General features: G+C 31.8%; 2 protein-coding genes, 1 long non-coding RNA gene and 1 pseudogene across 13 annotated transcripts; 3 read left to right on the forward strand and 1 right to left on the reverse strand.

The window, feature by feature from the left end:
* The first annotated feature begins 9,313 nt into the window (after positions 1-9,313).
* Positions 9,314-11,769, forward strand: LOC150035425 (uncharacterized; annotated as a pseudogene).
* Positions 11,770-33,687: 21,918 nt separating this feature from the next.
* Positions 33,688-36,076, reverse strand: LOC120079800 (uncharacterized). Of its 6 annotated transcripts, none has more exons than XR_016530143.1 (4): positions 35,607-36,076; positions 35,357-35,522; positions 35,204-35,273; positions 33,688-33,941 (listed from the first exon to the last, which is right to left on the reverse strand). It is a non-coding gene; the product is annotated as an uncharacterized LOC120079800 (long non-coding RNA). The 6 variants fall into 6 exon arrangements; XR_016530145.1 differs by having other exon boundaries at positions 35,204-35,247; positions 35,342-35,522; positions 35,607-36,046; XR_016530146.1 differs by having other exon boundaries at positions 35,204-35,247; positions 35,607-36,007.
* A 10,062-nt stretch (positions 36,077-46,138) lies between these two features.
* Positions 46,139-61,593, forward strand: GC6 (golgin Putative 6). Of its 6 annotated transcripts, none has more exons than XM_039034473.2 (20): positions 46,139-46,279; positions 46,419-46,533; positions 46,665-46,717; positions 46,875-47,002; positions 47,092-47,144; positions 52,893-53,039; positions 53,171-53,244; positions 53,333-53,402; positions 54,120-54,173; positions 55,645-55,740; positions 56,461-56,511; positions 56,600-56,686; positions 56,785-56,898; positions 56,992-57,063; positions 57,809-57,991; positions 58,131-58,234; positions 58,410-58,458; positions 58,603-58,668; positions 59,698-60,459; positions 60,867-61,593. In XM_039034473.2, the coding sequence occupies exons 2-20, from the start codon at positions 46,510-46,512 to the stop codon at positions 61,410-61,412; spliced, it is 2,733 nt and encodes a 910-aa protein (XP_038890401.2). In that variant the 5' UTR covers positions 46,139-46,279; positions 46,419-46,509; the 3' UTR covers positions 61,413-61,593. The 6 variants fall into 6 exon arrangements, with proteins under 6 accessions (XP_038890401.2, XP_038890403.2, XP_038890402.2 ...); XM_039034475.2 differs by having other exon boundaries at positions 46,444-46,533; XM_039034474.2 differs by having other exon boundaries at positions 46,140-46,279; positions 46,404-46,533.
* A 4,969-nt stretch (positions 61,594-66,562) lies between these two features.
* Positions 66,563-70,246, forward strand: LOC120080473 (GHMP kinase family protein). The gene is made up of 6 exons (XM_039035134.2): positions 66,563-66,947; positions 67,346-67,495; positions 67,909-68,097; positions 68,174-68,290; positions 68,708-68,868; positions 69,799-70,246. The coding sequence occupies exons 1-6, from the start codon at positions 66,720-66,722 to the stop codon at positions 70,040-70,042; spliced, it is 1,089 nt and encodes a 362-aa protein (XP_038891062.1). The 5' UTR covers positions 66,563-66,719; the 3' UTR covers positions 70,043-70,246.
* The last annotated feature ends 1,843 nt before the right edge of the window (positions 70,247-72,089 follow it).

A 72,089-nucleotide genomic window follows, 5' to 3' on the forward strand; every position in this document is an offset into this window, starting at 1 on the left:
ACATGGATACAACTTGATAAGTTTATGCATAAAACTTTTCTTTTCTAATTTTTACAAAATGAAATAGGTCAAAAAGAAGTTTTTTTTTAATTTCAGTGATTTTAGATTGCATAAATAAACCTTCAAAAAAAAAAAAAAAAACTCATACACAAAGTGAAGATTCAAACTTCTTACATTTTGATCGAGTGTATTTTTTATACAAATTGAAATATGTTCGTGTTTGGCTTGAATTAACTGTTTAGGAATGATTGCATAACAAATAAAGACCGTAGAGTGTATGCATAGAACATATCGTTTTTTTTCTCTATGTTAGTTTTTCCTTTTCTATATTAGTTTTTAGAATGACCTTTTTTTCATTTTATTTTCAAAAAATAGAAATTTCATAAGACCAACTCAAAACTATGTTTGAAAAGGCAATCAGTTAAATGATCTCTAATTAACTTCAACAACTAATCAAGGAGATTTACGGTTTTAGAATAACGACTTTAAATAAAAGATTTATAGGTTTCAAAGTAAGTAAGAATTAAATTTTTTTTTTTTTGGATAATGCATATATAGGTGGAGTAATCAAACCATTGACCTTAAAATCAATAATTATCTGTTGAGCTATGCTCGTTTTATTGTACTATTAAATCAAAATATTTAGATTAGTCAAAATTATGTACGATGAAATTAAAATATGTAATTTATTCAAAAATTTGAAGAAAGCGAAAGCACAAAATAAAAAGAGAAGAAAAAAAATGTTTAATTGACAGATCGATAATCATTGAGGTTAACTTAAAATAGCTCCAACATAAATACATAACTTCCTCTCAACTTCAATCATAAATGGGAAGAAGAAGAAGAAAAGTATATATGATTATTCCTCTATTATTAAAAAAATACAACAAGTTTCACTTCACAATTTCACTATAAAAATATATTGAAAATGCCAACAAGGGTATAATTCAATTGGCATAATATTTATACTATCAATCTTGAGATCTGAGGTTCGATTTTCCCACCCCACATTTTAATTACAATACCTTTCAATATATATATATATTCAAAAATATTATATAATTGGTAATTGATTAAATTACAAATTTATTCATTCTACTTTTAATTTTGTGCCTTATGATTTTCTGATTTATTCAAAATTTTAAAAAGTAATTAATCCAGATTCATCAGATATAAAATTGTATTTGACGAGATAAACTTTTCTTTTGGTGTCTAATAAGATAATTTTGTAAAATTCCAACAATCGATTAGAAAGAGAATTAAAAATTTAATAACTTAAAAGGTTTAAATACCAAATTAACGCAAACTTGTTAGTTTATTAAATAAACTTGTAATTTAACATTTTTAATTTCATGATAATATATATGTACATATATTGTGTGTGAAAAAAAATAGATTATAAACTTAGTTTTGAAAATTTTAAGATTGGTTTTTTTTTTTTTGGCAAAAGTATTTGACTAAATGGGTGAAGTAGGAGAATCGAATATTTGGCTTCAAAGTTGATAGTGCAAGCATCATGTTAATTGAGTTATGCTCATTTTGACATTTTAAGCTTCTTTGGTAGGTATTTGCAATGTGAAAGAGTATTTAATAGTCTAATAAATCTTTAGTTTTGTATCTAATGGATCACTAGACTTTAAATATTTAATTTCGTGTCTAAAAAATCTCTAATATTTTACAAATTTTTTAAATTGTAAAATTGATTTTTATGTCTAATAAGATTCTAAATTTATAATTTTGTATTTAATAGAAATGTGATTTTTAAATGACATATTAGTCCTAACGTTCAAAATTGAAATACTTATTAACAACCAAAATTCAAAATTTAAGGTTTGTTATACATATTTTAAATTTGAGGGAACAAATTAATAGAAATATAAGATTTCACATATTGCCCATGTAATTGAGAAAAAAAAAACAGAACATTAGGCCAAGAATATGCCCTGTCAGAGGAAAAGGGGGAAAAGAATATGCGTATGATGATAAAACAATAAAAACGAAATTTTTTTAACTATTTTTAAAATTTAATTCGAAAAATTTGTATTTGTTGTGAACTTGAGAAGCACAACGGCAACATAAATACAGATAGAATATCATATTAAAATAAATATAATATAATATAATAATAAAATAGATAAATATTAAAATAAATTAAATATAATATATAAATTAACAAAATATAAAATAAGAAATTTCTCTAAATTCTCTATTTTCTCCCATTTTCATGAAATTTGTCCGATGTATGTCTTCCAAAACCCACAAAATGTCATTATTTATTGGCAGTTTGGCAAGTAGGTGGTGGATTACATAGACACTAATAATGTGTAATGTTAATACACATGGACAACACTTTGGGAAATGGGAGCATGACACATGGTCAATGGATATTAAGCATGAACATCTAATGGGCATATATTATTATAATATAATACTCCACCTTAGATGTCCATTATATATATGAAATATGTTTTGTTAAAATCTTATTAGGAAAAAATCCAATGGGAAAAAAATCATAGTAAAGGGAAAATAGTATATATTTCATATAATTTATAGTCCTGAAAAGTATATCTATTCCCCCTCATAGAAACATTGAGATATTTGAGTCGCCGCATTCCAAAATGCCTTTGTAAATAAGTCTGTCAGGTTATCAAAAACTTTGTTGAAATATGCTTTGTTCCATCTTCTTTAGTATATCCTCTTTGGTTTAGGATATGCATGTTATGTTATCTTCGTATAAATTGTTGGAAGATTTTTATTAGAACTTAAACCACATGTTTCACAAATATGCTGAGTCATTGATCTTGGCCACATACATTTTCGACTAGCCTCGTGAATTGCAAGAATTTCGGCATGATTTGAGGAAGTAGCCGTTATGGTCTGTTTCATGATCGCCACGATACAACACTTCCTCCACATGTGAATAGATAACCTGTTTGAGATCTATCTTTGCGTGGATCAGATAAATATCCAGAATTTGCATAACCAACTAAATCAGAATTTGATTTATTTGAATAAAACAAACTCATATCAATCATTCCTTAGAGATAACGGAGTATATGCTTTAATTCCGCTCCAATGTCTTTTTGTTGGAGAAGAACTATATCTTTCTAATAAATTTACTGAAAAATGCAATATCTGGTCTTGTATTATTAGTAAGACACATAAGTGCACCAATTGCATTATATCCTAATTTTTTTAAGAAAAAAAAACGTATCTTCAACGTATTAGTATCCTAGTTTTTCAAAAATTAACATATCACCGTATCCTATCGTATTTGTATCCGTGTATGTGCTTCATAGCCTGTAAATATTGTATGTGTAGTTGCACTATCTGCAAGATATAGATCATTTTTACTCATTTTTTAGTCACCCAACATATGAAGATGACCTAGGTTTCTTTATTAAAAGAAAATAATTACAATAAGAATAACAACATTTGGAATAATACAAATGTTAACATCTACTAAGAGGGAAAAAACATGGAGATGAATAAAAAAACAACATTAAGTCTAGATATTTTCAAAATCAAAGAAAACACTTGATGTTCCATCAATTTTTTCGATTTTCTCTTCAAGAGATTCAAAGAAGTCCACCACATCCAAATTTTTCATATGGGATGGGCCAAATATGCCATCATCCTAGTGTGCAAACATTGTTTCTACATTTTTCTCTTTTATTTTCAAGGATGCTTGATAGAGATCGACTAAGTGTTTTGACGTATAACAAGTACGTGACCAATGCCCAGTCATTCTGCATCAAAAGCATTTATTTTCGACACTTTTTGAACTCTTATCTTGTGGAGTTTTTTCTTTGTGATCATCATTTTGTGTGGTTCTTTTGAAATTTGAATGATTAGAACAACCACCACAAAAATAAAATAAAAAATTGTCCTCTGTCACGGTCACGACGTCGACCACGATTATTATTAAAATTCACAACATTCACTTTAGGGAATGGTGTCGTTCTGGTTGGTAGAGATTCATGATTTTTCATCAATAACTCGTTATTTTGTTCGGCCATGAGAAGACATGAAATTAGTTCAGAATATTGTTTTAAACCTCTCTCGATATTGTTGTTGCATAAGCATATTCAAGACATGAAATATAGAAAATGTCTTCTCTAACATATCAACATTAGTAATTTTCTCTCCGCATAACAACAATTTCGAATTGATTTTAAATAATGTGGAGTGTAATCACTTACTAATTTGAAATATTGTAGCTTTAAGTGCATCCACTCATAACGAGTTTTAAGAAGAATAACGATTTTTTAATAATCATACATCTCTTTCAAATTTTTCCACAAGATATGATGATCTTTATTGTAAAATACTCCATTTTCAATCCCTCTGGAGACGATAATGGAGGAAAATCATTGCTTTCGCTTTGTCTTGACTAGATGTCGTATTTTCTTCTTTAATAGTATCTCCAAGATTCATAGTATCCAGATGTATTTTGGCATCAAACACTAATGACAAATAATTATCATCGTTAATATCAAATGCTACAAATTCTAATTGTATAATATTTATTAGAAATTTAATATATATATATATATATATATATATACAAAATTAAATTTATTGATTATAACGAAGAGGAAAAGCAGCGTGGTGTGAGCTTGAGGAACATAACGAGAATATGGATACCAATAAAATATAATATTAAAATAAATATAATATAATATAATATTAAAATAAATTAAACATAACATATAAATAAACAAAATAAAATAAATTAGCAAATATAAAATAAGAAATTTCTCTAAATTCTCCACTTTCTCCAATTTTCATGAAATTTGCTAAATATGTGTCTTCCAAAACCCACAAAATGCCACTATTTATAAGCAATTTGATAACTAGGAGGTGAATTACATGACACTAATAATATGTAATGTTGAGACACATTGACAACATTTTGGAAAATAAGGACATAACACATGGTCAATGGATATTAAGCATGAGCATCTATGATCATCTATTATCATAATATTTATAATATAGTTTTTTTTGCGCCAAATTTGTATTAGTTTTCGTTTCTATAATATTCATATATCTGTAAATTAGTTTTTAATTTTGTCTCTAATAAGTCATTATGCGACTTTTTAAAAAAATTAATGAAAATTAAATTTGCCATAAGTGTCTAAACTTTCAATTATGAAGTCAATACATCGATAATTTTATTCTTCTTTTTTTAATATAATAAATTCTAAGATGAAAATTTGAATCTTCGATTTTAAACCAAAATCTTAGTTACCAAATCTCATTAATAAAAATATATTAATTATATTAAATGGTAAAGCGAACATAGCTCAACTGGAATATAAATATGTTAGTGATCAAGAGATTTGTAATTCAAATCCTTCATCATCCCTATTGTACTAAAAATATGTGTATTAATTAAGTATCGTTTTATAACCATTTTGTTTTTTATTTTTTAAAATTATGTCTATGCACACTACTTCTACCTTCAAATTTCTTCCTTTGTTATCTACTTTTTATCAATTATTTAAAAAATCAAACCAAATTTTGGAAATTAAAAAAATAGCTTTCAATTTTATTTTTTTTTTTTATGAAATTTTACTAAAAACTCAATCATTATACTTACGAAATATGCAAATCATTGTAAGAAATAAGAATAAAATACGGTTAATTTTCGAAAATTTAAATTAAAAAATCAAAGGGATCCCAAATAGGGGCTTTTAAGTACTTAGTTAGAAGAATGGAATTTGAAAAAACTAAGAAAGTTAAAATAGAAATATCAAGTTTGTTTCTAGCTTTTTTTAATTATCTATTTAGAAGTAAAGATGTTCACGGCGTGAATGCGACGGGGAAGCTATCTCAATCCTCGGCCACATGAAATTTTATGTGTGGTTTAGTGGGGATAGAAAAATTCCCACTTTTTTAGACAAATTTTTAATTTATTCTCAACTATATAGGATTTTCAAAATTTTGATACGTTTAAACGGATTATTTTCATAAATGAAGTTTAGTTTTTGTTGATTCTCTTTGTGACTTGTGTCAATGTTGTTCAATCCAATGCTTCTTTTTTTGTCAACCATCAATATAACTTTCTTCATGTTTTAACTTCTCATCTCGTCGTCTCAAATTTTTAGAAATTTGACTTCAAAACCATTCTTCATGGGTGGATTATGTTTTAGGGGACATTTGATGCGTGATAAAAGCATAAAGTTGAGTTGGTAGTTATTATTTGGAGAGTTAAATTATCTAGAGAGTTACATAGTTGTGCAGAGTTGAGTTGATTTGAGTTGGGATATCTAGTACTGCTTTGTTAATGAAATTGATTTTATCTTTTTTTTTTTTTTTGTTATTGTTGATTTTAATTTTTAACTATACACATATTTTTCTAACTTTTCTAAGATAAAAACAAAAAAACTTCCAATTCTTTTTTGTTCTCAAAACATAAGAAATTCTCTACAAAGTATTCATATACATAACACAAAATTTTGAATTCAATTTTTTAAATACTTAAATAGAAGTGATTATTCTATTAAAAAATTCGACCTAATCATTAATTACCGTAAAAATAAAAAAATAAAAAAACTGAAAGGATTAGTGTCTGATATTGTTTTAGATAGAAGGGATGACATTTAAATGTTAATCTTACAATTTAAATCATAAAACCAACTATTTTTTACCAATTTGTGGAATATGGATTTATCTTTTTCTAAATCGGTGAAATGATTTTAGAAATATTGATGTCTATTTTTTCTATTATTATGTTGCATCAGTGTACAAACTATTTTTTTTAAATTAAAAAAAAAACTTGTGCCATAATTTTAAATTCCACTATTTCATTAAAATTATGTAATATTTGGAAACATCAAGGGATAGGTTGTTTAAAAACATATCGTTGAATTTTTGTTTAGTGAAACAATAATAGAACATCGTATGTAATATTTTTTAAATCTAAGAAAAACATGAAATAGAAGAATAATAATTAGATATAAAAGAATAGCAATAGAAAGAAAAAAGAGAGAGAGAAAGGAGAAGTTGAGAAAGAAAAGGGAAAATAAAACTCATACGAGCTAGACAGAGAAAGAAAAGAGAAAATAAGAAAGATGAACCAGACGACGAAAGAAGAGACAAGATGAGAGAAATGGAGTAAATGTGAAGAGAGTCTGAGAGAGAGAAACGACAAAGTTATTGAAGGAGTTTGGAGAATAATGAAAGCGCATGGGAAAATGGGTGAGAATAAGAGTGATATTGAACCCACCATTTTATTTTTATCAGTGCTTATTGAAATTGGGTACACGAAGGTGGTAGGTAGAGTATGTCGCCAAAGTTGCTTGTGTGAAGGTAGTCGTTGGAGTTAGTTGTTAGAGTTGTCATCCAAGGTGATTGGTGGAGCCCAGAGTTCTTCGTCGAAGTTGATCGTGCGAATGTGGAAGTCAGAATTTTTTTTTTACCAAGGTGGTTGTTGGAGCTCGGAGTTAGTAGTTTGAGTTGGCCACCTGAAGGTAGTCATTAGAGTATGTCGCGAGAGTGTGGTAGCGATAATCACCAACGAAAACCGAGGAGTGGAACCATTAAAAACAATAATTTGATAGAGTTGAAGTGAGTTGGTAAAATAACCAACTCAACCCCACCAACATTTAAAGTTGGTTGTCAAATATTGGGTTGGTAAAAAATACCAACTAAACCCAACTCTCCTTGGTTGTTAAACACCCCCTTACTTTTTTATTCTTGTAGTTCTTAAGTTATATTTTGTTTTTTTTTTTAACCGTTGCACTAAAAAATGATTATTTTCAATACAAGTTTCATTAAAAAAAATTATACATTTTCAATAAAAACAAGGAGAATTCATTTTTAGTCATTAGGTTTTGGATTTGATTCCCATTTTATCCTTAGATTTCAAAATAATTACACTTTTCTTGTTCTTAAGTTTCGAGTTTGATTTAATTTTAGTGCATAAATTTCAAAATATTACCCTTCTACACTTGAAGTTTGAGTTTTATTTCAATTTGGTCCCTAGATTTCAAGAATTCACATTTTTTACCTTGATTTTATACTAAATACCAACGTTCGATTTTTGGTATTAATGTCTATTAATTAATTTAAAATAATTATGATGTGAGTTTTTAAATGTGATGAAAAAGTAGGAAAACTTAATTAAGTATAACTCTTTTAAATCAATTAATAAACATTAACACTAAAGATTGAAAATGGGCCTTTAATGAAAATTGGAGATTAAAAAGGAAATTTGCATTAAATAATACAAAAGGGGAAAAAATGTGATTATATATACCACATTTTTAATATTTGCTATTATAGCAAACATTGACCGGTCAACGTTTCCTTTTTTTCAAAATTCCAAATTTACCCTCTCTTTCCTTTTCTTTTCTTTTCAACCGTTCGTCACCTGTCGTACTTTTCTTTTCTTTCTCTCTTTCCCTTACTTTTCTTTTCAACTGTTCGTCACTTGTCGTACTTTCCTTTTCTTTCACATTTGTCACGGTGAAATATCCATGAAATCCCATTTGTGAAGCTCCATGATACTTTGATCAATTTCAATTCGTGAAGCTCCTTGATACTTCGATCAATTCCGATTCGTGAGTTCGTTTTTATTTTTTTGATTTCATCTTTGATTGGGAGTTTTTTTTTTTTCTTTTAGCGTTCGTTTTTATTTTTTCGATTATGTTTTTCAATTTTTCCTAAATAGTTTCTGGTCATTTAGTCTTTTCTTTCTCTTTTTCTCAAGAACCTAATGATTTCTTCAGCTTACTGTGAACATAATGGATTGTGAGCAGAGTTTGTGTGCTTTCATGAAATTTTGTTTTGTTCATTGCGTTGATATTTTGAGTTTTGATTGATTAATTAAGTTAGGGCTTACATTCTTCATTGTTTCATTTGATATTGTATATTCTTTCTATAAATATATCAGTATATTTTGATGTTTGATATTTTTAGGTTTGACATTACAGCTACATTGGCTTTGTGTTTGTCATTGATAATGTCTATCAGTGTATTGGAAGATATTAGTGGCTATCATTAATAATGTCTATCAGTGATAGAATGTGTGATTGCTATCATTTTTTATTTGTTCATTAATTTTTATTGATATCCATTGAAAGACATGCCTAGTTTTAGATTGGTATCAATGATATTGATAGATTTATATTTTTTTTTTATAGCTATTAGAATCTATTGATATTGTTATTCAATAGTTTTTATTTTATTTTTGCAGGAATTTTAAAACATGGTTATTCCAATAGTTGTTTTTCATAGTGAAATATGGAACGAAAAACACTGTTATGTGAATTACAAATCTACTAGAGTTTTAGTAGATGAGATAATGGTTTTTGAAGATTTTATGGGTTTAATAGTTAAGGAGATTTGTTTGGATGTGTCTACTTCTTCTATAGAACTTTCAGTTTTATTAGATTTTGTTATGAATGAGGTTCAAAATGTAGTTCAAATTCGTGAAGATAAGGATGTAGCTTGGTTTTTGGCTTTAGTTAAGGAACAAAATACACGACATCCTTTAGTTGCTCATGCCAGTAGTTCATGTTTGGAAGTGTCTTCTAATGTTGTTTCTAGTGGAGCTGAGAATTATTTGTCTACTGTTCCTTCTTCTAAACCTATAATTGATGATGGTGATTTCCAAGTGATTATGAATATACATATTGCTCGTGATTTGAAAGAAAAAATGTGTTTGCTAGTAAAGAGATTTTATTAAATTGTTTTTACTTGATAACGGTTAAGAAGAATTTTGAATTTAAGACTATAACGTCAAATTCAAGAGCAATTGTGTTTCTATGTGTTTAAGATGGTTGTCAATGGTATGTGAGGGCATCCCGTTACAAGCAGAGTGTTTTGTGGATGCTTAGGAAGTTTATTGATATTCATGATTGTTCTATAAAAAGTATTCAAACTTGTCATAGGCAAGCTTCTTCGTCCTTAATAGCTGAATGTTATAGAAATGATTTTAGATTTAGTTCTTCTCATACCTCAACTTTTAGTGATATTGTGAATAAAGTCCGTAAGGAATTTGGAGTAACTATTAGCTATTATAAAGCATGGAGAGCAAAAGAGCAAATAATGATCGCTTGGTTTCTTGTTTCTGACTTACTATATGATCTATCAATGATAGCTTCTATCACTGATTGGAGTCTATCACTGATATCTTCCATCACTGATAACATGAAAATAATAGAAGCTATTGGTGATGGACTGCAACCAGTGATAGAAGCTATTGGTGGTAGGCATCAATCAATTATATACCTTTTGTAATCTGGCTTAACTGTTTATTTTCTTCTTTTAGGTACATTTACTGCCTATGAAGTTGACATAAATGGGCATTTTAAGTATTGTTATATGGCTATTGGAGCATCAATCGAGGGTTGGAAGCATTGTAGCCTAATATATCAATTGATGGGACGTTCTTGAAATGTAAATATGCCGGGACTCTTTTGACGGCTTCAACAATTGATGGTAACAATCAGATTTTTCCTCTTGCTTTTAGTATTGTTGACTCTGAAAATGATGCATCTTGGAGATGGTTTTTTGAGAATTTAAAGAAAAGTTTTGATGAACAAGAAGGATTAGTCATTATTTCTGATCGGCATTTTAGTATTCCGAAAGATGTTATAAATATTTTTTCAAATGTTGAGTATTGTGTTTGTCTACGACACCTTTGCAAAATATGAAGTTGATTTATAAGGATTATTTAATTGATGACATATATTATAGTTGTGCAAAAGCTTATACAATTGATAAGTTCGAGTTTTATATGAAATGGATGGAATCAATATATCCTACAATTCGGGAATATCTCAGTAAAGTTGGTTTTGAGAAGTGGGCACGTGCACATTCTAGGAGAAGAATGTATAATATGATGACTACTAATATTTCAGAGTGCTTGAATAATATTTTGAAAGAGCCTCTGTTGCATCATTACTGGATTATATTAGAGAAATACTTCAAAATTGGTTTTATGAAAAAGGTCAATCACATTATCCATGAAAACTGTTTTGACTAGTTGGGCAGAGTCTGAGTTGCGAGAGCAACACAATCAGTCAAGAAGCTTCAAGGTACAAATACCTTGACTATTAGAAAATATTATTAATAACATGTCACTGATAGTTTTTATTTTCACTGATATCTTTTGTTTTCACTGATAACTTGAAAATATTTAATCAGATAGGGATAGTATCACTTACAATTTTGTTTATATTTTAGTTTTCATTGACATTCCATTAGTTCACCTAGTTGATTACATTTCGTTGACTGTTTTATTTTTTAGGTTGATCCTATTAACAATGAAGAATATAAAGTAGTTGATGGGGACAATTACTTTTTAGTAAATTTGGCCTATAAATCATACAGTTGTCGTGTTTGGGATTTGGTGGAAATTCCATATGCTCATGCTTGTGCTGTTATTCGTGGGCTAAATTTAGATATATATACTTTTGTGACAGTCTACTATTTTTGCAGTACATTGTTATCAACCTATGAAGGATCAGTTTATCTTATTGGAAATCATTCTGATTGGAGATTTGTCGATGTTGGTGTGAATGTATTACCTCCAATAGTTAAACATCCGACTGGACGACCACGTAAACAAAGAATATTATCAATTGGTGAAAAGAAAAGGAGCTCGAAGTGCAGTCGATGTCATCTTCATGGCCATAATTATAGGACATGCAAATTTCCCCAGTTGTTTAATGAAGAAGCTTGATTTGTAATTGATGTTTGTAATGAAGAAGCTTGTTTTGTAATTGATGTTTGTCATCGATTTATCAATGATAGTGAGACAACCGATGTTTTTCACCAATTTGTCAATTAGATTGTAGTTGTTGCTTGTTGTCATCAATTTAACCATTAGATAGTGAGACAATTTGTTATTGATGTTTGTCATAAATATATTAGAGACCTTGTTACTAATGTTTTGTTAGTGGAACAGACCTTGTTACTAATGTTTTGTTAGTGGAACAGGCTTTGTTGTTGATATATATATCCGTTCTTTAGTCAATATGATGCTTTTATTTATGAAGCTTTCGTTTTTCTTTAGCCACAACAATTGAAAGAAATGATATCAAGTTATCTATAATAGCTTCTGTCAGCAATTAATATAATGAAGTGATAGATTCTATCACTGACAGTAGATAAACATTTTTGTAGAAGATCCATCAATGATAGATTCTATCAGTAATAGAATCACCAACCAAATGCTACACGATCGTATAGCATTACTGATACCATACTATCAGTGATAGAAGCTGTGCAACTTGTGTTTAGAGGATTTTGTAAGGAGGATATCGCTCTCGGGGGAAATCTCGCTAGGAATTGAGGTGAGTATCGCTAAGAATTTCACAGGCTTGGTATCGCTCTAGAGGGTATCGTTGGTGTCGCTTTAAAGGGTATCGTTGGTGTCGCTGGTATCACTTGTGTCGCTCTAGAGGGTATCGCTGGTGTCGTTCTAGAGGGTATCACTGGTGTGCTTGGTGTCGCTTTAGAGGGTATCGCTGGTGTGCTGGTATCGCTCTATAGGGTATGGCTGGTGTCGCTCTAGAGGATCTCGCTAGTAACAAAATACTATACGAAGTTGCAACTATATCAATCACATTTATGAATCAGTGTCGCTCTAGAGGAGTAACTATTAACTATTATAAAGCATGAAAAACAAAAGAGCAAATAATGAAGTCTTTGAAAGGCGATGCACGTGAATCATATGCTTTGATTCCAAAGTTTTTGATGAAGTTAGAAGAAAAGAATCCAGGTTTCTTGTTTCTGACTTATTATATGATCTATCAATGATAGATTCTATCACTAATTGGAGTCTATCACTGATATCTTCCATCACTGATAACATGAAAATAATGGAACTAATATCTTCCATCGCTGGTGTCGCTTTAGAGGGTCTCGCCAGTGTCGCTCTAGAGGATCTCGCTAGTAACAAAATACTATACAAAGTTGCAACTATATTAATCACATTTATGAATCAGTGTCGCTTTAGAGGAGTAACTATTAGCTATTATAAAGCATGGAGGGCAAAAGAGCAAATAATGAAGTCTTTGAAAGGCGATGCACATGAATCATATGCTTTGATTTCAAAGTTTTTGATGAAGTTAGAAGAAAAGAATCCAGGTTTCTTATTTCTGACTTATTATATGATCTATCAATGATAGCTTCTATCACTAATTGGAGCCTATCACTGATATCTTCCATCACTGATAACATGAAAATAATGAAACTAATATCTTCCATCGCTGGTGTCGCTCTAGAAGATTTCGCCAGTGTCGTTCTAGAGGAGCTTGCTAGTAACAAAATATTATACGAAGTTGCAACTATATCAATCACATTTATGAATCAGTGTCGCTCTAGAGGAGTAATTATATGATCTATCAATGATAGCTTCTATCACTGATTGGAGTCTATCACTGATACCTTCCATCACTGATAACATGAAAATAATGAAACTAATATCTTTCATCGCTGGTGTCGCTCTAAAGGGTATCGCTGGTGTCACTCTAAAGGATCTCGCTAGTGTTTCTCTAGAGGATCTCGCTAGTAACAAAATACTATATGAAGTTGCAACTATATCAATCACATTTATACTATACGATCGTCCTCTTTTCCCTCCAACTAAACAACCTCTAAAATAAATTGAAAGTTGCAACTATATCAATCACATTTATGAAGGATTCATATTGATTCAATATAACTATCATTGATCTTGTAAAATAACAATGTAATTTCCAACATCATAACAATCATTGTATATTGTCAAAATAATTTCCAAACTATTGTCAAACAGAAGTCTATTGTCAATAAACAAGTCTATCTATTGTCAATCAAAGTTGTGATATTTTGAGATTAAAGCTTGGAGAATCGTCATTCCACTTTGGAGACTGCCTTGTAGCTTTGCTTGGAGACACTTTGGTAGACACATTTGGAAAGACCTTCTTTTTGTCTTTCTTTTGTTTCTTTGCGTTCTCCAAAATTTTCTTGGTTGGTTTTGCTTGTCTTTTTGGTCTCGTGTTGTCCTCTATATTTTCAATGACAACCTTTGGTCGATATTTTTTTGGACTCTTTTTAAGAGTCTTTTCAATCACCTGAAATCATGGAATCAAATATAACATGACATCAATGTGCTATCAGTATCAGTCAAGCAAATAAAGCTTCCTATTATTTATACTATCACTAATAACAAACTATCAATGATAGCGTGTTATCACTGATAGTTGGTTATCAATGATTTCAGATATCACTGATAGCATGCTATCAGTGATAGCATGATAACAAACTATCAATAATGCTATCAGTGATAGCGTGTTATCATTGATAGTTGGTTATCAACAAACTGATTTCAAATATCACTGATAGCATACTAATGTTATAATTAAGATCATCAATCAATCAATACTTACATTTTTTTCGTCATATCTTCTTTATCTTTTTCTTCTTGATCTTTCTCTTCATCTTCAAGATCATCATGCATCTGTTCTTGTTGGTTATTCTCTTCATCATCTTGAGCCTTCTTGTCCTTAGCAGTGTCAACTTCAGCCTACATGCATATATCATTTTTGTTATTGTACTTCTTTACAGAAAAAGAAAATCACAAGTTTTACCTCTAAAACTTCCAAACTTGCATCTAAAAGCTCCAAATTAGATGATGGCGCTTTGTTCTTCTCAAGAGATTCTTGAGATTTCTTTTCACCACCTTCATCTTTTTGTGGAAGTTTATCACTGATAGCTTTTTTTATGTGGCCCAATATATCAAGAATCTCCTTGTGCTTTTCATTGATGTCCTTCTTAATATCTTCTTGTCCTCTTTTTAATTCTTCAATTGCCTCTTGTAATGATGCAATTCTTCTCCCGGTTGACATTTGTTTTCCTTCTTTTCCTTTTTCAATATCCATCTCCCTGGTTTCCAGCTCCGCAAAATAGGCATAATAGTTGAATTGCAATTCTTGTTCAGTTGGAACAAATGAAGCAACAGTAAACTGAAAGTTTAATAAAGATGTTAGTGATACAGATAATTTATAGAAACAATCACTGATTTCAAGCTATCACTGATTGCTTCTATCTACAATAACATGCTATCAATGATAGAAGATATCACAATAGTTCCAAATGACTGATAGAAGCTATCACTGATGGTGGTATCTTCTATGTCATAAAAGCTGAAACATCAGTTATAGTTTCTATCATTTGATAGCTAATAATATATATAAATAAAGGAAATAACAGTGATAAAAGACTTACACCAGTGGCTTTGAAAATATTGTTGTTGATGTGTTGCCAATCATTAGGTTCTTGAGACTCCCATTGAGTAAGTCTAGGTCCATCGCTTTTTATTCTTCGTACAAATCCAATAGTGGGGTTGGATAATCTTGGTATAATTTCAAAAGCTCAATATACCAAAGCTAATGGAAATCCTTGGAAGAAAATGGAAGATGTCTTATTGATGACAACCTTCTTAAAAAACTCTATAGTTAGTTCAAAGGAAACCCTGCCCCATGGATAAGATCTAAACCTTTCTTCGTCATCCAACATTTTTAGATGCTTCCAACTTACTTTGTTATGTCCTTGTGTAGGAATTAGGAAGCTTTCTAGAAAATACAAGTGTGCAAGTTTGACCTTTATATCAATGGGTATGTTGGCATCAGAACCTAATAAATTAAAAGTAGCTTGGAGCTCTCTTCTTATAATTTTTTTATTTGTCTTGAAAAAGAAGTTCCTAATTGTACTGTCCATTGATTCCTTTCACTATAGATACCATCTATAGGGTAATCATCACAATTTAAACCTGTTACTAAACAAAAATCCTTGAGGCCAAATTCTGAAATACCTTCTAAATTAAAGGCCAATATATTTTGCTTGGTAGTTGTGCATTGCCTTCTAATAAGGTGTGATATGAGTTGGTTGGGCATCCTTTTCATTTTCATATCTAAGAAGTGCCCAAAAGGACTTTCTCTAAATAGTTGGAGTGATGGCTCATCTAATTTTTCTATGTTAGACAAGACATCTAAATTTATGAAGGAGCTGACTTTTAATGGATTTGTCCGTTCACTTTCTGGAACAATTAATACATTTTCCTGTATATATAACAATAACATAAATGTAAGAAAAAAGCAACCACAAATCTATATAATTTTATAAATATCATTAGATTGTGACCTTGATTTTCTTGTGTTTTTTCTCAGATGTTGATGCTTCCAATGTTTTTCTATTTTCTTTCTCCATTTATCCTAAAAACAAACATGTGGAACCATTACATTCATATCATTGATAGCAATAATAATGATAGATACTTTTCCTATGAATAAACAATCATCAAATCACAGTACAGGGAACTAAATTAGCATCAATGATAGCATCCATCAGTGATAGTTTGTTGATAGACAAATCCATTAACAAACTATCAATGAACTGTCAACATATTCCCTAAAGCATAAGTGATAACTTCTATCCTAAAAATAAACATGTGGAACCATTACATTCATATCATTGATAGCAATAATAGTGATAGATACTTTTCCTATGAATAAACAATCATCAAATCACAGTACAGGGAACTAAATTAGCATCAATGATAGTATCCATCAGTGATAGTTTGTTGATAGACAAATCCATCAACAAACTATCAATGAACTGTCAACATATTGCCTAACGAAAAAACCTCAGTTAAACAACAATAAATAACTTCAGCGATAACTTCAGTCAAACAACAATAACTTCAGTTAAAGCATAAGTGATAACTTCAGTGATAACTTCAATAATAAATAACTTCAGTTAAAGCATCAGTGATAACTTCAGTTAAACAACAATAAATAACTAAATTAGCATAATATTCACTGAAACATCAGCAAATCACAATGAAACACAGTACTAATCTTCACAGTCAACAATAAACTATCTACATATTCCTCGAAAAACTAGCAAATTACAATCAACATTACAAATAATCTTCACATAATCAACATTTTGATGACTATTAGTCTATGATGACTACGCTGTGATGACTACACCGTGATGACTACACTATGACCATAAAATTGTCAATGGAGAATGCATGTAGCCCTAATTTGAAAAACTATTTATCTTCTTATATAAACTATCAATGGAAGAAGAACGAAGCCCTACGTTTTCGAATTCTTGCTATCAGTGATAAAGAGATAAACAAAGGAAAACGAAGAAACGAAGAAAAACAACGTACCTTTTGAAGTTTGGAGCGAAATCGATGGGGAAGAAGACGGTACTGTCGGAGCGGTAGAAGACAGTACTGTCGAAATCGAAAGGTTGAAATCGGAAGGAGACGCACTGTCGGAGCTCGAAAGAGTTGGAAGTGTTTTACGTGTTTTCCGGATGAAGATGAAGGGGCGAAATAAGGTGGCCAAATCTTTAATATGGGCCCATGTCCATTTTAGTCTTTTCTTTTTTCTGGGCTAAATCTTTAATATAAAGAATCTATATTTGCAAATACTTTTATCTTACTACATAAACTCTAATATTTATTGTAAAATAAATATTCATGCAACTTCCCCGATTAAAAATGTGAATCTCAAAATATAGAGATCAAGTTGAATCAAATTTAAAGTTCAAGGGTAAAATTGTTATATTTTAAAACATAGGAACTAAATTGAAATTAAACTCAAAATTTAAGAACTAAAATTGTAACATTTTGAAACCTAGAGACCAAATAAAAACTAGACTTAAGCCCTAAGATCCAAAAATATAATGCCCTTGAAAACAATAGCTATAATTAAAATGTTCAACATCCACAATTTATAAAAGTTAGAATTTAAATATTACAATAACATTGACTTCTAACGTCTAGCATTTTAATAATAATAATTCTCAAATCAACAAGCTTAAGCTGATGAGTGAAAATAAATTTAATATCTAAAACTCTCCCTCATTTTGGACTTGAAATTTGTAGAAGTCCCAATGAGTAAAAATGAATTTGAATACAAGATCTCCTTAATCATATACTCTGATACCATGTTAAATCACTTACTAACCTAGAAGTTAAAGTTAGAGAGTGAAAGTAAATTTAATACTATATCATCTAAAAATAATCGAGGTGGAATCGATAATTAATCTCCATTGTTATCTTTATTTTGGCATCGAAAAGAAATTTCTCCCCGTACCCTTTCTCATTTTTCATCTGGATCATGCTTGTTAAACAATATCGTTGAGGGTAATTGTTTGACTTGGTTAGTGCTTCTTGTGGATTGGAGTTTTCTTGCCGTATTAATAGCACCTATAAATGCAACAATTCTTTCTTTTCCGCTTCCATAGACTCCTTAGGTTTAAATTTAAATTCAAATCTTATGTTATTGAAGTTTCAATACATTTGTGTAGTTTCACGGGTCAATTCAATGTTAATTGACTTTAATAAGTGCAACCATATTTTTTCAATATAATAATTATGAGATAAAAAATTGAACTTTCAATTTTAAATAATGAAATATATTCACATGAAAAATTTATATCTATTTATCCGTCATTATGATATTTCATAGGTTTGGTAAGTAACTCCAAACGAAAAGCTCTAACTCTATTTTAAAATTATAAACTCTGTCCAATTAAAATATTAAAAGTAAGATGAAAAAATCGCGAAATATCATAGAGCTTTTCAATTTCATGTTTTAGCTTTATTTTTATTAATTATTATATAATTTCTCTCAATATTTTTCTATTTCATGTTCTAGTTTTTTTTTTATTAATTATTATATAGTTGATTTTTTAAACAAATATAATTTATAGTTATCTTCCCTATCTATTCTTTTTTAATTTACTTGTGTATAATATAATTTATATTTTTTTATCATATTAATGTTGGAATATTCAAGAACATCATGTTATTAATGAATTATGAATCAAGTGCTTATGGATCCAAACTTTAATTTAGAAATTTTTTAAGTTTGTTTTTATTAGTACAACATATGACATTCATTTTGTATAATCTAGACTTTATTAATAAAATATTTAGTTTATAATAATTTTTTGGTATTCTTTAATATCTATTATATATTCAGTTCATAATCATATTTGACTTCTAATTATTGGTTTATATGTTTAAAGTCATAGTTTATTACTTAAATAAGTTCGTTTTAAAATTTGACTAAAAATTCACAATTTTTTTTTAATAAATTTTCGCGAGTCTTTGATTTTTCCTGGAATACCCATCGATATATCCGTAAATCTGAGTTACCGATATTTATAGCTATAACAATATTTTCGTTCTTGTTTACTATATGAGTATCACGTTAGACCTTAACGATCTCAAGCTCATTTTCTATCACATTTTTTCTATTGATAATCATTTTCCTAATATATTTATTTTATTGTAATTGTTGAGGGCTACCCAAGCATAGGCAAAAGCCTATGGATGGGCCCAAGCCGAAGGAAAATTGAGAGATGACATATAGAAACGCACATCCCAAAAGGAAAAAGTCAGAGCCTCAGGTTTTGGGTGACTAGCCGAATTGGAGAATATATACTCATCAAACAATAATCGAGTTGGACTTGACTTGGTGCCCTTGTAACCTCGAGCCCCGAAACTTTCCTGACATTGTCGAAGTTACAATGTAACTATAGACAAGTGTTGGAGGAACAATATTATAAATAGCCTCATTCGTCAACCCCGAAGGGAAGGAGTAAGTAATTTCTAATGAAGAGCGCTTACATTAATTTTGTATATTTAGTTGAACTATACACTTCTTATACTAACTTAGATTATTAGAGTGTAGTAGGCTCGACGCCATGTTGGTACGAGGAACTCTCAAGCAGGTCAGTTAAGAAGGCGAGACTAGACTAAGAAAAGCATGTTAACGAACAATTCTACGAAAAAAATGGGGACGAAAATGAATGCATGCGAGTTTCCCGTGTTAATGATAATTATTTTTATAAAAGTTTCTATATGCATTTTAAATATTTTTTTATTTACTATTAGAGTTGGCAACGGGGCGGGATGAGATCGGGTATGCACTCCCCGCCTCCATCCCCGTGGGATTTATAATCCTCGTCCCCGCCCCATTCCCCGTTTTGGGGAGTCGGGGTCGGGGTCGAGGTCGGTGAATCCCCGTTCGGAGATCTCTGTGAGAAAAATTTTTTCGTTTATATTATTATTATTATTATTTATTTATTTATTTAAAATCAATTAAATTTTGGTATTTATATTTAAATTTTAAATATTTAATATAACAAAGTATTATTATTACATTATTATTTATTTAAATTAATAATTAAAAATATTTTATATCTAATAAAAAGTTTAAGATGATTATATTATGAAATAATTTTTTTTAAAAAAAAAAAGAACCTACCGTTTTATTTTATATATTTACTTATTTATTATTGTTAGTATTATTAAAAATAATTAAAAGAAATATTTGGGACGGGGATATCGTCTCCATCCCCTCATTCCTGGTTTGATCCCAACTCCGGTCAAACTAGAGATTCTCTACTCCGATTGGAACGAAGATCCGTTATTTTTGCCAACACTATTTACTAACTGTGTTTTCTAATTTAAAAACAGCCAATAAAATTAAGTAGTATGTTATAATAATTTTATCTAATAGAATATGAAACTTATCATTATAAAAAGAAGCGCGATATTGGCGTAGAATATTGTCAAATAAAAAGAGAAACGTGAAACTTGTCTTCTCATCTTTGTTGTTAGTGTCTACACGTTGCACAATTTAAAACTAATTTTCTTCTCCTTTTTTAATTAACTTTTTTCTTATTACTTTTTTTAAAGTAACTTAAAAATAGTTTCGGATTCCCAACTTTGGTATCGCCTTCTCTAAAATAGTAATATTTGGTTGGTCTTTATAGAATGGCTAATTTTTTTTTTTTCCTGGCTTAAAATCACACGAGAAGACAATTTAATCACTTCAAATCAATTTACTTTACTTTTTGATTGTACACTTTTAATTGCATTTTTTATTATTAAAATTGATTTTCAACTATTAAAAATATTTTTTAGTGATTTTAAAATGATAAAAGTAATTTTAATAATTTTTAAATCACTCCCATAATATACCATTAGTTTATTAGAAAATGGAACCCACTATAAGTCCACAAATCATCTTTTACCTGTTTATTTTAAAATCATTCCTAACTAATTTCTACACCAAATTTATCTTATTACTAAGAGTGTTACTTGGTACGTTGAGTACAACTTTGAAGTCTAGAGTTCATATGTTTGTGTTTAGAATGCAAGGTTATTTTCTCAGTGTTTGAGGTATTAAGTTGAGTATTGAAATCAGAGGTATATAATGCAGTTTTATCTCTAAGTTTATCGAATTGTATCAGTTCACTCACTAAATCGAATAAAAATTAAAGTAAGAAATTTTTCATGCCTCGTTTCTTACAATAAATATCAAGTCTTGAGAAAAAACTCGACAAATGCAGAAATATAAACTATAAATATCAAAAATTCACAAAATTTAACAAAAATCTATATTGTTGTTCTTTGAAGCTTCGATTATGAATAGATTTATCGAAATGTGACAAGCCTAAGAATCACATAGATAAAAGACCCAAAGACGAAGGTAGAGTCTAAAATGGTTGACCCAAGACCGAAGAGACCCACGTTTGATCCATAGCAAACCTAGAAGAGTCTGTCATAGTTTTAAGAGGTTGAACCAAAATAGTCAAGGAGGACCTTTAGATAACCAATGCATTTTTTTTATATATTTTGGAATAATCAGGTATATAGTAGTAATTACACTATCATTTGGAAAAATAACAAAAGGTGGAATCCTTTTGAATTATAGCCAAACGCATGAATATCACATGAATCCAATTTTCTGAAATCTTAAAATACCTTCATTGTCCCTTTTAATTGTAGTGTAATTAATTCGACATATTTATTAGTGAGACTGTAATTATTGCTCAATTATATATCTTAGCATACTTTCAACGTCAACTAAGATCATCATTTCAAGCGGATAATTTGCCATAAATCTCGCGATTTAATAGTTGTTTTGAATTTTCGAATCTTCTATATCGACTAATTTTCAAATCTTGCTTTGAAATTTAAAATATCATATTACAAATTATCCTAACTTAGATTTGTTGTTTTTATTATACTTTCTATTAATCTTAATCAAGATTCACGGGTTTTAAATTATTTTGAACTTTATATTTATTATCCTTTTGTTTCCAACATAAAATATTAGAATACAACTTATATCCCTAGCTTTCTACATCCAACGCTTTATTCTTACGGCTATTCAACGATTAAGAGTTTTGTTCAATGGTAAGTGGGAAATTAATCACTATCATGACTTCTGATTTATTGAAATTTCTATTTCTTCGAACACATCTTTTTGAATTTTCATTTTTTTTTGCTGCTTTTATTTTTGTTCTCGATTGACGACAAGTCTACTTTGGAGACTTGACTTAATCAATCAAATTCGCTGGTGCATAGATGAAAAGCTCGACTTAATCAACCATCAACCAAGAGTTCAAGTCGTAAAGTCTTTTCTTTCCAAAGTGATTCCTATCGAACCACTGTGAAAAGGTAGGTCAAGCATATAGACAGTGTTGGTATTTGTTGGGATTAGTGTCCTAATTCTCCCGGAGTCTTGTAGTTTGTAATCTATACACATTGTTATGAATAAAATAAGAGTTATTTTATTTGGCATTTACTCATATCCAATAAACAAAGCTCTATGGTTATTGTATGTAAACTTAAGCATATATATGAGATATACAAGTGGATCATGTCTTAAGTGATAAGCTAAAAAGATTTGTAGTATAAGGATTAATGAGGGATACCTGATCTTGGTGACATACGGATACAATCCGCTTTGTAGAGGTTTGCAAGTGTTGTGAACTACTACAGATGGTAGATCCTGACCATTCATGTGGAGACATCCGAGCGGGGGTATCCTATACAAAGAGTCTATATAATACTGGACCACGAAATGACTAGTCTCTGTATATAATGTCATTGATATTTGAGACTTACATCTCACCTAAACGACCATAGGTGACATGACTTCAATCCTAAGTGTTTTGGGAACTTCTATTTTTTAGGGCGGTTCTTTTATTAGTATGAGTGAGAATGGACATATTGCCAACTTAACATGCCTAACTTTTTTGGGATTTTTCTGATTTGGGAGCTGGGAACTCAGTTACACAAGATGGAATTCATTCCTTCCCCAAAGCAAGTTAAGTAGATAGACTACTCCCTTAATGACTGATTTCGAGTATTGAACATAGTGGCCACAACTTCTCTTTGGAAGAGAGGACTCAGTCATAGTAGAACTATGAATTATATTCGTTAAAGGGACCAGTGGTACTTAAGAAGTTAGATGTAACTACAGGGGCATAACGATTATTGGCCCAACTGTACTTACGAGCGATCTGTGAAGGGTTATCGCATTGTTGATTGGTTGATATGGACACATAATATATCTGTAAGGAGAGTGCAGTTGTCGGTCTTTAATGGAGTGTCTGGCAGTTAACGGATGGTGGATCCCGTGATTAAAGAGTTTAGTCAGTTATTCACGTACCGTTGAAGCTTCAAGCTACATGTCCATAAGGTCCTCTTATTAGCTCAATGGATTCAAGTTGAGAATCAGTTATTGGTGTTGATTCGAAATGTTCAATTTGACAAGAGAAAATTCGATTGTATATGATATGATCGGTGTGATGTATGAGATACGTTAAGTGGAGGATTAATATAAATGAGATTTATATTAAGTACCATGAAATAGAAAAAGAACTATGGTTTATATGTTTCATAAGATGAAATATTAAAACTATAGATTATGAATATAATATGGTAAGTTGGTTATCATATGTATTTATAATAATTTAATTATTGGATAATTATATTTTTTTCTCTAATAACAATTGAGTAAAAGGTTATTGGTGGTTTCATGGTAATGGTGAGATAAAAGAAAAAATATTTTCCTAAATTTAGAAAAAGTTGTGAGAGTTTCTATTCTCGGAAATACTCACAGAATTGTTGTGAAGTGAATAAGATTCACCAAACGATAGCTAAAGAGAGACGAAACGATCATAGAGTGACACTACACGATAGTTCACTCAACCGTGTCGCTAAACGATCGCGGAGCATTTGCTAAATGATTGGGCATCGTCTATACGATAGACTCTTGTCATCTCCCACTTGCTCAATCGTTACACGATTGTTATTCCTCCGGTATCTTCCTCTAACTAAATCCACACAGAGCCTACATTTCTAGATTCTCACACCAAAAATACCAAGGTAGCCATTGTGGTGGTGTGATAAGGAGCTGACCATCATAGGAGAACATGAAGTTTTACAAGAGAAAAATGAAGCTCAACAAGCTAAATCCAGCTCAATTGAAGCTCATGCGAAAATCCATGGGAGAGCTTTCTAAGTCAATCTAATCATGATGCAATCATTATACCCAAAAACCAATGATGAGCTAGAGCTAAAAGACTTCTAGAAGGATTAAATGCTTGCTTTGAAGATAAGTTTCCAGCCAAAGGTAAAGAGTTGCAACCATTGAAGCTCTAAGAGTCATTTGGTCATCCAAAAGCCATCATCAATCTAAAAATTCAGATTCATTACATTATTAACATCCCATATATTTAATTAATGTTATGAATTTATATTTATTAGAGTAGTTGAAAGGGTATTAGATGAATGTAGCCAATATAGGTGAAAGGTTGCACCCTTTCATGGTGTCTATTCAATTAGTTTAAATATGGCTGTAATCTCCACATTTAGAACAACACTTGAAATTTGAATGAAATTTCATTAGAGTTTATTCTCTCAAGCTTTATTAGTGTCAATAACAACCCTTTCATTAGTTTGATCAATTAGATTGTAGAGAGTTCAAAATCTTGAAGTTAGGAAAAGTTCTCCTTTCTTCTTGATCATCGATCAATCTTCCAAACCAAATCTGTTTAGCTTTCTTAGGGTTGTTATCATTTTGTTTATTGGGGGTTATTCTTATTATCGTTGTGGGGTTCACCTAAAATAAAGGGGAGTTCTCAAACGTGATTGAGGTAGTTCTCTTTATCATTTGGTATCAAAAGTGATGTAAACTGAGAGATTTCCTGTTGAATTTATTCAAGTACAAGAAGATACATAAAAAAGACATCCTTAAGATTCGAGGACGAATCTTCTCGAAGAAAAGGAGAATGATAAGCAAATAAGTGGCAATCATAAGAAGCTGGCCAATGTAGGAAATATTGAGCCTCACTTTGTTCTCTTACTTAACTCGACTGAGGTCGAGGTTTTTGGAGGCCGTTCGTTGTGTTCGCGGTGTTCGTGTGGTGGTTGCTGATTGATCATGCTGTGTGGCGGTTGCTGTGGTCGAGCATTCGTGTGTTGCAGTCTTGGAGATTGAATGAGCATTTGTAATCGAGGGAATTTGAAGATGAGTCTTCAAAAGTATGATATTTTTTCCCTTAATCTTATTGTAAAGCATGCTGTAATTTCGTATTGTGCATGACTTGTAAGTTTCCGTTTCCTGATTGTAATTGTGTATGTTCAAATACGAATGGTACCTAGAACGATCATTCCGCTGCTCATGGAAATCATCGTGTATGATTTCCTTCAGTATTAACCCGTTTATCTTGGGGTCCTAGACCCACCTTGACAAATTTAATCAAGGAAGGATGTACCATGGTCGAATATTGTTTGTTTTGTTCATGAGATCTCCACGATTGACATCAACACCAAATCATAATTGTTTAGTAATTTCAATTAACGATTTTTAATTGGGATTTTCATACTCTAATCTAAATCAATTTCTTTCTTCAATAATGCAATTATTTAGATAAAGTTTTTACCGGTCTAACCCTCACTTTCTAAACTGACATTTTGGTCTATAAATAAAAAAAAAATATTGTTACAGAATGTTGGATACGTTCAAAAGCGATTTAGATGGTTTGGTTAATTGATTTTCTATTGTAGTGTATTTGTTTTTAAGTTTAGTATATTCGTTAGGCGTAGTTTGAAGACTAATTACAATGCATTTGTAGGTCACGTAAATATCTTAGCAGAAGTATCACAAAAAAACTTTCAAAAGACCTTTTATGACTACAAAACCATCATCCGAATTACAATGTAACTACTTTTTTTTCTTTCCACGTTTTTTTTATCATACATCTTTATTTTCTCCTAAAATATCTCCTCTGTTTAAATCATCAAATCATATTGTTATTTTCTTTTTCAAATATCAAAACTAAACCTTTTCTTTTTTTTTTTCAAATATCATTTTTTTATTTATTTTGATTTTTTATATCTATTTTCAACTTTTTTTTTTTTTAATGTTTTTGCATTTTGATATTTTAATAAGTTTGAAAATTTTATACAACCAAATATCAAAGACAATGATTCTATTCACGATAGCACTATTGTTAAGAGTTGAGGTTGGTGATGGAGCTTGTGTCGGAGGAGTTGAGATAGAAGAAGATGGAACTAAAGTGATCACTAGTGGCTCCAAAGGAGCAATAAATGAAGTCGGTTGAGAAGGAGCCAGCATCGAAGCTGATGGTAAAGTATTGGTGGAATGAGAGGGAATCACATTCGACAGAGCAAGGGATGCAAACAGAATTTATGTCGGAGGTATCGTAACTATTGGTGGAGGAGCCAATTTTGGAAAGGAAAATGGCGATAACTTGGTTGGAGAAGAGGTCAATGAGGTAATCAGAGCATGGTCAACCGAGAGCCTCTAGATGTTTGTTTTAATTACAGTATAATTATGAATATTTCTTAAGTAGTCAATTGCAATCTCATTTATATAGTTGAAGGTAGTTTAGATTTTCATAAATTCGTTTATTTTTATTTAATTCGTTTTATCATTTTTATAAATAAAATGTTGATTTGCTATTTTTACAAATGAAAAGTTAAAATTTATCGTTTTTCTTGTTGATCCTTACACGAATCAATTTGATCTGTTAAAGCGTAAAGAAGGTCATTCCGGTCCAAGTGAGCAATTGAGCTAAGGTGAAGAGTAGTTTGGATTCCCAAGGGATGATCCATGATGGAACGATTGAGAAACGTGGGCAAGACACTTAAAAAGGTCCATCATGTACTTAACTGGCAGTGATGTAATTGCCCATGTGGTGGTTCAAACACTTTCAAAAGTTACAAAGAGGTTAGTGATGAGCCAAAATTTCAGTTAGAGTAATGCTAAAAACTATTTACTTATTAGTTAAATCATTTTACAATTTTGATTCTAACTTAAGCGTAGAGTGTACGGTATTCAATATCATATTGGTATTCAGCGTTCTTTATTTTACAAGGCATTGATATAATTTTCCTCCCAAAATATAAACTTACCGTTGATCGATTTTCCTGTACTTACATCATTAATTTTGTGTGAAAAATGAATTATAAACATTTTGATGGATGAATTTCAAATGGAAAATTATTAGAGGTACAAATTTGTGTTTGTATCCCAATAGTTGTAGAGCAGAAGTTTATGCCAAAGCAATTTCTTGTATTAGCAAAACACCTTTTGTGTGTCATAATAAGTAAAAAAATTTATAGTGAAATTTGGAATACTTATTCAAAGTTGAGATAAAGATTGCAATATTTACCAAAGTCAAAGGTGTAGACTTATAGGTTGATGAAGTTGAAAGCATTTTGTAAAAATTGGCCCACATTGCCAAAGTTTATAGTAAGAAATTTCGATATTTTCTTAATATTATTATTATTATTATTTAAAGATATACAACTTTAACATGACAACAAAATTTGATATTTTTCTTAGAATATGTTTGGAATACATTTTCAAATTTTTAATTTAAAATATAAGAAATTTGAGTGTTTGGCAACCACTCAAAAATAGTTTTTTGAATGTATTTTAATAAGTTTTTATAAAAAATATTTAAATAAAAATAATTTTTTTAAAAAATAATTTTTTTCTTAGGTCAATCCAAACGGACCTTAATATTATCATCATAATTATTTAAGGATATATAACATAATAAGTTTGAGAATGACCATTTTAATTTTCAACCTAAGGAACAAGTTTAGGATACTTCAACAATTGAATTAAATTTAATTCATGGATCCCACTTAATTCTTATATTTATTTTTTTATGGCTATTTAAAAAAACAATTCCTTTTATATTTTTGGATTTTTTATGAGAGTTCTTTGACAGCTAAGTCCACATGGTTTTGGGCCTTTGGCAGTTGTGTAGATACTGGTATCTAATTCTAAGTACTCATCCTTTGACTTCTTCTTCGAGTTTCCTTCTCAATTTCTTTGTTTAAATTTACTCTCAACTGAATAAGATCACTTCTGATGGCCATTTAATTTTATATTTTTAATTTTGAAAAGTAAACCTATAAGTATCATTTTCACTTCTTTTTATTATTATTATTATTATTTTCTACTAAAATTTTCAAACACCAACCTAAAAATTGAAAACTAAGACCCGTTCGATGACCATTTAGGTCTCATTTGGTAACTATTTGATTTTTTATTTTTATTTTTTTGAAAATTAAGTCTATTTCATCTACGTTTTTTACGATGATTTGCATTTTTATTAAGTACCATGGTTGAATTCTTAACCAAATTCTAAAAACAAATACAACTTTTTGAAAGTTACTTCTTCTGGTTCTAAAAAATTGGTGAAAAGTAGATAATAAATGAGAAATTTGGTGGTAGAAATAGTGTCTATAGGCTTAATTTTCTTAAATAAAAATAAAAAATAAAATGGTTACCAAACGGAGTTTTAGTTTTTAATTTTTTTTGTTTTTGAAAATTAAGCATATAGACACCACTTCTACCTCTAAAATTCTTCATTTGGTATCTACTTTTTACCAATGGTTTAAAAATCAAGCTAAATTTTTAAAAACTTAGCTTTATTTATGAAATTTGACTAAGAATTCAATCATTGTACTTAATAAATATGCAAATCACTATAAAAAAATGGGAAGGAAATATGCTTAATTTTCAAAATCTAAAAACAAAAAAAAAATGGTTACCAAATAGACCTAAGAAAAGTAGATTAGGTTTGGTAACAACGTGATTTTTTAAAATTAAACATATTTTCTCTCAAAATTTTTACAATTGATTACATATTTTTTAATAAATGAGTTGAAGTCTTAGTCAAAGTCTAAAAACAAAAATAAATTTTTAAAATTATTTTTTTAATTTTTAAAGCTTAACTTGGTTTTTAAAAATATTGGTAAGAAGTATATAAGGAAATTTAGACTAAAAAAGGAATGTTTATAGAATTCTTTTAACAAATACCTCCATATTATTAAGCTTCGACGGACAAAAAATTGCAAAAGTCCTTGAATACAGAAGGGGAAACTATCTCGCCACTCACAGCTCTCAGATCCAATCTTTGCAAATTTTGCTACACCATCGGCAAGGGAATTACATAATCGAACAACAAAGGTGAAGATACGAGATTCAAAATAATTTTTCGATCTAATCAAAATTAAAAATCAAATTATTATGAAACGGGAGAATAATTTTTAAGAATTTGTTTTTATTTTGAAATTTAACTAAGAATTTAACTATTTTACTTTTAAAAAAAAAAAAAACCCTCCTAAAAAATTGGGAGAAAATAAGTTCAATTTTCAAAAAACTAAAAACTAAATGGTTACCGAACGATGTCAAATGAACCGAGATTTTTCTCTCCTTTCTAAGTGATAATACATTAGAAAGTAGAAGAATTTGAATCTATATGACTAGAAGAGATTAATTCAAAGTAAATAATCTATTGATTTATATACACTTTAACAATCAAAGCACTTATCACTTTCGGTAAGAAAATGAGCATAGTCTAACCGACATTAAATATTAAGTATGTGTATGTATAATAACTTCAAGGTTAGGGATTAAATCCGTAGACACAAACTGTCAAAGGGGAATGAATAGTTCAATATTTTATTTCTTAAATTTAAATTATTTGTTAATATATTTGTAAGTAACCAAAAAAGTTTCAATTCACTTTTAAAATATAGTAAAACTTTTCTTTCAAGTTTTTAAAATAAAATTTTAGCTACAATATTTTAGACGTGCCCATCGGAATAATAATAATGATAAAATTAACTACAAATTTAAGGAATAAAATAATGTAAAAATGGGTTTAATTCAATTATAATTGACATAGATTCAATCTCCCATATTCTTAATGATTGTACTTAAAAAAATACATAAACTTTATTTCAGAGAAGCATGAGTTTTAAAAAAATCATAATATAATTTTATTATGGGTGAATTAATAAGTTTAAAAGTCAGTAAAACTAATTATAATCCAAATTTAAAAAGTTTTCGACGAAAATGTCGAAGTCTTAGTTTTAAGAAAATTTCAATAGAAATATCATTTCGATTCATGTTTCTGGAAAAATTGTTAAAATAAAAAATTCAAAAAATAATTTTAAATTAGTAAATAAATCTTTTATGATTTTTAAACAAGTTAATATGTCTACTATTTATATTATATTTATGTTAGGGACATTTTGTTACCTATTATTTTTAAGTTTCATAGATTTTTCTACGATACAATGGAAATATCAATTCACCCTTATATCGATATTATGGAAATATCGATTAAGATGTCGACATGTTGATAGAAATTTAATATTATATTTAAATTAATTTTTTTTTTCAAAATGTGTTTGATAATATATTTATAAACCATACAACTAATATAGTTACTCACTAAATATTAAATTAAATATAAACTATTATTAATTAATCTATGAACTTGTTTTATGTTAAAATTTTGTTTAATTATTATTTTGTATTATATAATATATAATATATTATGTGATATATATTTTAATTTAACAAAAATAATTGAGTTTATAATATTTATTATTGTTTCAATATTTCTTAATATAATTTTAAATTTTAAAATTTGAATTCAAAATTTGGATATTTTGAAAACATAAAAACGTTTTTCAGAATTCACATGGACTAATAGGTTTCATGTTACGTCAATTTGAACTTGCTCGATCTGTTCAATTGCGACCTTATAATGCAATCGCATTCTCGGGCCCAATTTCTGTTTTTGTTTCTGTATTCCTGATTTATCCACTAGGTCAGTCTGGTTGGTTCTTTGCGCCTAGTTTTGGTGTAGCAGCTATATTTCGATTCATCCTCTTTTTCCAAGGGTTTCATAATTGGACATTGAACCCATTTCATATGATGGGAGTTGCGGGTGTATTGGGCGCTGCTCTGCTATGCGATATTCATGGTGCTACCGTAGAAAATACCTTATTTGAGGATGGGGATGGTGCAAATACATTCCGTGCTTTTAACCCAACTCAAGCTGAAGAAACTTATTCAATGGTCACTGCTAATCGCTTTTGGTCCCAAATCTTTGGGGTTGCTTTTTCCAATAAACGTTGGTTACATTTCTTTATGTTATTTGTACCAGTAACTGGTTTATGGATGAGTGCTCTTGGAGTAGTTGGTCTGGCCCTGAACCTACGTGCCTATGACTTCATTTCTCAGGAAATCCGTGCAGCGGAAGATCCTGAATTTGAGACTTTCTATACCAAAAAGCCAAAATAAATGATTTTAGCCCTTATAAAAAGAAAACTTATTCTTGAACCCCTTTTCACGCTCATGTCACGTCAGTACCAAGGAACCATGCATAACACTGAATAGGGAGCCGCCGAATACACCAGCTACACCTAACATGTGGAATGAGTGCATAAGGATGTTGTGCTCAGCCTGGAATACAATCATGAAGTTGAAAGTACCAGAGATTCCTAGAGGCATACCATCAGAAAAGCTTCCTTGACCAATTGGGTAGATCAAGAAAACAGCAGTAGCAACTGCAACAGGAGCTGAATATGCAACAGCAATCCAAGGACGCATACCCAGACGGAAACTAAGTTCCCACTCTCGACCCATGTAACATGCTACACCAAGTAAGAAGTGTAGAACAATTAGCTCATAAGGACCACCATTGTATAACCATTCATCAACGGAAGCAGCTTCCCAAATTGGGTAAAAATGCAAACTGATAGCTGCAGAAGTAGGGATAATAGCACCAGAAATAATATTGTTTCCGTAAAGTAGAGATCCAGAAACAAGTTCACGAATACCATCAATATCTATTGGAGGAGCAGCAATGAAGGCAATAATAAATAGGATAGAACTTGAATTCTATTTATCAATTTTTTGTTTAAATTGATTTTTTTTGTTCATTAAGATAATTCCAAGGATTATCGAATTCATCATAAGAAAGTTTTTCTGTTGTGAACAAAGATATCTTTTTTTGTATCATTTCAAAAAAAGTTGCTACACTAGGTGGATGTGTAAAAACTATTCTGTCTTTTCCGTCACTTTGACATGTATAAAAAAAATATTGTGACATTTCATTTCTAACAGCATTTTCAAATTTCTCATTTTTTATATATCGAAATGGACGATTCCATCGTTTATAGTCGAAAAGAATAGTCACAAGAGGTTTTTCAAACCAGAAGAGAGATTTTTCTTTTTTATCTATTTCTAACTTCGAATTTTCTTTATTTCCATCCGGAGGGTAAGAAGTTTCATAAACTGGTCTTTTTATATTTTGATAACGCGTCCTTTTAAAGTGGAATTCATCCTTTATTTTTTTCATCCGGAAACAATTTTCAAAAACAAAATACAAGTTACTTAACAAATGTATGTTTACTTAACTAATATGGAAATACAAAATAGTGTTTGAATTGTCTATCAAACAATCCTTGATTTCTTAAAAGAGTGAAAATTCTTATCTAAACAAGAGTATTTAGGATTGCCATTATTATAATTGAATCTGATCATATAACCGACTTCACGCCCACGCACACGCAGTTTAACAACATAAATACATAAAGATGGTAGTTGAACACATTTAATTTTAATTAATGAATATAATACCAAAAATAGTTAAATTATGTCCAGGTTGATAATAGACATATTTTAAGGCTGCATTTTGAGTAAGAAATGAAGTTGTGAAGTCCCAAAACTTACGACGTAAGGAGTTAATAAAACATAAATTGATGTTTTTTAGTTGTAGGAACCATAAACTTCTTGACCAATAATTAGTGGAGGCCACTCTTTGGAGTTCACAACTCCACCCATTATCCCGAACATCTCAAAGATTTTTATGTTATGAGTGCAAAAAAACCAAAAATAGGTACATAAAGAAAAACAAAGTTTAATAATGAAATCTACTGCCATTCGAAATCAAGTATAGGCATAGAGGAAAATTTTCATCAAAATCTCAAAATTTTGATCAAATAATTTTTAGATTTCAATGGCTTCGAAACTTTGGTAGAAAAAAATTTCATTTTCTCCCATGTCAACGAAAATTTTGAGATTTCTTGAATTAAAAATTTCGAAATTTCAAAAAGATTTCGAGTTTCCCCATTTTGATGAAACTTCGAGAGAGGGAAACTTTGAAATATATTTTTTTTTTAATTACCTACATTATCTGACCTCAAGTTTTTCAGTTTTATAATCCTAATAACAAATAATCATCCAGTTTCAAATGACAATGTTTTTTTACGATGAAGGATGAAACTTTTTCAATGGGCAACTTTTTAAAATTTTCAACTTTTCTCTATTTTCAATTCAAAACTTTCATTTCCAAGAACAAAAACAACAAACAGAATGAAACCTATATTTATTTTTCACCTCTGTAACAACCCGACCCCCTAGGACTTAGGTCAGGCCGTTACTAAAATAAATGCATGCATTGGATTTAAAACAACTCAGTTACGTTGAAATAAATACTAAATAAACAAGAGAAGTTTAAAAGACATTTATTAAATGCAATTGTTAAAACAATAATAGGGTACCCATAATTTATAAAGATTATTAAAAATATAAGGAAACACAATCCTTCATAATAAGTTTCAAAAAGTAACACTAAACACTAAGGAAAAATATAAGGACTCTAAATTTCATGATGCGGAAGCGTGAAAACTAGTCCCAATGGCACGATCACGAATTCCGCTGAGCCATCGCCGGTGCATCTCTACCCTTACCTGAAACCCTTACCTGAAACATCAACATGAGAAAGAATGAGTATGAAATACTCAGTAGTAACCCCACTACTGAGGTCAGGCTAGGCATCTATGTCCTCTAGATGCCTACCTCTAGTGGAACATATAAACTGCTCTAGTCCTCATGGGACACATATACATGAAAAACTTATTTCTATCCTACTGTAGTTGAATATGTCTACTACCTCTAGTAAGTCCCGTAGGACCCACAATCTCTAGTGAATCCCGAAGGAAAACAATCTCTTACATACGCATGGTTATGCATACACCTCTTTCGTATACACATAAACCCACTTAATGTGTACCTCTTTCGTACACATGGTTACGTATACACCTCTTTCGTATACACACAACCCACTGAAGATGTACCTCTTTTGTACACCTAGTTAAGTATACACCTCTTTCGTATACACATAACCTACTAAGTATGTACCTCTTTCGTACATCTAATTATGTATACACCTCTTTCGTATACACATAATCCATTGAGTATGTACCTCTTTCGTACACCTCATATCCTCTAATGTAGGGATGCGTACCTTTTTCATACACATGGTTAGACATACACCTCTTTCGTATACACCAAACCCACTGAGTGTGTACCTCTTTCGTACACCCCAGCACCCTCTAGATATGTATCACTTTCATACACACCAGCCCCAGTACATCTCTTTCATGTACTAGCGCCCTTGGACGCGTATTACTTTCATGCAGTCACATAGTCTGGAAAGGAAAGGATATTGTATCTAACTTCATATTACATGTAACATTCACCTAATCATAAATCCTCCAAAATCTCCTCATCGTCAACCTCATGTTAATTATCCTCAACATACATACTTAATCTAGTTTTAAGTGAATCGACTGTAGCACATCACTTTCATGCACTAAATCATGTAAACAATGTAGTATTCAGGATTTCTAATATATATCATACAGTCCACACATTCTCATAATAAATCGCATAACTATATAAATCAGCTAATGTCTAATGCTCATCTAGCTTTAAGGCATTCCAATAGGAGTGCTACTTAAGGATCATGCGCAAACATCATTTACTATAACATAAAAAATTCGAGCTTAAGCTCATACATAATCATACTCCAGTATACTACCACATGATCATATATCCTTCATAAGCAGTCCATCCAACCTCAGAACAATAAAAAAATATTCTAACAAAAACTACTGCAAGACCCTCAATGTCTACAGTGTATTGCCTGACACAAAAGCGATTCCAGTAGTGAAATTACTTACATTAGAGTTTGAGCTCAACTGAAACAAATTTATCTCCTTCCTTGCTAAAAAAAGAATCTCAAATCAAACCCTAAGTGAAAATAAAAATTAAACTTCAATCCTAAGAATATAACCCAAATAAAAAATCCACATCAATACCTCCAAAACACTTACGCGAAGTGTTTGCTCAAGTTGAACTACAGTCGAGCTTCAGACACAAAATTGACTGTAGCTACACGCCAAATCGAAGGGTGTTAAGAACCCAATTGAACTCACCAATTGCTCACAATCCTTGTTTGACGGCGACTCGAAATGACCCAATCTCCAATCTCTGATCACGCTGAATCATCAACCAAAAAATATCGAAACTTAATGGGCATCCAAGATATCCAAAACCCATCATAAAAATCAACGAATAACTTACCACTAACTCTAACGCTCTGGCATTATCGACGACTGGGAACTTGGCAATTGCAAAACTCAAGGCTGGGCGTCGATGGCTTCACGGTGGCTAGGGCTCGAGTTCGTTGCCGCCGATCTGAGCAGCGGCGACCCACGGTGTACGAGCAGCACCCCGACAACGATCGATTGGGGCTTGTGCGTGCCGCCGATCTGAGCAACAACGACCCACGGCAGACGAGCAGCACCCCGACGAGCGACTGAAGATTGTGCGTGTGGCTCAGACCATCGGCGCGAGGAAGGGCGACGGCTAACCTGGGGGTGGGTCTTCGGCGGCAGGCGGCAGGCGATTGGTGTCAACGGTGGCTAGGTTTTTTTAAAAAAAAAAAAAAAAAAAATTTAAGGGGAGGCCACACGGTGAGGAAGAAGAATGAGGAGGAGGTTTTGTTTTTATATAAAAAGAATAATAAAAAAACTTAAAACTTAAAAAGAAATAAATTAAACTTTATTTTATTACTTTTCTTATTCCACTTTATTTTATTAACTTCTTTTCTTTCCCAAAAAGTGAGACTAATTCCTGCTATAAATTACTAAATTGAATAATTTTGTAAGGTCAAAAATTAAATTCTCGCATTTACATTTGAATTCCAAAATTCCAAAAATGCCTTCCCCTAGCAAAATTACGGAAATTATATAAAAAGTGAAAATTCGGGTGTTACAACCTCATTCAAACCTTTCCATTGAATTATCATATCATTCACCTCATAATTGAATTGATGTGAGTTTTTTTTTAACCATCCAAAAATTTCATTTCACTTTAAAATATTCATTTCACTTTATATTATTTTGTAATTATTTTTTCCAATTTTCTTTTAAATTTATACTCTCGCATCGACATTTACACAAATATTTACAAATATATATAATATATCTAAAATTTATCTTATTTTATAAAAATGATGATTAAAAATGGTCATTTATAGTCTAATTAAGCCACAATCAACGTTTCATTAACTAATTAGAATAATTTTCACCAATTTCCCTCAATTTTCATAAAAATTTCTCGAAATTTCCATCGATCTTGAAACTTTCATAAAATCGAGATATCAATATTTCCATCGACATTCATATTTCGAATTTTGCATCTAAAGTAGGCATCCTTCAATTAAATTGTCGTTCATCTTCATAGGTCACACATGTATTATTAAGGAGTTAGGTAGCTCTCATTTTCCCCTTCCATTCAAAATCAATTTTGTATTTCTTAATCTCTTTGAAATACCATTAACATCAAATTTAATAATAACTACGAGATTTGGAATATTATAAGACTTCTTCTAACCATAATCTAATTAAGGGAAGGACCAATTTCCACTCAATATTTATATTTATATTTTGTTTAAATTTCAAACTAACCCTTTTATTAACATCCAAATACATTATAGGATAAACTTGCTTTTTTTTTTATAGAAGAATAGAGACCTACAAATTATTTAATAAGTTTGAACTAAACGTTGAAAAATGTATTAACATTTTATTTTTTCTCACTCGAAAAATAAGGATGTATTTGGTTTAATTTTTCAAATATTTAATTTAAAAAATAAATTATTTTAAAAAAAATTGAAATATTTGATAGTCACTCAAAATAGTTTTTGAAACATTTTTAAAGTATATTTAAAACAATGTTTATCAAAATAGTTTAATTTATTTATTTATTTTTTTTTTATTTTTTTTTACAAATTAGGAGATGAGAATTTGAACCATGAATCTCTTGGTCTTCATTACATACATATGTCAATTGAATTATGCTCTTATTGGTAAAAAACACATTTTTCTTTAACCAATCCAAATTTCCCCTAAATTTTACATGGAACCAATGTTCTTTTTTCCCTAATGTAGAATAATGGGAAATTATTTCAAATGGTAAAACTGTTGAAAATATTTACAAATTATAGCAAAATTTTAAAATTATTAATGAAAGACATTGATAGAAGTCTATTAGCATCTATCATTGATAGTTCTAAAATTTTATTATATTCGTAAATATTTTGGTTCATTTTTCCATATTAAAAAACAATCTTAGAATAAAACACTATTTTATTGCTTGGTCTATTCCTCTATAATGGTTTATAATCAACACTTACCTATTTTAAGAGTATAAATTGAAAGATAAACACAATATATATATCTTGCTTGAGTTATGAATAATAAAAAATGACTTTACAAAGTTAATTTTAAATTTTGTTTGTAAAACAAATATCAACAATTTAATTTAATTTTACTAAAATTGCATTTCAAATCCAAGGTGTGCACCTTTGTTTTTGTTTTCGTTTTTTTTTTCAAGCAACAACCATACCATTAGTTAGATATAAGAGCTTGAAGGATATGGTTTGACTCATGCTGCGGACGGTAATACTTAGACAAGATAAATGATAGCGTTTGTGGAAGTAGACGACAACTTCAAGAGATAGGCAGTAAACGATAGTGGCAAGCCAAGTTTTCCTTTATGATTTCTTGTATTTGAAATGTATATAGGTGATGTACTTATACAATATGGAATCCCTAATTTGGGAATGCAAAAATAACTCAACAAATACAAATGGTTAGAGGTTTGGTGGTAACCAACCTATTCCTTTGGTAAGTCCTATTCTTTTGGTAGATAGACAAGACTTTATGTGTGGGCAACCTTAATATCCTTAACACCATTTATTTGTAATAATAATAATAATAATAATAATAATAATAAAAGAACTAAAAAGCTTTTAAAATTGTAATTATATAGATGCTTGTTAATTGTTATGGAAAAAACTTATTCATCTAATATATTTTTTTTCCATATGCCTCAATACTACTAGATCCATCCATAATATTATTTGAATATTATATAATATCCAATTTCACTTTTATTATAATTATCTAGACTTTTTAAAAATACAAATATGACGACTCAAACAAACACCCATGTGACGTTCAATTGAATGATGTATGAAATTATTAGCTTACATTTATTATTTTTAAAGACTCAAATAATATCTCATTTAATTATCAAAATAGCAACTATATAAACTTATTAAATACGTGGAGTCGTTATCTACTTGTCTCAATTAAATGAAATCATAAATAAACTGATATCTTGAGTAAAAAAAAAAAATCAGAATAGAACAAAATTTGACTACATCAAAGTTGACTTGTAAAAATCTCCACATACAACTATACCACCTTTAGAGTCTTTAAAACTATAAAGTATTTTTTTAATTAATTAAATTTACCTCAACTATTTTGTTTCTCCGATATAAATCAAATATAGCTCTACGTAATCATCCATTATATAAATCAGGTCGTGTTTACCCATTCTAACGAAAATGAGTGTAATCATAATGAAATTTCATTGATAGATCAATCAAAATGAGTCATAATTATAAACGTAATTAGATTGTTTTTTTTTTATCAGGTTTATTTAGAATTTTGAATATCTGTCACATTTACTATTACCGTTGCTGTTATCATTACTATTTAGAGTTAAATGGTAATGGTAACGATAACAGAAATAGTAAATATGACAGGTTTTGCGATTCTCATGTTGTAACAGTACTATAACGACAATGGTAATGTAATTTCGAAATACAATCGAATTGATCACTCTCCACTCCACAATTGGATTGCACCTTTTGATTATCGATTTGTTAGTACAAATATGACACACAAATAAACAACACCAAATGTAATAAAATGGGACCCACTTTTTAAATTACCATGGTCGATTACGTTTCGCTTGGAATAAACGTAATCTCAATGTTAAAAAAAATTATAATTAAATTAATTGGTGAGAAAATGAAGTTCTAAAAAAAGTTATATTCATAGCTATTTTATGAAATAGATATATATATGTATATATATTGATAATACAAGCTGTCAGTTATAAAAAATTTCTTCATCAACCACTAATTCAAAATAACATAGTGATCAATATAATAGGCGAAAAAGAAAACTCTTTCCAAGGAAGAAAAAAATGGAATGAGTACAAAGAAAAAATCGAGAGGCCCATATGAGTTTGGAATTGGATCATAAATGGTGTGAAGGGGATTTGAGAGGGAAATTTAGAATAATCCAAATAGTATCTAAATATTCAACCTTCCATGTCCACAAATGTGTGAAACTTAGAATCTTAGGCATCTACAATTACGTGATGAACATGAATAAACTTGATAAGTCGATAGATAAGGATATAGATATTTAATCATTTATTCGATTTTTTTAAATACATTTTTAATTGAAAAATTTTAACATTAAAAAAAGTCAAATTATTTACAAAAATAGCAAAAAGAAATATGGATAAACACTGATACACTTCTACCAGCAGATGCAAAGTTATCTTTCAAACAAATTTGTTGTATAGTGATATGTCATTTTCTTCAAGATCCTGATTGTAGAAAAGCTTTGGTGAAATATGTTTTGTTCTATCTTCTTTAATATATTCTCCTGTGATTTGGGATATGCATGTTGCGTTATCTTCGTGTAATATTATTGGAAGATTTTTATTAGAAGACAAACCATATGTTTCACGAATGTGCCGAGTCATTGATCTTAGCCATACACATTCTTGACTAGCCTCGTGAATTGCAAGAATTTCAGCATGATTTGAAGAAGTAGCCGTTATGGTCTGTTTCACTAACCGCCACGATACAACCCTTCCTCTATATGTGAATAGATATCGTGTTTGAGATCTAGTTTTGTGTGGATCAGATAAATATCTAAAACCTGCGTAATCACTAGATCAAAATTTGATTTTTTTGTAAAATAAACCCATATTAATCGTTCATCGGAGATAACATAGTATATGCTTAATTCCGTTTCAATATCTTTTTCTTGGAGAAGAACTATATCTTGCTAATAAATTTACTAGAAATGTAATCTAGTATTGTATTATTAGAAAAATACATAAGTGCACTAATTGCACTAGGAATAGTAACCAATTCTCTAAATCTATGGAGTTCCCCCAAAAATTAAATGGTACTTCGGGATAAAGAAGTTCTTCACTATTGTCTCGAGGTTGAAATATATCTTTCTTCGCATCTAGTGAATGAATTTCTATTGAAATGTTCAATGGATGTGCTTTATCCATATAGAACCTTTTCAAAATTGTTCTGTATAAGTTGACCAATGAACAAATATCTCATATGCTAAATGTTCAATTTGTAAACCAAGAAAAAATTTTGTTTTTCCGAGATTTTTCATCTTAAATTCTTTCTTTAGATATTCCATTGCTTTTGAAAGCTTTTTAGGAGTTCCAGTTTTATTTAAATCATCAACATATACAGTTATAATAGCAAATTCTGACTGTGATTTCTTTATAAAAACACACGAAAATATTGGATTGTTATGATATAATTCTTCAACAAATATCCACTCAAGCGATTGTACCACATTCATCCCCATTGTTTCAATCCATATAACGATCTCTGTAACTTTATTGAATAACAATTCCTGAAAATTTAATTTATATGTTTCAGGTATCTTAAATCCTTATGGGATTTTTATATAAATATCCTTATCAAGAGATCTATATAAATATGCTATGACTACATCCATAAGATGCATGTCCAAATTTTCATACACAGTCAGACCAATTAAATATCTTAATATAATTGCATCCACCACTGGAAAATACGTCTTCTCATCATCTATACCGGGTCTTTGTGAGAAATCTTGTGCAACTAGTCTTGCTTTATAACTTGCGACCACACTATTTTCATTTGTTTTTCTCGCAAACACCAATTTGTATCCCATAGGTTTGACACCTTATGGTGTTCGGACTATTTGTCAAAAAATCTGACTTTTTGAAAGTGAGTTTAATTCTGCCTTGATTGCTTTTTTTCACCGAAACCAATCTTTTCTATATTGACATTTTTCAACAGATTTTGGTTTAGAATCCTCATTTTTAGATATAATATCAACAGCAACATTATGCACAAATATATTGTCAATATCACATGAATTTGGTTCCATCTTTTTCCTGTCATGACATAGTTTATTGAAATCTCATTATTATCTTTAAGTATTTCACTTTCCTCACTAGTCATGTCAATTATTTTTTCATGGGTACTTACATCCTCAACCAAGTCTTTTTTACTATTAATTATTTTTTTTTTGCGAAGATTTTTATCTTTGGAATCACTGGTCTACCACGCTCCTAACGTGTTCTAGACTCATTAGTGACAACTTATTGTGTTGAGATATCAATTTTTGAACATTTGCAAGTTGTATATGTGATTTAGTTACTTTCTTTGCATCTATAAATGCATCTGGTAACTAATTTGCTATATTTTGCAAATGAATTATCTTCTGAACTTCAAGTTTACATTAATTTGTACGGAGATCTAAATGAGACAATAACGATGCATTCCATGTAATTTATTTTTTCAACTTTTTAATTTCTCTCCATATTGTTAGAAAATTTGTTTCACTAAAATGATAATCAGTAAATCATGTGGTAAATACATCACCGTTGGGGGTTCAAGATATTTAATAATTGATTATGAATAATATCCAATGTATATTCCTAACCCTCTTTGAGAATCTATCTTAGTACGTTGTGGTGGAGTAATTATAACATATACCGCACATCTAAAAATTTTCATATGGGTAATATTTGGTTCATGGCCATAAGCTTTGTAATGTCTCTGATGTAGGAAGCTTGGCTCTCATAAGTAATGGTCTAGCAATTAACTACAAACGTTTTATAAATGATTATGCTAAACCATTTTGTGTATGAATATGAGCCACGAGATATTCAACATTTGTCCCAATTGACATACAATAACTATCAAAAGTTTATAAAGTAAATTCACCAACATTATCAAGACAAATAGTCTCAATTGTATAATCAGGAAATTGTGCTCTTAACTTAATTATGAGCAAGTAATCTTGCAAGTGTAAGATTTCGACTTGATAATAAGCATATATGACCATTTGCAAGATGCGTCTATTAATACATAAAATATCTAAATGGTCTACTTGGCAGGTTAAGAGCTGAAGAATCTTCTGGCCCTTTAAATATTCATTTGAATTCTCAATAATTCTTCTTATTATTATAGACCCTGGATGACCTAATTTGTCGTGCCAAGTTGTAAATATGTATGGATTCATGAACTTTAGGTTCATTGTTTCATATGTTTCAATTACTCGTATATGAGTATAATATAATCCAAATAATAAAACAGACAACTCTTTCGGTATACGTTTTTCATATGAGACAGCAGATATGATATAAAGATACTCCATATTATTCTTTCTATTAATCTTAATACGATAACCATTGCAACGTATATATTTAAAACTAAGTAGATTTCTCTTTTATTTAATAGAGAATAATTTATTGTCAATTGTAAATTTTGTTTCTCTATGCAAAATAATATTTGCTTTTCAAACCCTTCAACTAGATTTGCAGAACCTGATATTGTATTTACTTTTGCTTCGAGCATTGTTAGTTTGGAAAAATATTTTCTACTTGTAAGTATTGTATGTGTAGTTACACTATCTGCCAGACATAGATTTTCTTTACTCATTTTTTAATCACCCAACATATGAAAATGATATAAATTTCTTCACCAAAAGACAATAATTACAATAAGAAAAACAACATTTGGAATATACAAAGGTTAACATCTACAAAAAAGAAGAAATGAAGATGGATAAAAAAACAACAACATTAAGTTTAGATATTTTCAAAGTCAGAGGAAACACTCGATGTTCCATCAATTATGTCATTTTCTCTTTAGGAGATTTAAATAAGTCAACCACATCGAAATTTGTCATATGAGATGACTCAACTATGTCATTATCCTGATATGCAAAATTTGCTCCCACATTTTTCTCTTGTTCCTTCGGGGATTCTTGATAGAGATCGACTACGTGTTTTGACGTACAACAAGTATGTAACTAATGCCCAGTCAATTCGTATCGGAAGCATTTATTTTCAATACTTTTTGAGCTCTTATCTTGTGGAGTTTTTTCTTTGTGATCATCATTTTATGTGGTTCTTTGAAATTTGAATAATTATAACGACCACCACGAAAATAATAATAATTTCTTCCTCTGTCGTAGTCACGATCTCGACCACGATTATTATTAAAATTCACAGTATTCACTTTAGAGAATGTTGTTGTTCCAGTTGGTCGAGATTCATGGTTTTTCATCAACAATTATTGAAAATTACAACATTCACTTCAGGGAATTTTATTGCTTTAGTCGACTTAGATTCATATTTTTTAAATCAATAACTCGTTATTTCATTCAGCCACGAGAAGACATCAAATGAGTGCAGAATACTTCTAAAATATTTCTCTTGATATTGCTATTGCAGAAGCACATCCGAAATGTAGAAAAACATATTCTCTAACATATTGATTTAAAATTTTGGAGCCTTAAGTGCATTCATTTATGACGAGCTTTAGGAAGAAAATTTGTTTTCTGGTGATTACATTTTTATGGCATCCAGGTGTATTTTGACATCAAATGCTAATGACAAATAACTATTATCATTAATATCAAATGCTACAAATTCCAATTTGATAATATTTTTCAAGGTAACACTATTACGAAATATTCTATTTATATTAGAAATTTAATATATATCAAATATGTAGAACAACGTCTAATTTATTAATTATAACTAATGGGAAAAAACCGATATACCTTTAGTGGGAAAACGATTGAAGCGTGTTGATAATGTGTTGTGAACTTGAAGAGTACAACGAGAACACAAATACCAATATAATATAATATAATAAGTAAATAAGTAAATATTAAAATAAATTAAACATAATATCTAGACAAACAAAATAAAATAAGAAATTTCTCTAAGTTCTCCACTTTCTGCAATTTTCATGGAATTTGCCCAATGTGTATCTTCCAAATCCACTAAATGTCACTCTTTATAGCCAATTTGGCAAAGTATGAAGTGATTACATGGACACCGATAATGTATAATGTTGAGACATATAGACAACATTTTGAGAAATTGGGACATGACACATGGTCAATGAACAGTAAGTATGTGCATCTAATGAACATCGATTATCATAATATTTATAATATTATCCGTTTCTTTAGTTTGACATAAACAAGTTAATATTTGACCATGAGATTGACGATGCATATACTAAGTTAGATGAGCTATACTCACATTGACTAATAATAATATCTTATCTATTTTATATTAATTGTTTTTTTAGTACATATATTGTCTATTATTCACAATACATCATGGATGATTTAGGCAAAGCTTGCATGAAATGAGACTCATTCTGGATGATCTTTTGATTGAGCAAAAATAGATCTGTGATATTTCAAGTTTTTGAGAAATGTACTAAATATTTTATTCTGTAGTGATATTGATAAATAGTTCATACCAGCTGATGATTTTATTAATTACAATATGTGGTTCATATTAATGCTAGTCATCAAATATTCAACGATTTTTATTTTATTTGATAATTTGAGTGGAGTTCAAAATATTCATCGATCAAGATGTATATCTTCAAGATAGAGGATAAGAGATTTGAATCTTCCAATATCTCATATGTTGCTGAATTGTAAAATAAAAATTATAAGATAAATTCTAAAAAAAAATGTTATAATAGTCTAAATAAGTACAATGATTGTCTTTATTTCTTTTGAAAGATCATGGATTAAATCTCCATATTCATTATTGTTATGGGTGATTTTGGATCAAAGGGATAAATCCAATCAATAAAAGAAAAATGAAACTAGATCAAGATCAAATCAGAATTATGACGAGACAAGGGAGGGGGGTTAGACCTTTGGGCTCAACTTCGAGGCCGGGGAGCCTAGTCGACCCAATGTGCTTGAGTTGGGCCTTCAGCCCTACTTCCTTGGCAACCTTGACCCCACCTCTTCACTCGAGACTGAGGAGCCCAACTTTCGCACAAGGCATCCCAACACACCTCGAGCCTAAGAATCCCATATAAGAATCTAATTAGGTTATCAAATAACCAGATTTCAAAATGGAACAGAAGAAGACCTAGGTCAACATCTTTTATAAATATGTAATTGTAGTTTCATATCAGTAATTTGAAACTCTTTTAACTTTCACACTATTTCATTATCTGACTTAAGCATTGGAGTGTATGTGACATACACCACACTAATATGCAATTTTTTTTTCAAGCCACGTTTTTCTCTCGTTCAAATAAATTCATTACTGATATTAAGTGAAGGTGAAGTGCATTCATTCTCTATGGATTTTGACATCAACAGTTACGTTATTTTCAATAAGAAAAAAAAATACAACATAACGTAAAATGTTGAGCATTCTTTTTTCTAAAAAAAACCGTTTTAATAATAATAAAAAAACACGTTTGAAGGCCAAAAATTCTCTTGTTCTATATGGGCCGGTGACGTGTTTGTCTAGAGGCCCAAAAAACTCAACCACGGGCTTGAATACGTGGGCCTTGGGCCTGTCGCTCCCACCGAAGAACAGCCCTACCAATCATAAATCCACAAATATATTATAAAAACAAAAGAAAAATATTAAAAAAAAAAAACCAAAAAATAGGAGCTCCGAATTTCCGTTTTGGTCAAGAGACTCGGAGAGCTCGTGAAAGCAAGAACAAAACACTCAATCGCTGTCAACCGAAAATCGTCAGACGCCGAGATCAGCCCCTCTGTTTCGAACTTCAGGTTCGTTCCTTTTCTTCTAATCGGAATCCCGTTCCCTTTCGTACGGCTATTTGTGCGTTTAATTCTGCGTAACGCTGCATTTTGGATGAAATTTCATCTCTTGGATTTTCAACGATTGGATTAGAGCTCTCACTTTTAGGGATTGCGTGTACAAAATTTCCAAGGCTTGGTTGGTTTCGGGGCTATTGCGTTGGCTTCTGATTCAGGATTTTTGATATTCTTAGTCGAATATGGATCTGGTCTCTGGTTACAAGGTGATCTCTCTCTCTCTTCTCTGCGTCCGAATTTTCATGGATTATGAGGTTTAGAATAGCAATGTGGTGCTTGTTTTCTGCTGTTTATACAATTTTTAGCATTGTTTTTTTAATCTGTGAGTTTCGTGCAGGGCATGGTTGGGCTTGTTTTCGGCAATGAGAATTCTGCATCCGGTGAAGATAGGTAAGTAGATGTTGTATGCTCGTAAACACGAAGGTGGATAAATTGTACGGCATACGCTTTCCCATATGCTTTTTCTCATTCAGAAAAATCTTAATAGTTACGTCTACTGTTGCTTTTTACATATATTATGGTTAATTGTGTGGCGCCTTTTTGATAGCTATGTTGAACGTGTATTGGATCGCATTAGCAATGGTCAGCTTGCAGAGGACAGGAGAACTGCTATGGTGGAACTTCAGTCTGTTGTAGCAGAAAGTCGTGCTGCCCAGCTAGCTTTCGGTGCAATGGGTGTGTGCTTTGCTTGTTAATCTAACTTCAGTTCTGTAGATTATCTAAAATTTATAAATAAAAATATACATTTGACATGTTTTTTGCAGGATTCCCTGTGCTCATGAGTGTTTTGAAGGAGGAACGGGATGATGTTGAAATGGTTGTAGTTTATCTGTTCTTTGCTTCCCTTAATTGAGGAATTAAATCTTTCTTTAGGAGTCCTAGTTATGCTTTCATTCTCAGAAAAAGTACATGTTATTGCCTATTTCAACAAGCTTTGGAACAATTAAAGATAATATTATATGGTAAATCTAGGTTTGTTTCTAGACAGTGAAAACTTTAGTTCATAGTATTATACATTATTAGTTTTAGTTCAACTTGATCAGCTGTGGGAAGTCATTCTCCCCCCTCCCCCTCCCTCCCTCCTGAAAAAAGAACTCATGTTAATATTTTTTTAGCATGTATCTGTTAGGTATCAAGACCTGCACTTAGAAACCCAACAAAGAGAACCAGAAAAACAGGGAAGACAACTACTCCTCTGCTCTATTAATGCTATGGATAATCTCAAGTTACAGAGGAAATAGACAAAGAAAACAGAAAAATGAATGCTTAAAAAATAGATGACAAAGAACAAGGGAAACGATCAAGAACCCAACGCATTTGAAAGAGCTGGGAGATTCTCTCCTTAAAGCTTCCTTCAGCCTTTATTTATTCACAAAAACCATGCCTCATTCGCAAGCCAGACCATCCTTATAAAGGAGAACGCAATGGTCCCTCTCAACGGATTTCATCCTCCACTTTCTCTTCCATAACAACTTTTTTCCCCACCCATTTCTTTTGTAACCATCTTCTTCTGTGCATTCTCGTTTTTACCCCTCCTTTTGTAGGTATAGATAATCAGAGGTTTAATAATACCACCCCTCTCGAAGTGCACCTTGTCCTCAAGGTGGCAACCGGGGAACTGTTGCTTCATCAAGGAGGCCGATTCCCACGTAGCTTCATTTTCAGGGAGTCCCTTCCACTTAACCAACCACTCTTGAATTGCTACCTCTCTATTCCAACACATCCCTAAGACCAGTTCTGGCGTTACTTGTAGTTTGAAATCTTCGGACAAAATGGGTGGGAGATGCTGCACTTGTTGTGCTTGCCCTAGTTTTTTCTTGAGTTGGGAAACATGAAACACATTATGGATGGAAGATTCTGGTGGAAGGTTTAATTTGTAGGCGACTTCCCCAATCTTTTCGATTACTTGGTAGGGTCCATAGAACTTTGGAGATAGCTTTTCACTCCTTCGAGCTAAAGAACGTTGTCAATAAGGTTTGAGCTTGAGATATACTTCATCCCCTACTGACAATTGCAGTTCTCATCGGTGTAAATCTGCATTTTTCTTCATGCGACTTTGAGTCGATAAGGGCATTTAGGGCCAGATCTCTCTCCTTTAGCTGCTGTTCCACAGTGTCATTCGTTGTTCTTTTATCCCTATAGGACATTGGGGTGGGGGGGGGGTGTCTTCCATACACGGGCTGATAAGGGGTTGTCCTAATTGATATGTGAAATGTGGTATTATACCACAACTCAGCCCATGCCAACCATTTGTTCCATCTAGTAGGTTGTTAATTACAAAAACATCTCAGATATGTCTCCAAGCATCTGTTGACTCGCTCTGTTTGTCCATCGGTTTGAGGGTAAAATGTTGTGCTCCTTTTTAGTTGTGTCCCCATTGAGGTGAGCATCTCCTTCCAGAAGTTACTCAAAAAGATTTTATCACAATCGGTAATTATAGACTTTGGAATCCCATGGTGTCTAACTACTCCTTGAACAAAAGCCTCTGCAATTACTTTGGCCGAAAAAGGGTGTTTGAGGTTGATGAAGTGGCCATACTTACTCAGCCTGTCAACGACCACCAGAATGGTGTCATATCCCCCTGCCTTAGATAAGCCTTCAATAAAATCCATGGTCCATTCTTCTATGATTAATTCTGGGATTGGTAGAGGCTGCAACGACCCAACAGGGGATAAGGACTCTGTTTTGTATCTTTGACAGATTTCGCACCTCTCCACATATTTCTTTATGTCAGACTTCATGCCTAGCCAGAACAACTCCCCATTCATTCTCTTGTAAGTCCTCAGAAAACTAGAATGCCCTCCCAATACTGAGTCGTTGAAGGTGTGTAGTAAGGTTGGGATTAAGGAGGATTTGCCAGAGAGGACTAATCTTCCTTTATATAGCATCCGTTCGTTCTTCCATTGATACTTTGTTTTCCTTCAGGTTCTTTTTTCAATATGATTATTATTTGTTGGAGTTCTTCATCTTTTTCCACTTCCTTGAGTACGTGTCAACTAAGGCTGGTGCTGTTAACACATTAGGTTTCTGCTGTTGGGAGGGATGCGCGATAGGGCATCCGCTGCTTTATTCTGCAACCATGGTTGGTACAATATTTCAAAATCATATCCAAGCAATTTGGTCAGCCATCTTTCTTTGGAATTGAGGTTGAACTGCACACTGTTCAATTAGTAACTTTAGAGCCTTCTGATCTGAAATGACTATGAATTTGCTGCCTAGCAGGTAATGCCTCCACTTCTGAACTGCCAACACAACTACCATGAGGTCTCTCTCATATATGGATTTTGCTTGAGCTCGTGTTGATAATTTTTGGCTGAAATAGGCTATAGGTTTGTCATTTTGTGATAAGACTGCCCCTAATCCATAACCCGGGGCGTCAGTTTCAATAAAAAAGGGCTGAGAAAGTTCGGTAAAGCCAACACTGGACACGCACGTCATCATCACATGCTTCAATTCTTCAAATGCTCGAGTTGCTTCATCATTCCACACGAATCCATTTTTCTATAATAGTCTGGTTAGAGGGGCTGTGATGCCACTGTACCCTCTTAGAAATCTTCTATAGTACCTAGTAAGTCCCAGAAATCCCCGGAGTTCCGTCACATTAGCTGGCTGCGGCCATTCCAACATTGCGTTAATCTTATCCCCATCAACTTCCACTCCCTGTTGAGAGATCCAATGTCCCAAATACTGTATCCTTGGCCGACTAAAGATGTACTTCTTTCTATTTGTGTACAATTTGTCATCCCTCAGTATGTTGAACACTACCCCCAGATGGGTCTCATGAGTAGTAATGTTGGGGCTATAGACGAGAATATCATCAAAGAAGACAAATATAAACCGACGAAGGAAAGAGCAAAAAACTTGATTCATTAGGGACTGGAAAGTGGTTGGGGCGTTGGTCAGACCAAAAGGCATAACCATAAACTCGTAATGCCTTTCATGGGTACGGAAAGCCGTCTTCTCAATGTCACTTTTTCTCATTTTGATCTAAGGGTACCTAGATTTGAGATCTAGTTTTGAAAACACTGTTGCTTCGTGTAGCTCATCAAGAAGCTCTTCAATGACGGGAATGGGGAACTTGTCAGCCGCAGTGGCTTGATTTAGTTTTCCTCGATCAACTTCTCAATTTCTTCCTTTTGTGCGTGGCCATATTTGTATGGTCGAACGTTGATAGGTTTCTGTCCATCCACGGTCAAATTACGATAATCTATCGCGCTTTTGGGTGGTAAGGTGGATGGAGTCTCAAAAACATCTTCTTGCTTTAATAGTGCTTGAATCATCACCGATAGATCTTCGTAGTGTATCTGCTCTTTCTCCCGATTCCCATCCTTCTTATCTTCTATCTCCAAGTGCTGAAACTCGATTAAAAACCCAATATTATCCTCTTCCCACATTTTGGATAAAGCTTTGAAAGAGATTTCGGCCTTAGTAAGGGAGGGGTCCCCTTGTAGTATGTCGTGAGATTCTCCAGACCATAACGACATTGTTAATGAAGGCCAATGGATTCCCATGAAACCCGTAGTGCATAACCAAGGCATTCCTAGGACCACGTTGATTTGTCCCAAGTTGATTTCTAAGAAATCTGCCCTTACTAGCAATCCTGGCAGTTGTAACTCGATACCTTTGCAAATTCCTTTTCCTTGAATAGCCATTCCATTCCCAATAACCACTCCGAACCTCGTCTTCTGTCTCAGGGGAATGTTTAACTCTCTCACAGTTTCTTGGTGAATGAAGTTGTGGGTAGCCCCTGAATCTATCAACACAGTTACCTCCTTACCTCTCATCGTCCCTTTCAACTTCATGGTTCCTTTTGCTGAAAATCCGAGCATTGATTTTAAAGCTAACTCAATTTTTTCAATGAATTCCATCCTTTTCAGGTTTCTCCTCTTCTTCTTTGATCTCCTCGGCCTCTGACTCTTCTTCTTTAGCTATGAATAACATTAGTTGTCGATTCTCCTTTATTTTGCAACAATGCCTAGGGGAATACTTTTCGTTACAACGAAAACACAAGCCCTTGTCTAGGCGATCTCGAAATTCAGTATCCGATAGTCTCTTCAGCGGGGGATCCTTCTTCGAATAGTTACTCTTCACTGGGATGGATACCTACTTCATCGTTAGGGATTCATTCCCTTTTGTATAACCTTTTTCCGTTAGAGTGGGTTCCCTTTTCCCGCCTTGGGCCTCCCGTTTATTGGGCCCAACTATTTCTAGATCAGCCAAAACCATTTTAGGACCAGGTTTTGATCATTGACTAATTGGGCTTCGCGCATACACTCGTCCAGTATTGTTGGGTGTTTGCTGATAACTTCAGCCTGTAACACTAGTTTGAGGCCGTTCATGAATGCGCCTCTGAGCATGTTCTCCGCCATCTCCGATAGTGGTGCTGAGTAGGTGACACATTTCTTCACGTAGGCAGAGTACGTACCCTCCTGCTTAATCCTCAACAGACGGGCTCCCAAACTTCCTTCCTCGATGGGTCTATAGTGATCAAACAACCTCTCCTTTAGTTCTTTCCATGTAGTGATGGCCTTCCGATTATGGCTCCACCGGAACCAATCTACTTCATCTGGGGCGAAGCTGACCACAACCACCTTGACCTTCTCAGCATTCGATAACTCGTGTATTTTGAAGTAGTGTTCTGCTCGATATACCCAGGATTCTGGATTTTTCACCCGAGAGGGATCTCCAGTCGCTTGTACTTGCCTTTATCCATATTTTCGGCTCTATGATGTAGAGTGGATTCTGCCTCCTCTATCTTCCCTCTTGATTTGAGGTGACTCCCTTCTGTGGTTCCCAATTCTTCCTTCTTCCTTGAAGAGTTGTTTTCTCTGACTTCCTCAGCTAGCTTTTCTATGGTTCCCTTCTATGGTTCCCTTCTATGGTTCCCGATTCTTCCTTCTTCCTTGAAGAGTTGTTTTCTCTAACTTCCTCAGCTAGCTTTTCTATGTTTTTGCACAACCCAAGCACCATTTCTTTCAATGCAGCAATCTCCTTCTCATTTGTCTCCATTCTCTCTTCTAGTTGTTTCTGGGCTATCGCTCTTGTCCGCCCCAGGATTGGGTGGCTTTGATACCAATTTGTTAGGTATCAAGACCTGCACTTAGAAACCCAACAAAAAGAACCAGAAAAACAGGGAAGACAACTACTCCTCTGCTCTATTAATGCTATGGATAATCTCAAGTTACAGAGGAGATAGACAAAAAAAAAAAAAGAACAGGAATACGAATGCTTCAAAAATAGATGACAAAGTACAAGGGAAACGATCAAGAACCCAGTTCCTTCGAGAGAGCGGGGAGATTCTCTCCTTAAAGCTTCCTTCAGCCTTTATTCATCTCACAAAAATCATGCCTCATTTGCAAGCCAGGCCGTCCTTATAAAGGAGAATGCAGTGGTCCCTCTCAACGGATTTCATCCTCCACTTTCTCTTCTATAACAACTTTTTTCCACACCCATTTCTTTGTAACCATCTTCTTCTGTGCATTCTTGTTTTTACCCCTCCTTTTGTAGATAGGATAATTGGAGGTTTAACAGTATCGTGATATGTTTTTCCATTACTTGAGTTCAGGTTCGAGGGGCCCTTGAAACTCTTGTAAGTGCATTAACTCCTCTCGATCATGCGAAAGGATCCAAGGATGAAGTCCAACCAGCTCTGATGAACTCTGATCTGCTTTCAAGGGAATCAGACAGCATCTCTCTTCTTTTGAGTCTTTTGGTCAGTTATTCCTCTTATGTTTAAATATATTTTTAATATTCATAGGTTTGGGGGTATGCATTTGCGTAACTCAGTACCATATCTGAACACATTTCTCCGCCCCTCTTGGGGTTTCTTTTGTGCTTTTGCAGTCAGAAGAGGATTTTTATGTGAGATATTATACTCTTCAACTGTTGACAGCTCTTCTTACAAATTCTCCCACGAGGTATATTTATTTACTCATTTTGTTTATTTTATGTTGTTTCTATCTCTATCTTTTACAGTTCTCATTAGTTGCTGATTTTCCCCTTAAGGTTGCAGGAAGCAATTCTCAGCATTCCTCGTGGTATAACTCGACTAATGGACATGCTTAAGGATCGCGAGGTATACTTTGGCTAACTTGTATTATGCAAATTACTTTTTAATGTCCCCCTCCAATTTTATATGGTGGTCTCCAAGACCTATTTAAATAATCAGTTGGTCTCAAATCGATGTTTACCTATATTTAGAATATTGACACCAATATTAAACTGAACGAATGTATTAATAATTGAAAAATTAAAGCAGGACGAAATAGTGTTAAACTAGATTTAAGAATTATTGTCTTTTAATCAAAACAATGGGGGCACAATTGTAAAAATGGATATCGTACAATGTTAGCACCACTATGGGTTGTGTTAATGATCATTGGGGAAGTAAAAAAAAGGCATGAAATTTGGTGGAACAAGTTCAAATCTTGTGGTGGCTACATTTCTAGATAACAAAAACCTACAATTTTCTTGATAACCAAATATTGTAGTGTACTAGGAGATTAGTTGAGATGCAAGTAAGTTGGTTGGCATACTTGTGGATTTAAAAGAGTATATCATAGGGTGTGAGGATTTGAACTCTTCCATTAGAAGAAAGTTCAATGTTTTAGACTCCATTGTTGGGAAGCATAGATGTTTCGACACACACTCTTTTGCTACCCTTAACCATGAGGAAAATAATTTTTGTCTAATTTCCTCTCTATTGAACTGTCCTTGCATCTAGAGCTACAACAAAAAGATATTGCTTATATTAGAATGAGTCATTAAAATATGGTTATTGTTTGCCTTATAGGTTATACGGAATGAGGCTCTGCTATTGCTTACTTACTTGACCCGTGAAGCTGAGGTTTGATCTTTCTTCAGTTATATTGGTTATAGTTATTTTTGTACTGAAATATCAAAGGTTATAATCATTTAGTTTTGTATAAATTCATTTATCCATTAGTAGCATAGTCTCATGTTAAATTTATCACAAATTCAGATTTTGTTTTTTTCCAAAGAACACTTTTTTTAATAGGATATCGAGCTTTCATTGAGAGTGAAAGAATGTACAAGGACAGGCAAGAAGACCTGCCCACAAAAGGAATCGTCCACCACCTACATGAAAGGATTTCAACCCTAAAGAATAAGACCTAACTGAATTACAAATTATTCGATTCATGGAAGCCCACAAAGAGGTATTAAACCTCACCACCTCTAAAGATCTCTCAACTCCACTAAAGATCCTACTATTCTTCTCAAGTCACACCCCTCAAAATATTGCAAAACAACACACCTACTGTAAGTCATAACACTCCGCCCTTGTCACGAAAGGGAGAGTACATATCTCCTCGATCAAAGAGGGACCGTCCTTGTTATGTACCCATACAATCCCAAATTAACTAAAGCACTGACACCAAAGAACAATATTTTAGACTTATGATAAATGTTTAGTTAAATTTTTGAAACAGAAAGGAGCCTCTTTATTAGAATAAAAAGAGACTAATGCCCAAAGTACAAGAGAATTATACGAGGAGCATGAATAAAAAACAGAATGAGACAAACAAAGCAAAACTAAACAAAAGGATCAGGAAGCACACCCAGGTATCTCAACTAAGTTGACACCTCCTTAGTGCCCTCATCATGTCCAATATGATAAATGTTTAGTTAATGAATGATAAACTATTAGCCATTGAACAACATTTTATTTTGAAGAACATTGTTTTAATTCTATCCTATCTAAGAATAATCTTTTATATTCATGATACTACATTTTTAATTAAAAAATGACAAACTTGTAGTAGTCATTTAGTTTACCTTATTCAAAAAATATACTTTAAATGAATAATAATAATATCTCTTAAATCACCAATTGACCAAAAAACTTAAGCTAATGAGTGAAGGTAAATTTAATTATATATCATCTAATACTCCTCACTTGTGAGATTGAAATATGAAGAAGAGCCAAACAAGTGGAAATTAATTAATTGGGGAGAAAACAACATTGCAGGGGCTTGAACATAGGACCTCCTAAGACAACCTACTCTGATACCATCTTAAATCACCAATTGACCCATAAGCTTAAGCTAATGGGTGAAGGTAAATTTAATTATATATCATCTAACAATAACTCATCACAGAAATGGGTAGTTAAATTTGAAAAGAATGGCTAGTTTAGACTGAATAATGCAGGAGTTCTTGAAAGAAATAGGAAATCAATAGCTTCTTTTCTTGAATCTCTTTCTCATATATAGTATAGATTTAAAATTTTTCGTATTAATGATGGTTTTGAAAGGTGATATTGTCTTTCACTGACTAATAAATCTATTCAATTTTAGGAAATTCAAAAAATCGTGGTATTTGAAGGTGCATTTGAGAAGGTTTTTAGCATCATTAAAGAGGAAGGAGGCTCTGATGGTGGTGTTGTTGTGCAGGTAGTTCATGATTGAAAACTTAATTTGCTTAATTTATGTCAGATGTGCGTTTTACTGTTTTAAGTTCACTTGTGAGATCTTTATCATTATTGTTTTCTCATGTGATAAAATGTGGTAGGTACCTCTTTCTTTTCCCCTTTCCTCTAAAGTTCCCTATCTTTCTCACATTTGGAAACCATAGCTTGAAACTTCTGTTCCTATGAGAACCTTATTTCTGTTAGAAATTATTGTTTTATTGTATTACTTCTTTTTGGAAATTAAGTTGAAATTTGTATGATCGTTACTATTTTAAACCATTTTTGTCAAAGGAAAAATATTATAAACTGAAGAAAGCATTACCTGAGGGATTTTTCTTTAATCTCTCTTTCTTTCCGGTTTTCCAAACCTCATGCTATTCAATCTGGAAAACAAGTGTCATAATTTGTATTCTTATTTTTTTAACTTCACAGGAAATTGAATTTATAGACAACGATCCTCATCGAAAAAACCTTTTATAGACAATGATCGGCGAACTCCTCTGGTCCTCTTTCTCATTAGTTGGTCTGTGGGAAGTTAATATGATAGACATAATTTAGATTACTCATCTCCATCTGCTCATTTCCTCAGATCAAAGTTTTCATTTCTGTTTACTGATGTGTTTGACATATCCTTTTGATTTAATATCCTGGTGATGGAAATATATTGAGTTTGTTATGGTTTTAATGAATACTTCTTAAACAGGATTGCCTAGAATTGTTGAACAACCTTCTAAGAAAAAATGCATCAAATCAGGTGAGCTGCATTTATCTATTGTTATCTGTCAATACCTTGCTATTTGTGTCTTAGGCTTTTCTAAAAGGTTGTAGAATGTTATACTCAGGTGTTGCTGAGGGAGACTATGGGATTTGATCCATTAATATCAATTCTGAAGTCAAGAGGAGGTACTTACAGTTTCACACAACAAAAGGTTAGATAATTGTGCAATTGTGCATCACATGAATACATTTTTAATATCCTGTCCAAAAGGTCTTACCAGTGCATTTTTTGTGAACATCTTGCCAGTAGACAATAAATTTACTCAGCGCATTAGGAACTATAAATTTACTGATAATGGGAGACCCCAAGGTTGATCCTGGAAAAGATGGAAATAAGCTGACTAATAAAACAACTTTGGTTCAGGTTTGCAATAGAAAACAATTATTTTATGTATGTTTCCTTAAATTGAAAAGACTGGGGTTCTCTGACGAGATTTTTCTCTTTGCCCTTACACAGAAAAAGGTTTTGGATCATCTTCTACTGTTAGGTGTTGAAAGCCAATGGGCCCCTGTTCCAGTCCGTTGTGCGGTAAGTGAGGCAGTGTACTATCTATCAATCACATACAAAGACAAACACTCTCATCTTATAGACTTATTCTGATGGACTGAAACATGTCCAGTAGTTAGAATAATGTTTATTCTTGAAGCTCCTTCGGTTTCTTGCCCCAAAGATATTGATTACTCTATGCATTTGCTTCTAGTTATTAAAATCTGAGAGTAATTTCATGGAAAATACTTTTTTGCACTTCTATAAGACTTTTGAGGTGTCAATATTTATTTTTGTAGGATAATCGTTGTGTAATTCTGCTTAATAAAATTTTCCATCGTCTTCATGCACGGAAGGCTGAAGCTTGATAGATTCTCTCTTTCATGAACTTAAGCTAGATGAACTCTATTTCTTGTTTCTTGTCATTTTTTATTCTTACAATTCCTGCTTTTATCCATTCTTGCTGTTCAACTGGAATTATCTCATATAGATTATTGATATGATAATGATAGTAAATATTTATAATGAGATCTGTTTGATATATGTTTGGGATTTGGATATTTAAAACTAGATGAAATTTAATGTTATGACCTTGCTGGAAGATCTGTTTGATAGGTTGTATAATTGCCATGGTTACCCCCTACACCACAAATACACACATATCTATTAGATAGTCAGATCTCAAACCATTTTCTTTTCTTTTAGTTTGTTTTCATTCAGCTATCACTGATGTATAAGTGGATGCCAGTTAATCATTCAATATAGATTTTTTCTTTCATTTTATTAGGCATTACAATGCATTGGCAATCTGATCTCTGAGCATCCCAAAAATCTTGATACTATTGCAAGCAAACTCCTTGGAGACAATGTGCAAGAACCTGCCCTGAATTCAATACTTAGAATCATTTTGCGGACATCAAGTACCCAAGAATTCTTTGCTGCTGATTACGTTTTTAAGTGCTTTTGTGAGGTTATTTTTGCTTTCAACTTTCTACATTTTTCTTCACAAAGCGTATTAAGGACTTTCATCAATTTAACTTAATTTTTTTAATACTCAAATTTCAAATTCAATTGTGTTATTACTCTTTTTAACGTGTTTTCTGAATCAGAAAAATTCTGATGGACAAACAATGTTGGCATCCACTTTAATTCCTCAACCACAGTCCATGATCTATGCACCACTTGAGGAGGATGTGAACATGTCATTTGGAAGGTTTATTCACAAATTCATTCTGCACTGTTCTTTTCCTGCTTTATTAAATGCACCCTTTTTTTGGTTACTATTGTGGAAGATGGGTTTAAATTCCATAAACTTCTAGGTTAAAAATGTTAGCTCACAAATTCTTCTATTTGGTGAATGATAATATCTGAATAAGTTCTTCTTGCAGCATGCTGTTGCGTAGTCTTACTTTGAGTGAAAATGATGGTGATCTCGAGGTAATTTATGTTTTAATATCAAGGAAATGTTGAAATGTATGATATGTTGTCTTCTGCACCACAAAGTAGCATTAGTTCTCGGATGTCCCTGGAGGGACAAGTATCACGAGTTCTATAATGACAATCTGGCTAATATGATTGCAGACATGTTGCAGAGCTGCCAGTGTTCTATCGCATGTGATTAAGAACAACAATCAGTGCAAGGAAAGGGTATGCAACTAGATAGATTTCGTTCTAATGTTTCTTCTTGACGGTAAAGCATGAATGTTTGCATTTCATTACTACTAATCTTGCATGCATGACCACTGTTTTCTTTGTTTCCTATATCTTTTAAAAAAGAAGTAAAATCTATCTTGTATGAATGAAAAGTATCTTGGGAATAAAAGAAACTTAGGGTCTGTTTGGTTTTCAATATGGATTCTATTTTATATTTTTAGATTCACGGAGTTTAACGAATAATATGTTTGGCAGACAACCCAAATTCTGTTTCTGAAAATTGTTTTCGAATTCTGATATCCAAATAATGAAGATTCTGAAACAACATTTTTATATTTTCTTTGTATCCAGAATTTGAATTTTAAAATTTAAAATGCAGAATTATATTAAATAAAGATAAAAACATTTAGAAATATAGTATGCCATGTTATAAACCTAATTCAAATTTTTTACAATTAAAATATGTATTATGTAATGTATTATAAATTAAATTTGGTTAAATTTCAAGTTTAGGCCCTATGGTTTGGATAAAGTCAAAAGTCAGTCCATAGGATTTTAAAATATAGAATGTAGTTCCCATGGTTTGATAGTCCATATGGTTTGTTAAATCCTCTTAAATAGTCCATACCATAGGCATATTTATTATGAAGTTTTTATCAAATCATAGGGGGTAAATTCTAATGAGAAACCATAATATTTAAATTTTAACTTACTCCAAACCATAGGGACCAAAATTTCAAATTTTCCTATAAATTTATAATATTGCAAAACAATAATTATACAATTTTTTTAACGTGTTTATAAATAAATTAACAATAATTTATTGTCAACTAATATTTAATGGGTAACTACAACTAGTTCACAATTGTTTATATTAGAATTCAATTTTTGAATTCTGGTACAAAACACATGAAAATGTGGAATACAACTCTGTTTTTATTTAATCCCTTGTTTTCAAATTTCGATTTTCAGATTCTCTACCAAACAAGTCTTTAATTTTCATATTCCTTTTCTATGTTTCAGGTACTGAAAATAAAACTTGAAGCACCCATGCCTTCCTTGGGAGATCCCGAACCTCTGATGCATCGAATGGTGAAGTATTTGGCTGTTGCCTCTTCTATGAAAAATAGAAATGGGAAGTCGTCCTTGAGCAGCAATTCATATGTTCAACTAATCATATTGAAATTGCTTATCATTTGGTTGGCTGACTACCCCAGTGCAGTGCAGTGCTTCCTAGATTCACGGCCCCACCTCACATATCTGCTTGAGTTGGTCGCAGATTCATCTGTAACTGTTTCCATGAGGGGTTTGGCAGCAGTTATCTTGGGGGAATGTGTAATCTATAATAAATCAAGTGATAACGAGAAGGATGCTTTTACCATTGTTGATACCATTAGTCAGAAGGTTGGGCTTACATCATACTTTCTGAAGTTTGATGAGCTGCAGAAGAGCTTTCTTTTTGCCTCCAAATCATCAGAACCACGGAAAGTTCTGACAAGATCTATAGCTGCTAGTATGGCTGATATTGAAGATGTTGATGATGATCCTTCAAATCAGAAAGACGAGGAGCTTCCTATTCTCTCATCTGTTTTCGATGCTCATTTTATCAACACTGTTAAGAAATTGGAAGCAGATATCAGAGAGAGTATTGTTGTGGTATATAGTCAACCAAAGAGCAAGGTGGCTGTGGTGCCAGCAGAACTAGAGCAGGGGAAAGGGGAAGCTGATGGTGAGTACATCAAGCGGCTTAAAGCATTTGTAGAGAAGCAATGCACCGAGATACAGGTAAATCATTTGCTTACTATGCTTATATGCTTTGCCGCTAATTCTTAAATGTTAATCAATTAATAAAATTGGAATACTAAGTAGCATACTGCTAGTATTTGTTTCCATGTTTTTGGCCAACTATTAGGAGCAATACTTTTGTTACTATACTAAACTTAAGAAATCATTATTAGCATACTGTGGTTTTGACTGTGTTTGGGAAAAATTTGGGGACCAAATCTTTAGTTAAGTTGGTGCACTTTTTTGGATCTGAGTGAAAATTTAGACTCAATTCTAAGATTTACATGCTCTTTGCATATTTTGGCATCTATTACTGATATATAATTTTGTCTTCCTATTCCACCATTATTTAGACCCGAGAAATGAAAGTAATTATTATTTGATCCATCTACCTTCCCTATTTCTAGGACCTTCTTAGTAGAAATGCAACTTTAGCTGAGGACCTCTCTAAAACCGGAGGGAATGACTCCCCGAGTGAGCAGAGAGCGAGTGGGCCATCCAACCGAGTCCAATTAGAGACACTTCAAAGAGATCTTCAAGAAACATCTAAACGGCTGGAACTGCTCAAGGAAGAGAAAGTGAAAGTCGAATCTGATGCATCCTACTACCGAAACTTGGCTGGTAAGATGGAATCCGATCTTAAGAGCCTCTCAGATGCATACAACAGTCTCGAACAAGCAAACTTCCATCTAGAAAAGGAGGTAAAAGCTTTGAAGAGAGGAGAACACTCTGTTAGCCCCGACATTGAGGCAATTAAGGCAGAAGCAAGGGAAGAAGCTCAGAAGGAGAGCGAGACTGAACTGAATGACTTGCTTGTGTGCCTCGGGCAAGAACAAAGTAGAGTGGAAAGATTAAGTGCAAGGTTAATCGAGTTAGGAGAGGATGTTGATAAACTTCTTGAAGGAATCGGAGACGATCTGGGGCTGCCCGAAGACGATGAAGATGAAGATTGATATTGTGCACTCTGTGATGTTCTTGTGCCTTCTCCTCCTCCTTATAGGTATGATTGATTGTGTTTTATTCTCCATTTGTACATTTCTTGTTGCACTGTACAGTTTGAAACTTGTCTACTATACTCATTCTGGAGTAACGGGAGGTTCAGTTTAAATTATGATATACTTGAATCGAATTCCATTCGGAGCTTGCAACCTACGATATATATTTCTATCCGAATATCAGTTGCAAACAATGAGCTTTTCATTCAAGGGAAGATGAAATTGATTATTCAATTATTATATCAATTTAGGTTTTTTATTCAATTATTGTCTTTTAAACAATTCTTTATTATGGTTGTTTTAAAAAAAAAATCAGTCAAAATTTAAGATTAAATATCAACATCTAAAAATACAGAATTTACTTCTAAGTCAGATGATCGTACCAACTTTTTTTCTAATTTTTTTCCACCTTTTAATATTAATATATATATATATATATATATATATATATATATATAATTTTCAATCATGACTTGAATTTTGAAAAGAATCTTAAATAAATAAGTGAAAGTAGTATTTATAAATTTAATTTTTTTAAAAACTATTGAGAACTAAAGGGTAATTAATGGTCAGTTAATATTTTAGCGAGACATTAAAAAAAAAAAGTTTTGCGATTTTAGGAATTTCGTTGGGGCTTTTTCATTCACGGATGAGTTTTCTATTGAGCTTTTATAATGGGTAGATTTTGAATATTGATGTTGTATATGAAGAGAATTTTTTTTTAAAAAAATTATTTTTGAGAAATTATGTACAAAGATTTAATCCAAAATATTGTAATTTTTTAATGGGCATTATACAGATAAATAAATGGTATACTAAATAAATAAAAATGAAAACTTGAATGACATAATTTATAGATAATAAATTATTAATATACTCTATCACAAAATACTGGAGGAGAAAACGTTGTATGTAAATTAGTGGTCGAATTTTTTAATATGTGAAACCGAACTACAAATATGTGGTTTGGTTTGGTTTCAAATTCGGTTTTTGCATTTTTAAAAAACCTATGTTATATTTTTTTAATTAAAAAATAGTTTGGTTTGGTTCAGTTTGGTTTTTAATTCGATTTGTTCTTTAAATTAAAAACGATTCGGTTTTAAATTCGATTTTACTCTTTTTTTTAAATATATATATATATATATATATATTTGCTAAAAACGGTTCGATTCAATTCGGTTTGGTTTTTAAGAATGTTACGTTTTTGGGGTTTGAATGGCTACCCCAAATGTAAATTGAGAGTAAAAAATAGGTGCATGGAATTAGATTGAAATATCATGGTTTCTTAATAAAATGGATAGTGGAAAAAAAAAACTACACCCGAAGTATAATGAAGTAAACTCAAGAAAAGAATAAAGATATAAAAACGTTAATGGATCATAGGAAGGGAGGAGAGAGTGGTGATCGGGTATGAGAAGGGAGGAGACATAGGAGTGGGGGGTGGAGAAGTCGAGAGAGTTGTTAAATGAGGGTTACCATGCATATGTTGAAGGAAGTGAAAAGGTGGTATATTAGTGGGCCAAATGGTGATATAGGAGTTATATCATCTTCTCACATAAGATATTGGCCCTCCAAACAGTCCCTCAATAGTAATAGAAAATAGGGCTAACAAGAAAAATAACAAATTTTAAAGTTTCATTTGGAAAAATGGCAAAAAAGTTTCAAAATTGTAAAAATAGCAAAACGAATTTATATAATAAAAAATATTAATTAATAAATGACAAAACTACCATAACATGAATATCACAAATACACTCTACCTAGACATTCTAGAACAACACATACATAATATCTAAACATTCCAGAAGCAAAATAAAAATTAAAAATCACCCAATATGATCCTTTATGCAAGGGAAGATGACGAGATGTGACCATTTTGGTCCTTGGATCTTGAAAGTCAAAAACACTATCAATCCCAGAACGTCAGTGTTGAAAATGATGCTCAAAGTAGAAACAAAAGCAAAAAAAAAAAAAAAAAAAACATGTGTGCAAGCGAAAAAGGTCGGCAACCTGATGAGGGTGCTAGCCAAGATGATGGAATCCAAAAAAGAGTTGCAACGATCAAAGACATGAGATTTGAGATTACAAAGGAGAAAATGAGATTTGGGGCCGGCTAAATGAAGAAAATGAAGAATATGGGATTTAGGGTTCTTTGTTATCTTCTTTTAATAAATAATAATATTTATGATGATAATAATAATAATAAGAATAAGAATACTAATACTAACAACAACAACAATAATATAATAATATTTATGATGATAATAATAAGAATAAGAATAAGAATACTAATACTAACAACAACAACAACAACAATAATAATAATAATAAACTGAAAAATGCATATATACCCATCCACATGTTTCAAACATTTAAAATTTAGCTCCCATTTATATGTTTTTTTTAGGTTCAACGAGCCATTTTTACATGTTTGTATATGAAAAATTGAAAACACTGAAAATATAAAGAAAAAAATCAAATTAATTTGATAACAATAATATTTAGATACAATTGAATTTGTAACAAACATATAAACAAATCAAAAGTTAGTTGAATCTAATCAAATTTGATAATAAAAAATAAATTCAAATAAATTCAAATAATAATAATAATAATAATAATAATAATAATAAAACAGTAAGTTTTTGTTTATTATTAAAAAAAATCGATAAGTAATTAGATAAAATTTAATTTGATAATAAAATATAAATTCAAATATAATTCGGGGAGAAAAATAAAGAAGGGAGTTCGTTTATTTACGTATTCATAATTCTGTTTTTCATAAAGCTTCAACAATTAACTTCATCAATAACAAAAACATATGAAAAAGCCTAACTCTGTTGTAGAGGCATAGCAAAAACAACAAGATTGCAAGAGTGAATACTTATTTATTTGTCAAAAAAGATAAATTAATGATATAATAATATAATAAGATTATAATATGTATAAAATATTATGTAAAATCCTAATTAAAATAAAAAATTTAATCCAAATTTATAATAATAAAAAATGAATAAAATAATATAAAATCTAAAGATATATCATAAATTAAAATCTAAATGGTGATAAATAAATTAAATATTGATTAATTTTAACTATTTTCAAAAAGTGGTTAATTCAAATCAAAACAAATAGCTAATTTAAATCATTAGGGAAGAAAAATGAGGAAGAGATTGGTTTATATTTTAAATCAATTCATGAAGTAGTTATCAAAATGTAATTTTTATATTAAAAATAAATTTAAATTTCAAAAGAGGGAAAAATGAGTAAGAAATTGGTTTATTTTAAATCAAATCCTAGTGTTAAAATTATAACAAAAACAATAGCTTGATAAAGAAACCACAAGAAAACTTAAATCAATGAAACCTTTGTGTAAATAACAAAGGTTATGGCAATGTATGGAACAACAATCTAAGGAAGTGATATTTCTTTTCCCAAAACGTTAAAATAATATATAAAATAACATATACAACTAATTTATTAAAAAATGTGAGAAATATAACGCTAATTCATTAAAAAGTGTATGTACACAATTATGAAAAACAATATAGAGATTTGAATGAAATATATGGATAAATAAAGTTTTAATAATATATGGATATTTCAAATATAAATTTAGTAGAAAAATTTGGATATTTATTGAGGTGAGATAAATTCGAAAAGTTGTTAAATAAAATCTTAAATAATAATAAAATATAGAGATTATGTTAGCAAAATTAAGAGGGCAGTTGTCTTTGACAAATATCAATAATTTTTGTGTATCGACCGTGTTTTCTAGTTTAGAATTACTTGGAATTTGTAGTTTCATGAACAACAAACAAGGCAAGGGTAAATCAGGCATTTAGAAATTTGTGCAGTTACCATAATTCTTATTTTTAGACAGTTTTATTACTTTTTAGAATAAAACCTCAAATTCCGCTATACTCCAATTTCCCTAGAAAATAGGGGAATTCCACCGTCGTAATGCTAAATCAATTAGAAATTTGGGCAAGACTGGGATAGACTATTTTCAAACCCACCACTTATTTACAAACCCACCACAGTAGTGTAGTATGGACATTCCTAAGTAATGTAGTTTGTTTTCAAACCCACCACTTATATATAAATGTAAAAAGATGTCATACTCCAATATAAAAATCTTATTATTAAGTATATGATAGATAGTGACATTTTACCATATTTAAAAATATTTTCAATAATTTTACCATTTTAAATAATTGTCCAAAATTTTGTTGAGACAAAAAAAAGTTAAAATTGAAATCTAATGAAAATTTTTCATTTCCATGAGAAAAATATGTGTCTACGTACTCAAAAGAAAAAGAAAACATGTACATATATATGACAGTTCATTAGATAAAATTATACAAAATACCCATAAACTTTGTATATATGTAAAAAATAGCCTTAAACTTTTAAAAGTTTCACAAATACCTTCAAACTTTGAATAAAAATTCAAAAATACCATAACCGTTAGTTTTGGATGGAAACGGTTAATGTTTTGTTTAAAAAATAATCCTCAAACTTTCAAAAGTTAATAAAAAAACCCTTAATTTTGAAAGTTTGAAATATTTTTGCAATGAGGCATTAACGATTTTTGTTTATATATTAACAATAAGAATATTTTTGAACTTTTTGTTTAAGTTCAATGGTATTTTTGAAACAAAACACTTACCATTTTAATTAAAAAAAACTATCCGTAAGAATATTTTTGAACTCTCCTTGAAAGTTAAATGATATTTTTGAAACTTTTAAAAGTTTAGAGGTATTTTTGATACAATGTACAGAGTTCAAAAATATTTTTCATAATTTAGTTTTCATCATACACAATTTTACCAAACTTAATATAACTCAACCGTAGTTGACATATAAATTAAAAGTTCAAATCTTTATACTTTCATTAAAAAGTAATCATATATTTAATAACCATTCTCGTCATTCTAATTCAATCACGAGCTTAACTTAATGATAATGGATATGATTTTGAGGTTTGAACCCAACCCAAAAGGGGAAGAAAAAAATCGAAGCAGATAAGAACAAATTGACTATTAACTTGGAAAGGAGATTTGTGCCAGCCCATACACGTGTGGATCACACATTTATGTGTGTTTATATAAATATATAATTATTTAACTGAACTTGTAAAACCTATATTGCGTCTTCTAGAGCTAAGAAGAAGTCTGAACAGAGTTCCTTCCGACGACTCTCGTCGGCTGTAATTCTCAAAGAAACAGACTGAGAATTGTTTTTAAAGAGAAAGAGATTAAAATGGATTCCAAAACATCGCCATCTTCCTCCTCCTCCTCTGTGATTGAACACAAGGCTTATGCCAGAGTGGGACTACTGGGAAATCCGAGCGACGTTTACTATGGTCGCACCATTTCATTTGCTTTTTCGAATTTCTGGGCCTCTGTACAACTCCAGCCTTCCGATGATCTTGTCATCACTCCCCATCCCACCCACGATTTCGTCCACTTCGGATCCCTCGATCATCTGGTACATTTTTCTTCACATGATATTGAAGTTGTTCATTCGTTATTATAGATCCCTCGATGATCTGGATGGATTTACTAATGGCACATTGCATGATGGAGAATTCAATGAGTAATTGAAATTTTAGAATGTCTGTAAAATTGTGGTTTTGTTTTTCGGAAACTTGTTTATAGTATTTGTGTATTTTTTCTTGTTCTTGTTGCATTTTCGGTTTTAGAGATCTAAAGAGGAAATCGCTATTGAATAGCATATTGCTATATTTTGTTGATGCGTTGGAATTATTGCAATTTCATCGAATGAAATGTAAAGATTACTTTTAAGTTATGATCATGAACTTTTAAGTTAGCCAATATGTCCAAGGATTATGGGAAGGTTAAAGTTTTGTTTGTTCTGTTTTACAGATAAATCGATTGTCCTGTGAAGGCTATAATGGAGGGGTGCGATTGCTTATGGCAATTTGTAAAGTCTTTTATAGTTACTGCAGAGAAAACGAGATTAATCTTCATAAAAGGAATTTTACTTTGTCTTACGACACTAATATTCCTCGACAGGTATAGTACCTTGCTCAATGCAATATTTGTAGATTCATAATCATTTGTGGTCATTGAAATAGATGCTTTCTTTTTCATTTCATGGTTAGTTGGTAAAATAGCAATGCATTAAGCTTATGAAGCATTTGGTTGTGTAGCCAATATGGATTTATGTTCTTTTAATGGGATTGAAAAGGGTTCCTTTCTGAAATTTTGACTCGATCAATACTCATATTTGTACTAGCGTGCCTGCCTAACTTTATTTGCTAGAAATGAATGCTTAGATAGTGTCGTAGTTCATATAGATCTGTAATTTGCACAGTAATGTAATACTACTTGTGTTCATACCATGCTAAACCTCATATTCCCTCATTCTGCATATTGATTTGTTGACAATATATCAAATGGCTTAAGTTATAATTTTGACATTCCAGACAGGACTTTCAGGTTCCAGTGCTATTGTATGTGCTGCCCTGAGTTGCTTGCTAGACTTCTTTGATGTCAGGCATTTGATTAAAGTGGAGGTCAGACCTAACCTTGTTCTTGCCGCAGAGAAAGAACTTGGCATTGTTGCTGGTCTTCAAGATCGTGTTGCACAGGTTTATGGTGGCCTTGTTTACATGGTATAACTCCTAACAATGGTGATGTATTTATGAATATGGAAATAGTTTGAATTCTTTATGACTTCTGTTTCTGTAGGATTTTAGCCAGGAGCACATGGAGAAGCTTGGGCATGGCATATACACACCAATGGATATTAATCTTCTTCCTCCACTCTATCTAATTTATGCTGATAACCCAAGTGATTCTGGAAAGGTCGATATCTTAATGGACTCCGTAGTACATTTCCATTCTTACAATATCCCATATCTACTATTTTTAGTCATGGTCGACTGCCTTGTTTGCACTTGCATGAGTTATTTTTGACAGAAGCATAAAACTAATGCATATTACATCAGTTAAAGTACTGGAGAAGCCCAATGATATTCTTCTGTTTTTCCCCCTCTATAAGATATATTGTCATGAAACTGCAAAGCATTCAATGGCAATATGAACTGTAACCTATCTTCTTTTTTTGGTCAAACAACCTATAGTACACTGCTTTTGACTAAAGCTTGAGAATTTTCACATTCTTCAAATCTTTACAGTTCCTCTATAGATGGATTAATCCTTAGCACTGCTGGAACTATGATCTTGAATACTAACCACTGTCATTGACTCATGTGAATTCAGGTCCACAGTACAGTACGGAAAAGGTGGCTTGATGGGGACAAATTCATCATATCATCAATGCAAGAAGTTGCTAAGGTTGCAGAAGAAGGGAGGACAGTTTTACTTGAGAAGGATTATTCAAAACTTGCCATGCTTATGAACCGCAATTTTGATCTTCGCAGGTAAATGTTTCTTTAGTCAACAATTTAGACCAGACATTAAAACTAGGGGTGTACATAGTCCGGGTTGGAAGACTTTTGTGGACCAACCCAAAAATTCGGGTTGTGCTGGGTTGGGTCACCGGTTCTTCTGAGAGAGAGAGATATTGAGAGAGAGCGAGAGTTTCTAGTTTTTTTCTTTTTAACTTGGGAGTTTGTAAAGATCATGGCCGCTCTCTCCTACAATCTCTCCTTCGCTCTCTCCTTCGTTCTCGCTCTCTCTCCTCTCCTTCAATCCCTAATTTACATATTGGTCCTATATATATATATATATTCGGGTCGGGTCAACCACCCGACCCTGAAATGGGGTAACTCCAGATCCAACCCGAATTTAATATTTTTTAACATTTTTAACCCAACTCAACCCGAAATAAAATCTAACCCAACCCAAACCTTGAATACCCCTAATTAAAACAACATATAGCTCTTGAGTAAATTTTCAACTCCAAAACTATTCAAAATTTTGTTTATTTTGATTCCCTTGGAGTGATATTTGTAATTGGAAAAGATACTTTATGTCTATATGAGAATACTTTGTGCAGGTTCTGCAATTTGGCCTAGGCCTGCTATGCAGTTCTAAATTAGTCGAATGGCCAAGTTGGTTATTTGAGATTGCCCTCCAGTATAGCATCACCTTCTTAACCCATAAAACTTGGCTGGTTATTGCAGTAGTTAAAAAGTTTGGTCTTTATTTCGAGTGAGTTTATAATGACTCATGAGAATAGTGTCTTCTGAAACCCCACTTTTAGAAGAAGCAACTAATTGAGTGCTTTCTGTATGCTTTCAAGTACATTTTTAAGAACACTTCCAACAATTTAACCAAAAACTATGCTCACTCATCCTTACATATAGACAGCAGATGAGTTATTTAGTCCTGTTTTTCCCTTCTCACAGGAGTATGTTTGGAGATGAAGTTCTGGGTGATTTAAACATAGAAATGGTGGAAGTAGCCAGAAGAGTAGGTGCTGCTTCAAAGTTCACAGGCAGTGGAGGAGCTATTGTGGTATTCTGCCCTGATGGGCCTTCACAAGTGGAGCTTCTGAAGGAAAATTGCCAGAAACCTGGTTTTATTCTTCAACCAATCCAGGTGCTTCCTTCATGCCTAAATGAGGTTGATCTTAAAACACTTTCAAGTTAGACTATGAGAGCTTGGAGTGAGTTTGGTAGTTTAAGTTTGCTTGTCAATGTAGTTTGCAAAGTTATGGTAGATTTTCTTTTTGGGGGGACAGATTTTATAGGAACTTCTAAACTTGGTAAATTGGTATTTAGGCGTTTTAAAGTTTCTGTCACATGAACGTTCGACATTCATTTGTTCAACCAATAAATATTGCTCTTTCATATATATTCATTATGTAAAGCCCCCCATTATCTACACTTATAAGAGGAAGGGTAAAGAGGGAAAAGAGCAAGGAAATTCGGTTATGAAGAGAATGGAGAGGGCAAATGCGGTTTCAGGAGGGGTAGTGGGAGAGAAATTCGGTTAAGATAGGGATCACCAGTTGCATGTTAAATATCACAATCGGAAATCCAAGAAGGGTGTGGAGAAAAATAAGAAGAAGAGTCTTCATGGAGAGATTTCCCAACTCTCTCGAATTTCCGTTGGGTTTCTAAGGGCTACTTGCTTGTTTTGTTAATTTCTATTGTTCTCTAGTGATCTGAGACTTTGTTTTTCTTCTTACTTGTTTCTTATCGTTGGCATATTAATAGAAGAAGGTCTTGACTTATTTGTGGTTTGTTCTTCTTAGTTATGGTATTTTAATCTGTGAAAGGTTAGTTTTGGGATTTATTGAAGTTAGGACTGAGAGTCTAAACAAGTGGTATCAGAGCTGTAATCCTAGGGAAAATGCGAGCCATGACTCAGAAGCAAATGAAAGAGAGGCTGGAAACGATTGAGAAGGAAATGGCTGGCCTGAGGGAACTACTGAGTGGTTTATGTAAGAATTTTGAGAAGTTAACGGAGGAAGTTCGTGAGGCTCGAAGGAAGGGACTATGCTTACCGAAGGTAGTATGATCAAAGAAAAAGGGAGAGTGGATGATACGGAATCCTCCCACTTAACAGAAGGAGCTGTAGGTTGAAATACCTCTTTTCGCAGCGGAGAATCTGGAGTCCTGGATGTATCGCGCAGAGCATTATTTCGAAATACACGAGCTGACTGATGCCAAGAAGGTCAAGGTGGCCGTGATTAGCTTCGCCCCAGATGAGGCACCGGAAAGCCATAACGACGTGGGAAGAGCTGAAGAGGAGGTTGTTCGAGCATTACCGGAATGTGGGAGAAGGGAGTCTGGGTGCTCGGCTGCTCAAAATCAAACAAGATGGTTCATATTCTGAATATGTGAAGAAATTCGTTACTTATTCGGCGCCCTTGCCGGAATTATCTGAAAACGTGTTGAGAGATGCCTTCATGAATGGGGTGGAGCCTGCGCTGCAAGCAGAGGTGATTAGCTGCAACCCTAAAACGCTAGACGATTGTATGCGTGAAGCCCAACTGGTAAACGATAGAAACTTAGCCCTGAAACTAGCATTTTAGGGATTTGGGGGTTGGTGGGCTTAACAATTGAGAGGCCTAACAAAGGAAGAAGGAATAGTTAGAAAAAGTCCAAACCAAGGGACATGAGGTCCTACCTATGAAGCAGGTTGCGATACTAGTCTAGCATTTTCCCGTGAAGAAGGATGCTCCCCTGAAAAGGCTATCGAATTCGGAGTTCAGGGATCGACTCGACAAAGGGACTATGTTTTCGGTGTATGAGAAATATGATCCTGGACATCGATGTAAGGTAAGGGAGAACAGACAACTCATGCTTTTCATAGCCAACAAGGAAGAGGACCCGGTGGTGGAAGAAGTTGAGGAAAAGGAGGAAAAACTAGAATTGAAAAACACAGAAGTGATGGAGAAAGCAGAGCTCGCATTGAACTCTTTACTTGGGTTTTCAGCAAAGGGAACCATGAAACTTAAGGGCGAGATTAAGGGAAAAGAAGTGTTGGTACTCATCGTTTCGGGAGCAACGCATAACTTCATCCATCAAGATACTGTGAGGGAGCTCAAAATCCCATTAGAACACTAAACGAAGTTTGGAGTAGTGATTGGTAATGGAATCGAAATCGAAGGAAAAGGGGTCTGTAGAAACGTAGAACTCGGTTTACCAGGGCTGCTGGTGAGAGCGGATTTCTTGGCAATGGAGCTTGG

The sequence above is a fragment of the Benincasa hispida genome, chromosome 6 (genome assembly GCF_027475165.1).
Source record: "Benincasa hispida cultivar pf3 chromosome 6, pf3_genome.v1.1, whole genome shotgun sequence".
Classification (NCBI taxonomy): Eukaryota; Viridiplantae; Streptophyta; class Magnoliopsida; order Cucurbitales; family Cucurbitaceae; genus Benincasa; species Benincasa hispida.

Bases quoted from the DNA above. Each gene is read 5' to 3' on its own strand.
- GC6 (XM_039034473.2), top strand. From the start codon at position 46,510: ATGGATCTGGTCTCTGGTTACAAG. The intron at 56,687-56,784 runs GTTAGATAATTG...TCTTGCCAGTAG, and splicing joins ACAGTTTCACACAACAAAAG to ACAATAAATTTACTCAGCGC. The intron at 57,992-58,130 runs GTTATTTTTGCT...TTTCTGAATCAG, and splicing joins TTTTTAAGTGCTTTTGTGAG to AAAAATTCTGATGGACAAAC.
- LOC120080473 (XM_039035134.2), top strand. From the start codon at position 66,720: ATGGATTCCAAAACATCGCCATCTTCCTCCTCCTCCTCTGTGATTGAA. The intron at 66,948-67,345 runs GTACATTTTTCT...TCTGTTTTACAG, and splicing joins TCGGATCCCTCGATCATCTG to ATAAATCGATTGTCCTGTGA. The intron at 68,098-68,173 runs GTATAACTCCTA...CTGTTTCTGTAG, and splicing joins ATGGTGGCCTTGTTTACATG to GATTTTAGCCAGGAGCACAT.